The sequence below is a fragment of the Eleutherodactylus coqui genome, chromosome 11 (genome assembly GCF_035609145.1).
Source record: "Eleutherodactylus coqui strain aEleCoq1 chromosome 11, aEleCoq1.hap1, whole genome shotgun sequence".
Taxonomy (NCBI): domain Eukaryota; kingdom Metazoa; phylum Chordata; class Amphibia; order Anura; family Eleutherodactylidae; genus Eleutherodactylus; species Eleutherodactylus coqui.
This window is the reverse complement of record NC_089847.1, coordinates 25387819-25458555: the sequence shown is the minus strand read 5'-3', so window position 1 is coordinate 25458555 and position 70737 is coordinate 25387819. Positions and strand designations below refer to the sequence as shown.

At 46.7% G+C, this 70737-nt stretch overlaps 4 protein-coding genes across 4 annotated transcripts in view; 1 reads left to right on the top strand and 3 right to left on the bottom strand.

Moving 5' to 3' along the window:
- The window catches only part of GALNS (galactosamine (N-acetyl)-6-sulfatase), a 33462-nt gene extending 10313 nt beyond the window's left edge, over positions 1 to 23149 (bottom strand). The window contains exons 1-11 of the mRNA XM_066583042.1: positions 23035 to 23149; positions 22007 to 22130; positions 17465 to 17539; positions 16656 to 16758; positions 14998 to 15141; positions 12263 to 12329; positions 11198 to 11325; positions 10466 to 10605; positions 10288 to 10391; positions 4706 to 4842; positions 3999 to 4101 (exon numbers count right to left, since the gene is read on the bottom strand). Of these exons, the coding sequence (XP_066439139.1) occupies positions 3999 to 4101; positions 4706 to 4842; positions 10288 to 10391; positions 10466 to 10605; positions 11198 to 11325; positions 12263 to 12329; positions 14998 to 15141; positions 16656 to 16758; positions 17465 to 17539; positions 22007 to 22130; positions 23035 to 23133 (1224 nt within the window). The 5' untranslated portion in view covers positions 23134 to 23149. The remainder of the gene's footprint in view (positions 1 to 3998; positions 4102 to 4705; positions 4843 to 10287; positions 10392 to 10465; positions 10606 to 11197; positions 11326 to 12262; positions 12330 to 14997; positions 15142 to 16655; positions 16759 to 17464; positions 17540 to 22006; positions 22131 to 23034) is intronic.
- Positions 23150 to 42813: 19664 nt separating this feature from the next.
- LOC136581696 (uncharacterized) lies at positions 42814 to 44369 on the bottom strand. Its single transcript, XM_066582318.1, has 2 exons — positions 44311 to 44369; positions 42814 to 43828 (listed from the first exon to the last, which is right to left on the bottom strand). The coding sequence occupies exons 1-2, from the start codon at positions 44367 to 44369 to the stop codon at positions 42814 to 42816; spliced, it is 1074 nt and encodes a 357-aa protein (XP_066438415.1).
- Positions 44370 to 47281: 2912 nt separating this feature from the next.
- TRAPPC2L (trafficking protein particle complex subunit 2L) lies at positions 47282 to 52985 on the top strand. The gene is made up of 5 exons (XM_066583022.1): positions 47282 to 47386; positions 48183 to 48355; positions 49670 to 49757; positions 51486 to 51565; positions 51829 to 52985. Exons 1-5 carry the CDS (start codon positions 47354 to 47356, stop codon positions 51872 to 51874), a joined length of 420 nt encoding a protein of 139 aa, XP_066439119.1. The 5' UTR covers positions 47282 to 47353; the 3' UTR covers positions 51875 to 52985.
- A 5355-nt stretch (positions 52986 to 58340) lies between these two features.
- Positions 58341 to 70066, bottom strand: PABPN1L (PABPN1 like, cytoplasmic). The gene is made up of 7 exons (XM_066582823.1): positions 69937 to 70066; positions 68203 to 68305; positions 67962 to 68026; positions 61154 to 61260; positions 60788 to 60875; positions 59862 to 59986; positions 58341 to 58573 (listed from the first exon to the last, which is right to left on the bottom strand). Exons 1-7 carry the CDS (start codon positions 70006 to 70008, stop codon positions 58534 to 58536), a joined length of 600 nt encoding a protein of 199 aa, XP_066438920.1. The 5' UTR covers positions 70009 to 70066; the 3' UTR covers positions 58341 to 58533.
- Between the last annotated feature and the right edge of the window lie 671 nt (positions 70067 to 70737).

Here is a 70737-nt window from a genome sequence, read left to right as displayed (position 1 = left end):
CACTTCCTCCGGTAGAGAGTTCCACAGTCTAACTGCTCTTACAGTAAAGAACCCCTTTCTATGTTGGTGATGAAACCTACTTTCCTCTAATCGTAGCGGATGTCCTCTTATTACCTTTGTGGTCCTGGGTGTAAACAGATCACGGGAGAGATCCATGTGTTGTCCCCTCATGTACTTATACATGGTTATTTGGTCGCCTCTTAACCTTCTTTTTTCTAGAGTAAATAGTCCCAATTTGGACAGCCTCTCTGGGTATTCCAGTCCCGTCATTCCATGTATTAGTTTAGTTGCCCTTCTTTGAACCCCTTCAAGCACTGTGACATCTTTCCTGAGCACCGGTGTCCAGAATTGTACGCAGTATTCCATGTGAGGCCTGACAAGTGCCTTATATAGTGGAAGGATAATGTTCTCGTCCTTCGCCCCTATACCTCTTTTAATGCACCCCAAGACTTTATTTGCCTTTGCAGCAGCTGACTGACATTGGTTACTCCAGTTTAGTCTATTATCCACTAATACCCCCAGATCCTTTTCCATATCACTTTTCCCTAGTGGTACCCCAATAAGTGAATATTGGTGACATCCGTTTCTCCTGCCCATGTGCATAGTCTTACATTTTTCAACATTGAACTTCATTTGCCATTTTTCTGCCCAAGCCCCCATCTTATCCAGGTCCGTTTGTAGCCGCACATTGTCCTCCGTTGCATTAATTATATTGTATAATTTTGTGTCATCTGCAAATATTGATATTTTGCTGTGCAGCCCCTCTATCAGGTCATTAATAAATATGTTGAACAGAGTGGGGCCTAATACTGAACCCTGTGGCACCCCGCTAGCGACTGTGGTCCAATCAGAGTACGAACCATTTATTACCACCCTCTGCTTTCTATCGTTGAGCCAATTTTTTAACCACTTACACACGTTTTCGCCCAGTCCGAGCTGCCTCATTTTGTATATTAGCCTATTATGTGGCACGGTGTCAAAGGCTTTAGAGAAGTCCAGATATACAAGATCAATAGATTCTCCCTGGTCCAGCTAAGAGCTTACTTCATCGTAGAAACTGATCAGATTTGTCTGACATGAGCGACCCTTCATGAATCCATGCTGGTGAGGAGTTATTCCCTTAATCTCCTTGAGGTACTCATCGATGGCGTCTCTCAGAATCCCCTCGAAAATTTTTCCCGTTACTGAAGTGAGACTTACTGGCCTGTAGTTACCAGGCTCACTTTTGCTCCCTTTTTTGTAAATTGGAACCACGTTGGCAATGCGCCAGTCCAATGGTACTACTCCGGTCTTGATAGTGTCTAGAAATATTAGGTATAGCGGCCTAGCTATCTCGTCACTTAGTTCCTTTAGTATCCTTGGGTGTAATCCATCTGGGCCCGGTGATTTATCAATTTTAGTTTCCTTTAGACGCTTCCGCACCTCCTCCTGTGTTAGGTATGAGATATTTTGTGAGGGGTTCGTTTTATTCCCCTGCATCTCGTGTGGCATTTCCTTTTCTTTGGTGAACACACTTGAGAAGAAGCTGTTTAGTAGATTTGCTTTCCCTTCGTCATCATCAATGATTTCTCCTGCATTGTTTTTTAAAGGGCCAGCGCTCTCCCTGCAAATCCTTTTGCTGTTTATGTAGTTGAAAAATAGCTTCGGGTTGTTTCTGCTCTCTTTTGCGATCCGTCTTTCTGCTTCCTCCTTGGCAGTTTTGATCGTATCTTTGCATATTTTGTTTTTTTCCCTGTATGATTTTAGCGCTTCTTCGCTGCCTTCTTGCTTTAGTAGTTTGAACGCTTTCTTCTTTTCGTTTATTGCCCCTCGTACCGTCTTGTCGAGCCACATTGGTTTCCTTTTAGCGGAGTTTCTTTTATTTTTAAAGGGAATGAACTGCTCACATGAGGTGATTAGGATCCTTTTGAACTTTTCCCATTTGTCCTCCGTACTGATATTTTTGAGGATGTTGTCCCAATTAATGTTACCGATAGTAGTTCTAAGCTCATCAAATTTTGCTTTACTAAAGTTTAGTTTCTTTGCCACTCCCTGATAAGGCTTCCTATTGATTGAGAGCTGGAAGTTGATTATATTGTGGTCGCTGTTCCCCAAGTGCCCCTCAACCTGCACCCCCCTTATACGTTCCGGTTTGTTAGTTAGTACTAGGTCCAGAATGGCCCTCCCTCTTGTTGGTTCCTGCACAAGTTGGTTCAGGTAATTGTCTTTAATTACTCTCAAGAACTTATCACCCCTGTGAGATTTGCAGGTTTCGTTCTCCCATGTTATATCTGGGTAATTAAAGTCCCCCATGATAATTACTTCGTTTCGTTTTGACACCTCTTCTATCTGCCTTAGTAGTAAGTCTTCAGTAAATATTTTTTTTTACCATCTATGTCCCCCATGACGTCATATAAGACCTCTGGGGGTCATTCACATTTGGGTTTTTGTTTGTTTTTTGATACTTTTCGCTGTAGCTGGGGCATCCATAGGAGCTGCATCCATAAGAGCCAGAGGTACAGGGAAAACATTCCCCTGTAGTGACAATATTTATTAACAGAGCTGATCGGTGTTAATAGGACCCTGCAGCTCTGCTGTAACAGGGGGCACCTGGTGGTCACATGATCGCCGGGTCGCTTAGTGGAAGTAATACTACCACTTTCCCTTTTTAGTACATAGCGACCATTGAGCACTATGTACCCGGGAAAGGAGAAGGGAGAAGTGGTTAAAAACCACATCTCGCTTCTCCTCCAGGTCCTCTGTTGTGACCAACAGCTGAGAACCCGACTTGCTACTGCTTGATTGCAGGAGCAGAGGCTTTAATCCTGCGCCAAACATCTGCTATTGACGGGGATTAAAGCCCAGGACCAAGCGCTGTAAATTTACCACACTTAGTGCTTAACGGCTTAATATAAATATTGAGGCAAATACGGACAAAAGTAGCACATGCTGCATTTTTTTAAATATAACTGTTATAAATTTAGCAATGTGAATAGATACATAGATTTCCATTGGTTCCATATTAGGACTCCTGTACACTTGCGTCTTTCTGGCGCTTTTTTTCGCACGATTGTCAATGGGACTTTCTAATGTTAAAATCGCATTGCAAGTTGGTGTTTTGCAATTTTTGTGCGATGCGTTTTTAACATTTAGAAGTCCCACTGACAATAGCGTGAAAAAAAATGCAAGTGTGCAGGAGCCCTTACGGTCCGTAAAATATGGAGAAGAAGGCTCAGTCAGACAAGCGGATATACGCGCGTTTTTCTGCGTAGAAAAAAAACGCACCACATGTGCAGGCGAAAATCTGCACCTACCTAAGATAGAACAAATGTGTGGCAATCGACGTGGTCGTGCGGATTTTTTCCCTGCACATGCACTGCGTTTTTTTCCGCATGGAAAAACGTGCGAATCTCCGCTTGTCTGACTGAGCCCGATATGGAGTAAAAATATACAGCCCTTGAGTATGTTCACGGGCAGATTTTTGTTGCAGATTAGACATGAAGTCCTCTGCAGATCCACATCTTCTAAGTGTCACATTATTTTTCATGTGAATCCGTGCTGTAATCTATACGACGTACATTTTTTTCCACATGTGGATTTCACATCCACATGCAGCAAAAAAAGTGACATCTCCCCTTGATGCGGATTTCCTGATGCAAACTCCGCACACAGATTTGCCTATTGAAAAATGCTAAAGTCACGTGCAGATGCCTGGTATACAGAAGTGTAAATCCACCACAGAAATCCGCACTCAGCTGTGGATTTCTGACATGGATTTTGAGGCAGAATCCACATGGAAAAATCCACCATCTGAACAGCAGCGCCGTGAATGTGTGCAAGGAAAGTAAGACAGTCGCACATTACTATATGGCTGCTTCCGTGGTCTTTTCCTGACACGATCCCAGTCATACTGTTCATTGGCTCTAAAGATCATTGCCCGCTACTGTTATAATCCCCATTATCTGACTGGCTGTGAGCCACTTACTGTATAGGTAAGAGCATGTGACACTACTACTTACCTGTGACAGTTCTTGCCACGAGTTACTCCAGGTCCAGTAATGAGCTTTATATGGCCCCAACCGGACTGCCATGAGCTCATTGCCACGATAATAGAATATTGGCCTATGGTAGACCGCACAAGAGATAGTTAGTTACAAGTAATAGAGGAATAGATGCTTGGTGTTGCCTCGGTTATTCCGCCCGCAAATGTAGTAAGAAATTGGTACCTAGGTTCCACCATTTCTCTTGTCAACGGGGCGTGTCCTTACACGGTCTTAGACTGACCGGTCAGTGTGTCTTAGTCTATAAAGACCCAAGCCATTGACAAGGGGAATGCCAAATCCTAGTTTACAATTCGTGCATTTCCAGGAGGAGTAACAGAGAAACAACATAACCATAGTCCTGAGAGAAGATGCTTCAGCATTGTTATTTATGTAGAATGCAAGTATTTAGTACAACAGACACATCTGGAGAGCAGATTGGCCTTCCTTAACAACTCACATTATTTAATACAACCTCAGTATATCTGAGGCCAGCTCTCCTAATAAAGAATTTCCATTGCCAAAATATATGCCAGGTGAATATTCTCCAGCACATGTCCGACAGCAACCAATCAGATCATTGCTTTTATTTTTGAACTTGCGTTAGGAAGTAATAACAGCGGGCTGATTGGCTACCAGCTCACGGCTGGGAAGGCTATAGGCTTTGCACTGTGCATGATCCTCACCTCTCAACTTCCTTGCCCTCCAGGATGACAGGTGACAGATCAATGCCATCTATCTGTCTGTCAGCAGGGGGCTCCAGTCCTGCCAGGGCCAAGCTTGTTGTGAACAGATCCATGACGTTGCCCAGCTGGTAGCTCACCTGTATGAAATAAATAGATTCCCAGTTAGGCTGCGGCTACATGGTGGCATGTGCCACACGACACACAGCAGGCTGTGTAATTCTAGTAGCCGCTGTCTGGTATGGTAGTTCACTATACCTTCATCCCCCATTAACCCCTTTTCATCGTCACATTGCAAGAGACATAACTTGCTGACATAGCTGGAGGAGGGCTTGTATTTTCAGATGAGATGTATTATTTAATGGCTCATATAATGTGTTGTAGAACTTCTATTACATTTATTTGGGGAAGGGGTGAGATGGAGAAACCATCCAGAAATTCCGCCATTCCACCTGGAGCACGATTACTGCGATACCAAGTTTATGCAGTTTTATTATTTTTTTTACTACTTTTGCACAATAATAAAAGGCTTTTAAAGAAAACCAATTAACTCTGCATTGTCACATTCCAAGGCACATAACATTTTTTAGTTTTCTGGTAACGCAGCACCGTGAAGGATTGTTTTTTGCAGAGTTGTGGTTTTTACACGTACCATTTTAAATTACATGTGACTTTTGGATTGCTTTTTGTTACGTTGTGCTGCTGAGACCTGTAGTACTAAGGTTTCTAGCAGCACAGCTACACAGGTGGTGAATGATTGAGCTGGCTGGGTGTGGTGACTTCCTGCTAGCCAATCTCCTGGGTATTTGCTCACATATAAACCCTGCTCCTGTCAGTGTCTGACTAGTGTCCAGAGTGAGCAGTCATGTATCCATATGTGTTACAGCTAGGGTTGCCACCTTTGTCATGAAAAAATACCGACCATGGTTAAAGGGGGGTGTGGCTAGGGGCATGGCTTATCGCTGGCCAAACATTTCGTACTGCACATGCACAATGGCCATGGACAGGGGCCATAAAGGATCACACATTGGCAAGCGCGACTAAAGGACTGACTGAGGGACGAACTGACTAAGAGACAAACGGACTATTAGATTGACTGAGCAACGGACAGACTATAGGACTGACTAAAGGACTGATTAACAGGCAGATGGACTACAGGACTAACTGAGGGACAGACGGACTATAGGACTGACTGACTCTCTCTTACACCTGACAAAGCTACTTAGGCAGGACTTCCCACCAGCTGCCCACACAGAGCAGCCCCTCACCCACTGTCACCTGTCCCTGTTGGTCTCTGCAGTAGTAGTTCAAATACTGTACTTAGATTTCCCCCCCTAAGCCCCTTCCATCCCACTTAACCCATTTGCTAATGGCAGTTACACAGGGATGATGGCAGCAGCGGCTATCAGCATCTTACCCAGGAGTCCTAGGCCGTGGAAACATGCAGAGGAAGATTTCTAGTGCACAGTGCAGAGCCGGGATCACACGCTGGAAGTGACGTCACTGCCTCCCGCATGGATGATTGGCTACCCAGCGGTGGCCAATGAAAGCTGGCGCTGGGTTAACCAATCACAGCCATTCAATGACGTCATTGAATGGATGTGATTGGTTAACCCAGCGCCAGCTTCTAATTGGCTGAAGCCGGCGGTGGCTAGCCAATCACAGCATTATCTTTGCTGGAGGCAGGTAATACAATCCCTGCTTCCAGAAAACATTAAAAAATACCTGCCTTTAATAGGACCGGTAAAAAAAAAATACCGGACAGGCCGGTGAGTCACGGGCCGGGTGGCAACCCTAGTTACAGCTTGCTGTGTGTTTGGTTTCTTGCTGGTTCATGTTCGTTTGTACGTTTATTTTCTGTCAGTTTTGTGTCAGTTTGTTCTGCTGAGTTTGTTTGCAATTTCTGCGCTAGGGTTGCCCCTAGGGTCCTCTAGTAGATATGTCTTGCTAGTGTAGGGACTGCAAGACACGAGGGGCCTTGCCAGGGCTTGCAGCTTAAGTTCACTGGCCAATGTACGAACTAACACCTCACTTTTATATTCAGCTTTACCATCAGCTATTAGGGTTTGCATTTTGGCTGCTGTATGCTGTGTTTTTTGTCTCTGTGTGTCCTGTTGTTCTGTCCCTGTCATGTGGCTTTTAAATAAATCCTGTACACGTGGGCGGTTTGGAGGAGCAGCTAGGGCCCAGTTCCAAAGGCCGCTGGACCACCCTTTATTGCGGTGATGTCCCCCCTTAGGTAGGGCCATGTCATCCTCCCTGCAGCACAGGGCCAGTTTGCCTGAAACCCGTGTGCACTCATGTGCGTGCATCTCTCTTGGTCACGATCGTGTGGGCCTCGTGCTTAGTTTGCCCACATGATCGTAACACTTTTATTGCATTTTTTTGGGAGACGAATAGAGAGAAGCGAGCATACTCAGCAAGGCTATATACTCAAGAGAGCATCGCCTATTTCGAGTACCTGCTGGCTCGTCCCTAAAGATTCGGGGGGCCGCAGGGGTTGGCGCGGGGCAGCGAGGGGGAGCGGGGAGGAGAGTGAGAGATCCCTCTCCCTCCCGATCCCCTCCGCAACCCCCTGTGACCCACCCGAATCTTCTGGGACGAGCCAGCAGGTACTCGAAAAAGGCGATGCTCTCGAGTATATCGCCTTACCGAGTATCCTCGCTCATCTCTAGAGGTGAACAAACGAAAATAGCGATTCTGGCATTACTTTTTAAAACAACTTTTACAATGTCCACGAATTGAGAGAAATAAAATATTTTCATTATCTGGGTCATTAGGAACGTAGATATACCTATTAGGTGTTTTTATTTTATCTGTTTAAGAAGGGGTTTTTGTGGGGAAAAATAATTTTTTTAAACTGGATTTTTTTCTTTTAAATTAAACTTTAATGAACTTTTGTCATTGTTTTTTTAGTCTCTAAAGGGGGCTTAAATATGTGATTGTTTGATTGCTAGAATAGTACACTGCATTGCTTATGTAGTACATTCTGTTATGTCTATAACAGCAGCCTATTAGACTCTGCTGGAGACAGGGCTTAATAGGCTGAGTTATATGGCAAACATGGAGGCCTTTGTCATGCTTCTGGCTGCCATGGGAACCCATTGGTACATTGTGATCACATTGCAGGGTGCCGATGGGTGGCAGGATAAGTCTACTACCACTTTAATCTGCTTACATGCTACAGTTGCTATTAATTATGGCACTTAATGCGTTAAATTGCCAGGATCTGAGGTTCCTCACCTCTTGGCTGTCAGGTTTAAAGTCCACTAGTGAAGTTAGTAAAAAAAGTACTGCGATCTCTAATGGGTTAAAGTAAATTTAGAGCTGTAATACCAGGCACAGAAGCTACTACCTTGTTTTCACTTTGAAATATAAGCCCCCCCCCCTGAAAATAAGCCCTAGCTACACTACATGAAAAAAAAACAAGACCTCAAGACCTAGCAGGCGCTGAATGACATCATTGAATGGCTGTGCTTGGTTCATCGAGTGCCGGCTCTGATTGACTGAAGCGGAGTTCATGAACCAATCGCAGCAATCTCTTGCTGGAGGCGGGGTATTCAAGACCCATTACCAGGAAGAGAATGTTCTCTCAGCGCTGAGAACTACATGGAAGACTGCTGGAGACTAGCGAGCAGGACCAGAACGGCGCCTGCTAGGTAAGTATTAAGACACCCCCTGAAAATAAGTCACTGTGCCTTATGTGGGGCAAAAAAATAATATAAGACAGCGTCTTATTTTTGTTTAAACACAGCAGAAGTATGGAGCTGTGCCTGCTAGACACAGCACTGCAAGAATTTTCAAACAGATTAATGAAGGGGTTGCTGAGATTCAGAATCCCATTGATCTTCAGTGGATAGGCCAACAAGTTTACAAGTTTTTAAAGAATCGGATGACCCTTTTAAAACCGCCTTTTTTTTCTAGAAAATACGGAGTCATGGGGCTTCATAGAAATGCATAGTGTCTGCCCAATATCTGCCACTGAACCAGTCCAGGAGTTTTGGAACTTCCCTGCCTCTTTATAACTCATTACATGTTGTCCAGAATCATAAAGATTGCCAGCAGTATGCTCATGTAGGAAAGAATGATTTAGCCATATACAGCTGGTCATGCACGGTTATCAGTAAGACACAGAGGCATTTTCCTTCTGCATTTCACTTCCTTACAGTTAAAGATGCAATAGGAAACCTGATTTTCTGAACCTTTCTGCTACCAGAGGTCAGATCATCGTAAGACAGCAGAAGCGCCCGACAGCCGTCCCAGAGATCATCGCTCCTGTACTTTCATACAAGTGTACAAGAAGTGCCTCAGGGTGTACACCGGGCATGTTAACAATAAACAACCAAAAATTGCCCAGAGGGTAAGAACACTCCCCCCCACACAAACACACTCCCCCTCCCCGAGATGCTCATTAAAATCTAATTTTTAATGACCTAAATGTAAATACCAAGAGACATAGGAATTAACAATACAACCCCCTGCCTAGCAAACCTGGGAGTGTTGAGCCACTTATAATATATATCAGCCAATGCTGCTGCAATCTGCCATATATTGTGCTTTATAGAGCTCTCCTAGAGAGCTGGAAGCTATAGAAGATATCCAGCTGGTCACTTGCCTAAATAATATTGGCAGTTCTGCGTGTTTGAGCTAAAAAAAACCCCTGAAAATCCTCCCAACATGTTTCACCAATTTAGTGGCATCGTCAGGGGTCTGGGGTAACTAGAGGCGCACCCACCTAAATGACAGCTGTTACATAACATGGGGGAGGGATTCTCCCACTTGACTGACCCAGTGAGAGACGCTGCATGCTGGGCGGCTAATGGAGAGAAAGCTAACAATGTAGGACAAGTTCCTAAGCCAACCATACAGAGTGCCTCCCTCATATACAGCTAATCCCAATGTCTGATGACATCATCAGCCCTGTGAATGGCAGTTTGGCCTTTCTGAGCATGCTCAGTGTGTCCCTTCTAGGACTTTGATTTTTTTTTCATTTCCTGTTGTGGTGCATGCTCATTACTATACTTAGCCTGATTTGTCCAGGGCCACAAGATACTATGATGTATAGAGGATGACCAGTTTGCAGGAGTTCATACTTTGAAAAAGCTTTCTCATGGCCACAGTGCTGTGAGAAGGGATTCTACAAGCTCACCATCTAAGGAAAGCCGGGTTTTCTGATTGGGTATTTAAGGCGTTGATGCAGTTCTTATATTAAGTTAAAAGGACAAAAGCATGCTATGCGAATACATTTTTTTTCCAAATGGCAGTACACCCTCCAACATATACCTACGGCTAAAAATGATGTGAGTATGCACAAACGGTGCTGCGGGTGGCACAGACCCTAACGTAGCACTTTCTGAGGGTATCTCGTGGTCTACTGCATCTTCCACTCTTGAGTGTTACTCATGCAGAACAATTCAATGTAGCTGAAGCCCGTGGGGTAATTCTGATGTTTCCCACAGACACCTAGATGAGTCCCTATAATTATTTAAGACAATATAATATATAATGTTGAATACCTTCTAGCCCCAGTGTACATTTCATTAGTAGTTCATAGGCTCTGTGTCTATTTATATGGAACAACTCACCTGACCAGCAGCCAACTGCCCCGGCCACCAGGCGATGCCAGGCACCCTCATACCACCCTCGAATGTTGTCTGCTTCCCACAGAGAAAAGGGGAGTTACTGCCACCTGAAATATATTAAAATAACATAAATTAAAGACGTAACCATTCCACCATTCTGACAAAATCTGTGGTCCATTACCTTGGTGCGGTGCAGAGATGAGCGCAGCTCCGTTGTCAGATGTAAAGAACACAAACGTGTTTTTCGCAATACCCATGTTCTTTAGAAACTCCAAGATCTGCCCTATGCTGAAGTCAATTTCACGGACGGCGTCGCCATATCTAGGGTAGGTAGCATTATAAATCTATATCAGCTTTATATACATGGCTTGTGTCACTATGTAAGATTTAATGGTTTCTTATGTAGAAAAATCATTTTAATCAGTATCTCTTTAAATCCTGACACGCCCCCCCCCCCCCCTCTTTTTTTAACTTGTGATTATTTGGTTGTTCATTGCATTGTAGCGTGTTTTGACAGGCAGTCTATTAGGACGTGCCCCAGGCATGTCGTGAGAGGCAGTCGGTCATGGCGGCACGGGGGGCCTTCAGAAGGAACCCAGGCACCTACGGCAACTGATGAACACCTTGCAGTCTCAATGCGGGGGGCAATTCAGGACCCCGGATCACAAATCCAGACATTTAAATGCCGCTCTCAGAATTTGACAGTTGTGACACCTGTCTGCCATCAGCACTGGGTGGTTGTCAGCTGTCAAAGACAACTGGCATTCGTTGTGTATGGCTCAGCATTGGCTGCCAATTCTACTCCATGCAAACCCTGCATGACCAAGACGTAACTGTACACCTTGGGGTGTGCAGGGGTTAATATTCTATTAGGCTTGGGATACAGAGGCAAAGAACAGGGTACATAGCTTACAATCCTCGGCGACTTGTTCCCAGGAAACGGCTGGAGGCATAGACTGGAGCGTGAGTGGCATCAATAGCCCAGTACATAAAGAACGGCTGCTTGGAAATCCCATACTTGTAAATAAAAGTCGTGGCTTCCTGATGAGAGGATAAAAGTATCAATCGGCAGGAAGTAAAATATATAATACAAAAGCACAGAAGTGTATTAGACACTGTTGTGATTTCGAGTCTTGTTCGTATGAAGTCCCCTACGTATCCCGTTTCTGCTCCATTCTAACTATACATACGTACTAGTCGTCAGGCCCTCTGCTTGTGGCCGGACCACACATCCTTGTAGGCGCATGTTTGAACGTTCGTTTATCAGATCCCTTGTTAATAGGTTAAAAATCGACTGACAAATGAGCTAAACACTCATTAATCGATTGATTACATCTTTTATGTAGCCAGAAAAGTACTCATCGTTCTCGGCAGCATATCTCCGTGTGAACGAGGGATGTGCTCCCCACAAGTGAACGGAGAATGAACTATCATAAGAACAAGTGTAAAACAGGTAAATGAGCGCCAAATTCAATGATTGGTGCTTGTTAATGGCCCGTAACTGGCCGTGTAAAAGGGCCCTAAGGGACCTTGCCCTTGGATTGTCCTTGCTCCTGTCTGTTCCCAGGTCTTCTAGGTTCCACTCTGATTTCTCTTATGCCATGCCTTTTGCATTCCCAAGGGTCCAATGTTTCTTACAGGGAGGACATGGACTTCTAGACTTGATATTTTTCTTCATGTCTACCACAACAGGCATCACCATTGGTGATTACTGACCACTATCAGATGGATATACTGTACATAAGTGCTCTTTTTAGGTCTGGAGAGTAAAGATAGTTGCAGATATCCAACCAATGCCATAATGACAATGGTAGCTCAAGCTATAAATAGTGTTAAGAACGCTGATCTAAGAAACTTAAAAGTAAGCCTATTAATATAAAAATGACCTGATAATTACCATGCATGCAGTTTAACCTTATTCAATTTTTATGCTATGAAACACAAATGTCTTTTCTTAGCAAGGGCCTGAGGTTTGTACCTGTAAGTAGATCTGAGTTAAGTTTGACTCTCCCGTCTTGTGATTAATATAAATGTCTTCATAATATCTAGAGAAAGCAAGAAGCATGTTCATGGTGAGAAACATGGCAAAATAGTTAAAATACTAAGAGCTTGTTCACATCCTAGTAACATAGTGTGTAAGTCCAAAAAAAGACACATGCCCATCCAGTTCAGCCTGGATCAATGATGTAGAGGCCAATTTTTCCCATTTATGGCAAAATTCCTTCCGATCTCCAATCTGACAATCAAAATAACCCCCGGAACACAGACCCTCCTGAGTAATCAGTGATATAATAAGTAAGGGTGCATTCACACAAGCCTGTGCGTACAAAACCGCTCACCAACATAGCTGCACAAACACGCTACAGCTGGCCCCATTGAAAGCAATGGGCTGCCTGCAACCCCTGCAGTCATTTTTGGGAAAATGCTTGAAATAAGCTGTTCCCTGAAAATCATCCCTGGTTGGTGTAAAAAAAAAAAAGAAAAAAAAAAAATATATATAATTTTATATCACACTCACCTCTCTGGCGCTGCTGTGTAAATATTCCCCACCAGGGAGTGCCCTTGTCACTGAATTGTGTGACAGCACTGTCACAGTGTTCAGTGACAAGGGGACTCCCCACGGTGAGTAAATAATCCCCTGCCACCACTGTGACAGAGGATCGCGATGTTCTCCCATTGCTTTCAATGGGATCGGCGCTTCTGCAGTCCCATTAAAAAGCAATGGGCTGCCGGCAAGCCCTGCAGGAATTTTTCGGGGAAGGGCTCTAAATATAAGCCCTTCCCTGAAAATCATCCCTATAATGTGTTAAAAATAAAAAAAATATATATACTCACTTCTCTGCAGCTGCTGGGGCTCAGGCATGCCTAGCCTGTCTTCTCCCTGCATTGCTCTGAATCTCTTTCAGCAGACAGGAATTTAAATTCACCGCCTGCTGATTGGGCTGTATCTGACTGGCTAAGTGCTCAGCCAATCACAGGCAGCGCTCAGCCATTCATTATATGACAGCTGAGCACTGCCTGTGATTGGTCACAGCACCCAGCCAATCACAGGCAGCACTTGGCCATTCATTGAATTCAATGTGACAACTGTGACAGGGGATTCTTTACTCCCGACGGGGATGAAGAAATCCTCTGTTACAGCTGTGGTAGGGGATTCTTCACTTCCCGCGGGGAGTCCCCTTGTCACTGAACACAGTGACAGTGCTGTCACAGTGTTCAGTGACAAGGGGACTCCCTGCTGGGGAATATTAACATTAATCACGGTCTTATGGTGCACACCTGTCCTATTTTTTGCAGGTACGCGCGTTTGCATGCCTGTAAAACACGAACATGTCAACACACGATAGGGAACGAATGGTTCTAATAGGCGAATGGTTTTGTGCGCACCTATGTAGGCACACGCTCGTCTGAAAGCACCCTATCGTTTAAGAAAGGTGTCCAGGCCCCTCTTAAACTCTTATCGAATTTGCCATCCCTATCAGCGATTATGTTTTTCCGTTTTGTCAGAGGAGCAAGAAAATGAAAAAAAAAAAAAATAGACGAAAGTGTTCCTTTTTACTTCCCGTCGATTTCAGTGAGATTTTCTGCACTTCACTTATGCTCAGTTCAGTTCTCTTCCATTTCCTTTCTGTTTTTTAACTAGAAAAATAGCACAAACTGGAGCGCTTTTAAAGGGGGTGTTCCAGTCAGTAGATAAAATTACAAGTTTTCATGACTGGTTCGGTGGGAGTCCGACCCCAATTTTACAGTTCACGATTAGAGATGAGCGAACATGCTCCAACGAGTATCGCTTTTTTTGAGTAACTGCCTACTTGGGCGAAAAGATTTAGGGGGCGCCGGGGGTGAGCGGGGTGTTGCGGGGGGGAGCGAGAGAGAGAGCTCCCCCTCCCCTGTTCCGCCCTGTTACCCCCCGCTCCACCCCGCCGCCCCCCAAATCTTTTCGCCCGAATGGGCAGTTACTCGAAAAAAGTGATGCTCGTTCGAGTAATTGCTCTAAACGAGCACGTTCGCTCATCTCTATTCAAGATCCCTTCCCCTATTTCTGTAATGTAATGGGCCGTTGATCGAACATGCATGATAGCGGCTCTATTAATTTCAATGACGAAGACAGATAGATGTTCATCAGCCCCACTGAATTGAATGCTATGGTACCGGTGGGGGTCTGAGCGGTCAGAGCCCAACCAATCTATTAGTTTTCACCCATCCAGTGGATGGATGAAAACTTGTAATTTTATCCACTGACTGGAATACCCCTTTAGTGGATCAGTTTTTAAATAAGCATGCAAAGAAGAAAAGAAAGATAAAAATGCATTCATTCAAAATGGAAAGCAAAACACTGATGTGAATGAGCCCTAAGAGATATTTATTACAACGCTGATATTCATTTTTAAAGGAACTTTCAAACTCCCGCCAATATGTTGGTTACTTTCTATAGCTACTCTCCGCTGTGGCCAACATAAGAGGGTCCTGAATGAGGGACCACCTCCATTAACTTTAAATCCTCTAAGGGTGCCCAAATGCACTGCGGATTCCACAGTAACCACATGCAAATTATCGCTAATTGCTAAGCGGCACCTGGTATTGTTTCAATTGGCAAATCCAAATGCAGCCCAGTAATTAGCAGTGATCTGCATGCGGTTACCACGGAGCCTTCATATTGTGTACAGGCACAATGATGGGGTTTTTGAAAATGGGCTTGTGGATATATATTACCTTCCAATCATCTCCCAGTCTCTGTACACGGGTATATTTGGTCGTTCTTTGTTATCATAAGGTCCAAAATGACAGTTTGGAGAACCAAACCATTCATCAAAACCGCGGTTCAGCGGGTGATATTTATTTCTGTGCCCCAAATGCCTGCAAGAACAAGAAATGTGTTATTTAGTAAATATAAAGTTCCCGGATGTTACATTTATGAATGGGAATGTTGTACTGTACGAGGGATTGTGAATCAAATGTTATGATACATAATTATTAAGAGGAGTTACTTCCAGGGAATGTTCTTAAAAGGGTTGTACCCGAGGATAGGGGATAACTTGCTGATCGGTGGGGGTCTCACTGCTGAGACTCCCATCAGTCCTGAGAATGAAGGCCCCATGTCCCCCTCTACCTGTGACTGTGGAGGGTGGGTCATTTCTTCAACCCACAGTGATTGAAGCATTAGTTGCGCATGCTCAGTCAGCACTTCATTAGTTTTAAGGGAGGTGATGGAAATACATGTGCGCTTGCCACTCAGCCACCTATGCAGTCCTGTTGAAAATGAATGAAGCTGCAGCACACTTGTGCGACCGTTGCTCTATTCAGCCTCCTCCTCACTGTGAGGGCTGCAGTGAGCTCACAGAGGGGTGGATGGTGGACACAATACCCCCATTCTCGGGATCAGTGGGGGATCTCGGCAAAGAAAACTTCCTATGATCAGCAAGTTTTTCCCTATCCCTTTGTCAAAATTCTCTGCTAGGGTGTGTTGAGATTACCGAGGTTGATACTTATATTGGACCCCTTTATTAGCTACAGCTGCAAGTTTTATCAAGTGCAACTGTTGTTTAGGGAATCTCCCATGGTCACTGTAATTAATGTATAGGATCCACTCATATTAAGCAATTTCAGTTAAAGGAATTTTCCTATCTTATAAAGTGACCGCATATTGCTAGGATATGCCATCACTTAATGATCAGTGGAAGACCAACCTCTAGGGTTCCAATTTAACCTGAGAATGTTACTGCTAGCATATTCCATCACTTAATGATTGGTCAGCATGCTCCTGTTAAAGTAATCACTTAATTTAGGTGATACTCAAAGGGTAGCATTATCAATCAGGTATGCCTAGCTATATATAGATGATGCATCAGTGAAGAGAACAATGAGAAACAATCAAGTGATGTTTCCAAGCTCTTCTGTTTTATTGTTCCAATGCAAACGGTTATATAATGCGGCAACCCCCATTGGGTTAACAATTCAAAGTCTACAGCATGTGTGATACTTCTCTCTTAGTAAAACATTACAAAGGTTAATTATGACAAAGGTTCGCACTCAGCGTCTGAGAGCCTGTTAGTAAAACAACAATACTTGCCTTTTGCACCAAGTACAAATGTTATGCACACGCCACAACTGAATAAAATACAATTCAATACTTTCACACTCTACTGATCCTGAGCACTACGTCGCCTAAGATTTACAATGGCAGTGCATTTGAATGGGGGCATGCTGCAGTACCTGCACAGGGGTTGGTTCGGATGCAGTGCTACACCAGCTCCTCATGATCCTTCATTCTCAGGACATGTGCAGCCCCAGAGGGCTGACTCCTACAAATATTAAAGCAATGGCATATCCTAGCGATTCGGCAACCTATGCAAGACCTAATGAAATTTTACCATTTGCCGATAATTTTATTGATGTAGCCGGCCTTTTTCAGCAGCTCTGGTAGTAGCACCTCAGAATCGGGAATCCCACCCACTATCTCTTGTGGTGTGTACGCTGTGAATAGGAGAACTTAATTAACATTTACACATTTCCACCTTGTCATTGGCATTACACCAGTAGATGGCTTGTGCCACTTCTGAAAATTACAATTTGCTGCATTTCTAAATAGCTTTTTATGAGACGGCATATATTCTTGTGTTTACCGGGGATATGTTGCTGACAATAGTGAAAGTGTATGGGGGATGTACGATTGTGTAAACGATCGTTGGTCTCCCTTACAGGCAACCTGTAACCAGCCCGAACTACGGACAGAATGATCCAGGACATATATGCCCATTCTGACCATGTATGTTTTATTCTGAAACGCTGCCGCTTTCAGAAAAAGAAAACCTACTTGAACTTTGACTTGGAGCCCTTGAGTCAAAGAGGCGGTCTGCACCGGGCTCCACCCATCAATATCATCAAGACAAACTGCCCTCTCTCTAGACATAAGTAGGAAGACGAGCTGTCAATCTTGAACACACGGGCTGGGAGAGCCCAGTGTGGTCCGCCTCGATGACTTGAAAGCTCCAAGAGTCAAACTTCAAAGTATGTTATTACTATAACTCATACATGGGCCAAACGGGCATATCTGACCTGGGTTCATGCTGCCTTTTATTCCGACAGCATAAACTCGGTGACAGGTTTACTTAAAACTTGTATACAAAAATATTCAGACATAATACAGCAGCCTACAGCAACCAATGAAAATTGTTCTTACCATTCCTAGCATGGGCATTTGTAGTATAAAAACCGTTCCGTATCGGAAGACGTCCACTTAGTAATGACGCTCTGGCTACATAATAAAAAGGAATAATAATATTTAAATGCAATTGTTTGTGTGAAGACAGACACCGGATATGTGGCTAGTAAGTAAATAGAAATATCCATAGAAATAAAAAAACCAACTCTGCAGAACACGTCCTGTTATGTGCTATACACTCATTATCAAAACCGTCCCTCCCCTAGAAGTTGTTGAAATGTAATGAAAAAGAAGAATTTATTGCGGAAAACTGACTTCTTGACGGGATCTAGTACCCTGTTTTACCGCCTCTATCTTGGATACAAGATGTGATACAGGTGGGCATGCAGCCTCTAGTACCCCGTTTTACCGCCTCTAGTTTGGATACAAAATGTGATACAGGCGGGCATGGAGGCTCTAGTACCCTGATGTACAGCCTCTAGCTTGGATACAAGATGTGATACGGGTGGGCATGGAGGCTCTAGTACCCCGTTTTACCACCTCTAGCTTGGATACAAGATGTGATACAGGCGGGCATGGAGGCTCTAGTACCGCGTTGTACCGCCTGTAGCTTGGATACAAGGTGTGATATGGCTGGGCATGCAGGCTCTAGTACCCTGTTGTACTGCCTCTAGCTTGGATACAAGATGTGATATTGACAGGCACAAAGGCTCTAGTACTCTGTTGTACTGCTTTTAGCTTGCATATAAGATGTTATACAGGGCACATGGAGGATCTAGTACCCTGTTGGGCTGCCTATAGCTTGGATACAAGATGTGATAGAGGCTGGCAAGGAGGCTCAAATACCTTGTTGGGCCGCCTCTAGCTTGGATACAAGGTGTGATACAGATGGTCATGGAGGCACACAGGTTCTGTATGGTATCTTGCAGCATATCGCTCCACATTTGCTGTAATTGAGCTTCTAGATCATGCAAACCCGTAGGCTGTTGAAGTTGGCGTCCCAGATGGTCCCATACATGTTCTACTGGCATTAAATCTGGCAAGCGGCAGGTCACGGAAGTGTGACAATATTGTTGAGGCATTCTTGTGACACCCTTGTGTGTGCGACCAAGCATTATCGTGCTGTAAAATGCCTCTTGGAAGCCCCGCTGTTAGGTTCTGCTCCTGGGACCTATAGTTCTGATGTTCCAGGAGCACACTGCCACAGGTGTGGAATAATTGAGTTGGCCATGTGTGGATTTCTCCAGCCAGCCAATCCCCCCACTGGTTTGTTGCACATATATACTATCCCCTCTGGCTAGCCTCATTTCCAAATAACCTGGTGTTTGCAGTAATGGATGATGTTGTGTAGGTGTGAACATTGCCGTGCTGTGTGTCTGTGCAGGTGGCTGGACATGTGGTGTAAACAATTCTGTTCAGAGTATATAGTGTTCTGTGTTCTATGCAGTCCCTCATGTGTTGGTGTATACTGTGTACTGTCCTGCTTGGATTGTTGCCATCTAGGGTGCGGTTGGTCCTTAGCTTCCAGCATGGGGCCATCCCTGTTGGGACAATCACCCTGCTTGCAGGAAAGATTCTTAGGTAAGTTGTCTTGTGAGAATAGGGATCCACAATACAACAAGGCCCCTTGTCACAGGCCAGTGGGCTTAAGTGTCTTGGCCAAGACACGAACCAATACCTTATACGTTCTGTAGTAATTCCATCTATGTATGCATGCTGGTATGCTTGGTGAGTGTTTCGGGTGTTTGTCAGTCATGGTTTATGTCTGTCCACAATTTCCATTTGCAGCTTTTGGTTCAGTTGGAGGTGTAGTTGGAGCAGATTGGAATCTCTACCCTGGGTGAAAGCTTTCCACAGTCAGTTAAGTGCTGGCTTTCTTTCATTTTGCTTTTGTTAGCCTTTACACAATCTCTTTGCAGTGTTTAAGTGCATTTCTCTAGGTGCCTTATCAGGAACAGTCAGGTCCTAGGTGAAGACCGTGGGGCCGTCCTTATCAGGACACTTAACCCGCTTTTAGGCAGGGGTTCCCCATTTCCCTGATTTGTAAAGGAACAGGTTTCTCCATCTAATTGTGCCTGGAGTTGTGTAGTCTGTTTCAGCATAGTATTGTGTGTGTTTTTTGCGTTTCCGTGTGCACGCCACCATGCATCTGTGCTGGGAGTAGTGCTCTTGTGCCACATAGACATGACACCTGCCATGAGAGGCAACACATGCGACTGCAGGATGTCCTGAACATATCGCTGCGTTGTCATTGTCCCTCGTACCACTACTATTGGTGATCAACTGTCATGTGCAATGGCCCCCCAGACCATCACACCAGCAGTGGGGTCAGTGTGCCACCCCACAGCAAGGGCAGGATTGAGAGGCTCACCCCTAGGTCTCTAGACACAAACACGGCAGTCATCAGTTCCCAAACTTAACCCGGGATCATCACTGAAGAAAACCCAATTCCACTCTGTAGCAGTCCAGTTTGGTCATTCATAACACCACTGCAAACTGAGGAGACGGTGGGTGTCAAAGGCCATACACATAATGGCCACCGTGAGACCAAATGTCCTTCAGCCAAGCGCCTGAAAAAGGTTCCGACAGACACAGGGGCCTGTAATGATGGTGTCATCTGGCTCTGCATGGGCGGGCAACTAAACAGTTAGAGCTGCTTGTGTCTGTCAGGCAGTCAAACAACTCTCTCTACTGCTGGTCTGTCAAGGGTGTTCTGAGCCCAGTTGCCTTGTGTGTGAGCTCTCACACCTCCACTGGTCCCAACACCTCTTAACAGTGTGATCAGAACGGCCGAGGTGGAGAGCAATTTCTTGATACAACCATCCAGCTTCTTGTAGTCCAATAATGCGCCCCCTCTCAGACTCTGGTAACGGGGTGAAATCTCTTCTGTGCGTTGTAGAGGTGTCTAGTGGTCAACAAGCTCTACATAAGCGGAAGAAGAGGTCACTACACACAAGGAGCCTCCGAGAGCCTTTATAGGGCCTATGTTGGCAAGACCATTCATCTAATCACACCACAACTCTAATCATTTGCATATCTGCCTATGATGTAACAGTATGCCACATTTTGCAGCAAAACGAGAACTTCTTCTGGCGACGGAATTTTTTTTTTTAACAAAGAGTGTATATATTTGTCACCTATAACTGTCCTAAGAGACCTTGCACAATTGTGCTGCCCTTATCTACACTACACAGACATCCACAATATGAGTTCACAAGCTGATAGCATTATCATAATTTTATTCAGCATCAGTGCTGACCTTAGGTTAGATGGCACATTGTGTGGAACTTTTTTGGTGCCCCCCCCCCTCCCCCCAAATCATAAGAAACAAATGATATATATTGCTCTCATACGCAAACTGCCTGTATTCTACTCGTGCAGAAAGCAGCGTAATAGCAGCATACCAACACTGGAACAGCTCAGCAAATAAATACAGTACCAGAACAAAGATCATAACATAAATACAACACCAGTACCAAGATCATAACATAACTACAGCCCCAGAATCAAGCTTATTTCATAAATCCAACCCCAGAATCAAGCTCATAACATAAATACAGCCCCAGACTCAAATGCATAACATAAATACAGCAATAACCAACCTCAGTACAAAGATACAATACCAGAACCAAGCTCATAACATAAATACAGTAGCAGAACTGAGCAATTGTGTTATGGGGGTGCCAATAAGCTGAAAATGGTGCCTTGGAACATCAGAGGGAAGGAAGTAGAGCCAGGAGGAGGAGGATTGTGTAGCTCCACCAGATGCTGTCACAGAGAAAAAAAACATCATCTGGCCAGGTGGACCTAGGGGGGATCAATCGTCTCCAGTCTACATCTGGTGTCTCCCCTATAATCTGATGGCCGGTGCCCTTTGCAACCACATGGGTCACATGTAGCGAAGGTCGTCCATGTTCAGTATGTACAGTAAATGATATGCACATACCTAAGTCTACATCTATTGCATCTTTATACAGAAATTTACTAGATTATGAGGGATATTTATAAAAGCCATTGACCCCTTAATCCGTATTTGGGGGAATAATCACCCCAACCCCAGCAGCCATTTCACCCTGACCAGCACAAAATTGTATTACAGCTTTTAGGCCTCCAACACATTTGCAATGTGCCTGAGCTGCACCCAACTTGCATTGTCCACCACACAGACACCTATCCTTGTGCTGTCCGATATATGGACTGCCTGCATATTAATATGTATTTACATATTCTAATTGTCATCCGTGATACAGACAAGAATAGGACATGCAATGAGTTTTTTTTCACGTAGTCCGTGCCGGCTCATTGAATATTATGGGTCCGTATGCCATCCTTGTGTTGTCCGTTTTTCTCACATGCAATGCATAGATGAAAAACCTCTAGTGTCCATGGGCGGGAGCCTGCATCGGAATCCGACCCTACCCACATCCAAGGACTCTACTTACCTGTCCAGGTCTTCTTTTCTCTGTACTGCAGATGTGTGTGGGAGTGCCAGCCGGCGAACATGGCCAGTACTTTTTTTTTTTCCCAAACTTCTGTTTTCCTGTGGATTCAATTACTTACATGGGGAGCACAGTGGGTTGGCTGTGTAAAAATCTGGGAAAAGAATGCCTTCCGACGCCATCCGATCCAGATTAGGGGTCTCTTTGGAGGGTTCTCCGAAAACGCCAAGATCTCCCCATCCCATCTATAGGGAAAAAAAACAAATTTACAAGTTTTAGCAAATTATCCTTATTTGCATAGTGATAATTATGGATGCTAGGATTATTTGGGTACTCTGTGACTTATACCTCTTGTTGATGGTTTAGCCTTAGAATAAGTCATCAATAGTTGATCAGTGGCGGACTACTACCTGGGACCGCCGGCGATCAGCTGATCTCAGCCCCTGCACTCGAGCCAGATACTGACCGCTCCGTCCTCATTGTGGTCGGAGCCGGAAGTGTAATAGAAAGCATTGATTTCCATGGGAGCTATGCCTTCTATTACACTTCCGGCTCTGAACAGAATGTGAATGGAACTGTCTACTTCCAGCTCAGAGTGTGGGGACTGAACCGTGATCAGCTGATCACCAGGGGTCCCAGACGGAGGATCCCTGTCGATCAACTTTTGATGACTTTTCCTGAGGCTAGTACTGGGTAAAAGTCCCAGAATACCTCTTTAATGCTCCGCAACGACTACTTATAGCACAAATCATGAGTTACTGGGTTCCCACAGGGGGTAGGAATTGCGGGCAACCCCCAGCAACCGTAAGAATTCCAACTCCCCCCTTTTGGAGAAACACAGAGATTACAGTTTTACCAAAAGTCGCCATGGAGTGCTGATCTAAATCATGACAATGAATAGTCTAACTTGTCCCTATGGAAAACTTGTATCACAAAGTGGTCTATGAACCGCTCTAATAGTGCAATAAGCAGTTAAGGAAGGAAGTCCCAATCTACATACTGCATCAGATATTAAATAAGCGGAGTGCAAGCAACTACCAGCAGCAAATCTGCAGCGCTCTGCAGCCCAAAAAGCCAAGCCTCAACTTTTTGCACTTCTATATGATTGCATTCTGTATAAAGCGTGCCCCAGCCGCCCTCCGTTCTCACATCGTCCATCAGCAGCAGGATAATGTTGGGTTGAGTCCCATTCATCGCCAGGACCGCTCTGAAAAGACATAGAACCACCAGAGAGAATACAGGAAACATGACTGCCGGTAGAAAGGCAGCAGCTGCTGGCAACTGGGGGGTTAAAGCTGCACTCATGTGACCAGTGACAGCAGTGGGAGGTTTGAAGCCATGTGGTTTGCTGCGGCTGGCGATGGGTTGTCTCCTATGCCTTTCCATGTGGGGGATTAACTCCTTAAAGGCCAGATGCAGTAAATATGCATTATACTATGAAGCACTAACCCTAAAGTGAGCAGACAGCAGCCTCAGGCCTCCTTCACACGAGCGTATGCATATTTGCACTGTGCATTTGTGGAATGAACAAGGCTTTTTTTGTGCGTGCAGCGGTGTATTTTACTGTATTTTTTGTACCTGCGGGGCATGTTCATTTGCGCGCACCGATTGCAATGTTTAACCCTTAGGGCATGGCCTATTTTAGGCATAAGGATGCAACGATTTTTGGGGGAATTTTAGTTCCACTTTTCAAAAGCCATAACTTTTATTTTTCTGTCAATACAGCCATATGAGAGCCTGTTTCTTGCGTGGCAAACTGTAGTTTTTATTGGTGCCGTTTTTGGGTACATAGACTATATTGTAAAACTTTTATCAACTTTTTTTTATGATAGCAGAGAGAGAAAACACCAATTCTAACATTGTTTTTTTGGCTGGGTTTTTACAGTGTTAGGGCTTATTCAGATGGGCGTATATAGGTCGGGTATTCACGCCCGGCCAATATACGCTGCCCCTCTCTGCAAGGGAAGGAGGCGGGCCTGGCCGGGAGCTGGGGCACTGAGCTCCCCCCCCCCCCTCCCCTCACCACTGTTTGCAATGAGAGGGGCGGAGCTAAGTTCTGCTAAGGGTCGGTATGATTACAACTATACCAAAATTATTTTTGTTTAGGTTTTCCACAATGAAAATCCCCTTTTTTTTTTATTATATTTTTTTCTACATCGCTGCATTCAAAGTCCTATAACTTTTTTATTTTTCAAGGGAAGACTTGTTTTTTGCGTGACAAGCTGTAGTTTTTATGGGTACCATTTTGGGGAACATATAGCTTTTTTGATCACTTTTAGGCTGGATTCACACAAACGTATATCGGCTCGGTTTTCACGCCGAGCCGATATACGTCGTCCTCATCTGCAGGGGGGGGGGGGGGGAGGATGAAAGAGCCAGGAGCAGGAACTGAGTGGGGGATGCAGAAGACAAGCGGGGTGACGCCGCTTGTCTTCTGTATTCAGCTGTTCTCTGCTCAGAGTGCCCGGCTGTTATACGTAGGATAAAGAACACAGCTGGACCGCTCTGTTCTTCATACCTCACCTGTCTTCAGGGAGCGGATACAGCTGAAACAATAGTATCAGCTGTATCCCACTGTGAATCCCTGATAACTGATCACTGATCTTTCAGCATGCTGAAAGATCAGTGGTCAACGACGGCTTAACGAAAACTGTACAATGTCAGTGCAGTTAGACACAACGATTATCGCTCAAAAGATGGCTTTGAGTGATTTTGAGCAAAAATTGTTGTGTCTAAATCAGCCTTTACACCTATGATCGCTATGATAAAGCATTGCAGGACTTCTGTCCTGCAATGCCTTATCTCTAGTAATAACGATCATAGGCAATGCCAAAGCAGGACACCTGTAGCTGGCGTCCTGTTGCCATGACAACCCAGTGGCCCTCTGTGATTACATCGCGGAGGTCCGATGATGTCTCAGAGAGAGTGCCCTCCCTCTGTGAGCTCTTTACATGTCAGGGGTTAACAGTGAGGCTTGCTCTACCGATGCACCCCCACTGTTGCAGCGGGAGGCTGGCTATCAGTAACAGCTGGCTCCTGCTGCCTAAGGGTATCTCTTCTGATCTCGCGCTAACCACATGGCGTAAATGTACATCCTGTTGCTTTAAGTACCCCGCTGCCAGGACGTACGCCCTGTGGCGGGAAGGGGTTAAAGGAGTTGTCCCGCGCCGAAACGTTTTGTTTTTTTTTATTCAATAGGCCCCCCGTTCAGCGCGAGACAAACGCAATGCATGTGTTTAAAAAAAAAAACGTTTAGTACTTACCCGAATCCCCGCGCTGCGGCGACTTCTTCCTTACCTCAGCAAGATGACCGCCGGGATCTTCACCCACGATGCACCGAGGGTCTTCTCCCATGGTGCACCGTGGGCTCTGTGCGGTCTATTGCCGATTCCAGCCTCCTGATTGGCTGGAATCGGCACACGTGATGGGGCGGAGCTACGCGATGATGCGTAGAAGGGGGCGGAGCCAGAACTCCGCTCGTGCCGAGACCCAAGAGAAGGGAGAAGACCCTTCTGCGCAAGCGCGTCTAATCGGGAGATTAGACGCTGAAATTAGACGGCACCATGGAGACGGGGACGCTAGCAACGGAGCAGGTAAGTGAATAACTTCTGTATGGCTCATATTTAATGCACGATGTATATTACAAAGTGCATTAATATGGCCATACAGAAGTGTATAAACCCACTTGCTGCCGCGGGACAACCCCTTTAATTTGTCTAATGAATTCCAGGTGTGTTCTTTTTCCTATGCAATTACGCAGTGTTTCATGCATCTCCTAGTATATTTTGCACGCATTTGCACTTCCCACATTGACATCTATGGAGACTTTTGGTGCGCAAATATACAGGAAAATGGAGCATGCCGCGTTTGGGTTTTTTTTGCATGTTCAAAATACGCAGTAAAAATATGCACATGTAAACAAGCCCATTGAAATCAATCAGTTCTATGCTTTTGCTTATGTAAATACGTGCAAAATTTGCTGTGTGAAGCCGGCATAAAACAAGTGTTTCTTATACCAGTTTTAGGCCTGATTAACACAGGACATTTTACGCTGCTATTTAACCCCTTAAGGACCAAGCTGCTTTGCACCTTAAGGGCTCATTCAGACGACCGTATGTGAGGGTATATGTATATATCACCATATGTTTTTTATACTTTTATACCTATATGCAAGTTCTATTCAATTCCAAATGAGAAAAAACTTAATCTGTCGCCTTACATCAGATATTCCAAAGGCCTTGCAAGGCGAAGACAAAATGTATCTTAAACACAGCAAAGAAGAATCGAACACGAAGGCCGTGTGCTTGGCTGTTTTCCCAGAAGCGCCGTATCTAGATAACGACTGTTCAACTACGTATATAATCATCAGTGTCTCAGCCGGAAATCCGGACTTCCCATATATGGTTATGCGGTGAATTTGAGCCAATGAGCCCATCACCCATTCCTAGTGATGAGACCAAAGGGTATAAGATCCCATGTAATCTGTAATAAAGTGCGCAGTCATGTCCCTGTGTGAGGAACTATACCAGACCTCCGTGTGTGGTGCCTCTTCTTTACCGCCGGCAGCGGGGCATTGGGGTGGGCCTGATTGGTGCTGTACGCAGAAATTTCCCTGACACGTATATCGGCCGGGTATTCACGCAGGGCGATATACGGCGTTCCTCTCTGCAGGGGGAGGAGGCTGGAAGAGTCGGGAGCAGTGCTCTGAGCTCCCGCCCCCTCTCCGCCCCTTGGCACTATTTGCAATGGGAGGGGCGGGATGAGGGTGGAGCTAAGTCCCAGAACATAGCTCTGCCCCTGTCCCGCCTCCTCTAATTGCAAATAGTGCCGAGGGGCGAAGAGGGGGCGGGAGCTCAGAGCACTGCTCCCGCCTCTTCCAGCCTCCTCCCCTTGCAGAGGCAGACGCCGTATATCAGCTAGCGTGAAGCTCTTATTCTGTTATTTTGTTTTACTGATGTATGTAATTATGTTTTTTTTCTATCTATGTCCCCCATGCTGTCATGTAAGACCTCTGGGGGACATTCTTTTTTTTTTTTTGACACTTTCCCACTGTAGCTGGGGCATCCGTAGGAGCCCCATTTACAGGGAAAAACGGTCCCTGCAGTGACAGTAGTCACTGGCAGAGCTATCCAGGGTCTAGTGTGACCCTCCAGCTCTGCTGTAGCATGGAACCCAGTCGGTCACATGACCCCCTGGGCTCTCGATGTGAAAGTTGCAGTTTACTTTCACTTTCTATTACACATAGTACACAATATTTTCCACACAATACGCCCAAGTGAATGCACGAGAAAACACTAATTATTCTCAGGACTCAATCGCGGCTATTTTTCATTGACGCAATATTTGGCAGTGTGAAGTCACATCACCCGTGTGAATGAGGCCTTAAAGGGAAGCTATCAGCATGATTTTACTGTGTAATTGCACTTGCCATAGTGTAGTTGTCACCTTTAGCAGTACAGAACAGTCTTTTTGCTACCTTTCTTGAAGCTCCATCACCCCGGTATTGCGGTTTACACATTTCCAGCTTGATATTATAATTTATTCCAGTTGCTCCTCTTAGCCCGCCAAAACCCCAGCCCTTCAGACAGCAATCAATATAGTCCACTTGTTCCTCCGCTTGAAATCTTGCGCATGCGCACAACGTAGTAACTGCACTGATAATGTCCTTTAAGAAGTGAGCTGCAATACAAGTCTTCTAGATACGTCCAGGACCGTCGGTGCGCACTGCGCCGTGACATATCAGCGCATGCAACCCTGGGCACAGCACCTGCACAACATTTCTAGAGAGGATATATATTTGCATAACTGCCCATGAAACCACGGAGATGCGCCTGGACTACTAGAGTTGACAAAATCGGACTCTTTTGCCAAAATCTGACTTTTTTCAGCTCATTTGCAGCTGACTTTTTTCAGCTCAATTAAGATTGTAAAGGTACTGTTTAAGCTATAACAGTGTTTTTTGGCGCTGCTCTATTGTCCGGATGAGCACGACTACCATATTAGTTCAGACTGGTTTATGGATATATAGGGACAGGTTCCCTTTAAACCAAGTATATTGGGATAAGATGCGCCACATTTATTAGAGAAGCGTACCCTTTAGCGAACGATGGCCGCACCGCTTCTCTGACCACCAGACAATTTTCCTGCATGAGTTCCGTCCTATTGCAACATAGACTGAACTCGCACAGGAACATAACCTACTGATTTCAGTGGGTTAATTGACATGAGTGACTTTTCGCTCACACCAATAGTGCAGGATTGAAAAATTATTTCATGTTCTATTTTTAGGTGATTCTATTTAATCGCCTGTTATTGCCTTTTTACAAAAATAGTTTTATTGAACGCACGTGTAATAAACAGTATTTAGGCTGGGTTCACACGGGGCGGATTTGCCGCGGAAATTCCGTCCGAAATTTCGCCGTGGCAAATCCACCTACGGCCCCTTATCCCAGGATTAGCCAGCCATGTGGACAAGATTTCTCAAAAATCTCGTCCACACGGGACGGCAAATCCGCCGCGGAAAAGCCGGCAGAAGCCGGCACTGCGGCGCGGATTAGCCGGCCGCAGCATGCTGATTCTTTTTCTTTCTCTGCTGCGGCCGCGCTCTCCTCTATGGGAGCGCTGGCAGCAGCGGAAGAGCGAGCGGCCTGGCCACTTCAAAACTCGCGGCTAAGTGCCGCAGGTTTTTTTATAGCAGCGATTCTCCCGGCGGAAATCTCGCATTTTTTTGCAGCGGCCAAACCGCAAGATTTCCGCCGGGAATTTGGCGTGTGAGAACCCAGGCTTATTCTGGGCTGCCTGCGTCCTGCTATGGTCTCTGCTACGCTCACTCCAGCGCTATTGTTCTCAACTAAGCTGCTATTGCGCAGCTCCTTTACGTCTCCCATGCGCCGTGTTGCGAACAACTTCTGTGCTTTACTTGGGAGGGGCGAGCTTTAGCTCTCCATTATCCCTGATCACAGGGGCCGTGTCTGCGCTGTCACCACTGGGGATTGAACTCTCTTATCCTCTAAAAGGCTTCACCAAAATGGTGCCAACAGCGCCTTGTCAGCTCCCCTCCTCGGCTGTAGCGGTGTGGCGGCGGAGCAGCATGTAGTGTCTTAGACTGCCAATGTGCAGCATCCGAGGAGCAGGCCCACAGGCTAGGAGACAGCGGGGTAGATAAAGGCCTTGTCACGGGGCTCTACCATCTCCTCCCCTAATGGTAGCTTGGGACCCGACCACGTTATCGCTGGGGGGAGATCACAGGGATAGTAACCGGGGGTTACCTGTAGTCCAATTGTCATTCGTGACGCCACCGTTCCTTCTCCCAGGTTGGATCTCGCAGATGAATAAAATAGTCCACCACCAAAAGAGTATATTTTGGAACAAAATCGGGAACGGTCGATCTTTTCCATTTGCTTAAACGTTTAAGTAAAGTCAATAACAGTTGCAGAAATCACAGCTTACAAGAATTACATCTCGGTGGAGCCCACGGGGTATTGGTACAATCCACAGTCCAAGTATCTGCAGGTGCCTTTAGTCCCGATACTCACTTTCTCCACCGGCAGTCACACTTTCTTCCTCCTCTCACTATGAAGCAGTTCCTTTCTCTCAGTACTCAGCAAGGGTACCGAGGATTCCTGGGTTGGATGGGCCCAGGCTGAGCATCAAGTAATCACTCGGCCTCTGCCATGCTCCACACACAGACCGATCTCTGTAGTGTCTGTGGCTGACTCATAGATCCTCACTCAACTCTGCAGACTCACTCCCTCTCACTTGCATTCTGCAAACACATATATCAGGCAACATCACGTGCTCACAATTGACACACAGAAAACGATACATTTTCCAGACAAGACAGAACATACCAGACAGTAACTCTTTCAGTCCTGCAGCCATCCAATACACATAAATCAAATGCACTCCAAAAACAAGACAGTGACATGAGACAAACATGGGGCATTCTGGAGGGGACCCCATCAACTCTGTGCCACTACAAATGCACATTGTGCATCAGATAGCCAGAAGAGCAGTGCGGCCATATTTGTCTCTCAAGGCTTGGAGGGTCGCTTGAATAAATTTGGTGTGTCTTTGGCCAATCCTGAAATATACACTATAAGCACTATAGATTTGTCTAATTTAAAGGGGTTGTCTCGCGAAATCAAGTGGGGTTATACACTTCTGTATGGCCATATTAATGCACTTTGTAATGTACATCGTGCATTAAATATGAGCCATACAGAAGTTATTCACTTACCTGCTCCGTTGCTAGCGTCCTCGTCTCCATGGTTCCGTCTAAATTCGCTGGCAGCTTGCTTTTTTAGACGCGCTTGCGCAGTCCGGTCTTCTCCTTTCAGCACGAGCCGCTTCAGTGTGCTCCCCGCTACAGCTCTTCTGCGCATGCGCAGACGAGCTGTCACTGCTCAGGAGCGCGCTGGAGCGGCCATTCTGTACCATCCTCTGTTAGAGGAAGGTGCAGAGCTGCCGAGCTGTCCGGAGAAGCCGCCCAGCTGTCCCGCCGTCCAGCTGTCCCGCCGTCCTGGTAAGTGATGGGCCGGGGGGGCTGCCGCTGGGCCGGGGGCGGGCTGCGCCGGGGGGGGGCTGCCGCTGCGATGGGGGGGCTGTCGCTGCGATGGGGGGGGGGCTGTCGCTGCGATGGGGGGGCTGCCGCTGCGATGGGGGGGCTGTCGCTGTGCCAGGGGGGCTGTCGCTGTGCCGGGGGGGGACTGTCGCTGCGATGGGGGGGCTGCCGCTGTGTCGGGGGGGCTGTCGCTGCGATGGGGGGGGGCTGTCGCTGCGCCGGGGGAACTAGCGTTGGGCCGGGGGGGGGGGGCTGTCGCTAGGCCGGGGGGGCTGTCGCTAGGCCGGGGGAACTAGCGCTGGGCCGGGGGGGGCTGTCGCTAGGCCGGGGGGGCTGTCGCTAGGCCGGGGGGGGGCTGTCGCTAGGCCGGGGGGCTGTCGCTAGGCCGGGGGAACTGTCGCTAGGCCGGGGGGGGCTGTCGCTGGGCCGGGGGGGGGGCTGTCGCTAGGCCGGGGGAACTAGCGCTGGGCCGGGTGGGCTGTCGCTGGGCCGGGGGGGGCTGCCGCTGTGATGGGGGGGGCTGCGCCAGTTACCTTCTGCCTGGCGGTGGGTGACTGGTCGGCCGTGTTCACTCCAGGGGTCCGGTCGGCGGCTGCGGGGCGTCTGGTTGCCATGGAGACACAGCTGGTAGCGTCTCGGGAGCGCGCACGTCGGGCTACAGCAAGCGATGCGAAAAGAGCTGGCGGCCATCTTGGGAAAAAGTTTTATAAGTTGCTGAAACGCTGGAACTGTAAGTAGAAACCAGCTAGGAAAGTCATTTACAGGGGTAATTAGTAATGTATGTTTAATTAGGGGGACTGGGCAAAAAAAAAAATTCACTGTTTCCTCGAGACATCTCCTTTAAGTCAATTTCAGGTGTAGAACTTTGGTGGGCCGCCCCTTCCATCTAACCCCACCCAGCTTTCTCACCACTCTTGAGCAGCATGGTGGCTCACTATTTAGCACTGTTGACTTGCAGCTCTTGGGTTCAAATCCGACTACCGTAAGTGCAACATCTGCATGGAGTTTGTACAATATGTTCTCATGTTTACATAGGTTTTCTTCATTTACTCCGGTTTCCTTCCTTCCGTATACAATATGGAAAAGTGAAGAAACGTCCACACATAGAGAAAAGGAGCGCAAAAAGCGGTGGCGCTATCACAGCCGTATACTGGAGAATATGACAATGAAAAACTTCTGATAGTACTCGAATGTAAATACTGTATGTGCGGGGCTGTTAGAAGAGACTGAAAACTAACTATATATTTGCAACATGTTTTGGTTATGATGATGTGTAATGAGCGTGCCGCAGAGCAGTATAGACAACCAGCATTAAAATACTCATTTTGGGGCAAGACCCCTTCATCAGTTCAGCTGGATTACATACTGTCAAGAACCTGATGAACGTGAGGTCCCAACTGCTGCGAAACAATATGGGAATGTCAGTAGGGAGTGCAGCGGTCAGGACTGGAGGGAGGCAGGCAAGTATAAAAATTACCTCCGTAGTCTCCTGTGAACCTGCCCTATGAGCACCATAACTTAGCTTATGGTGCTCATAGGTGGTGACTGGTCCCCTTTAAATTGCACACCGTGTACATGATGCACTATGCAATATATTCTGTGCTGTAATTAATGTAATGTTTTTAATATAAAAAGAATGGTTTTCCAACGTATCAGACATTAATCAGTATGGTGGGAACCGTATAAGAAAAATCACCGCTGAGCACATCCATCTGCACCTGCTCTACAGAAGTGAATGGAGGGGCGGTCAAGCATGTGCATTGTTGTTCTATTCACTTGGGGTATTCTGGGCCACCAGTATTGGGATTACTACGGGTCTCTGAAGTCAGACCTCCAGCAATCAGACATTTATCCCCAATCCTGTGCATTTAGGAAGCCCCTTCTATGGGTATATAGTACTGATTTTGAAATAAAAAATATGAATTTATCTTCAACTAATCTGTGCAAAAAAACCTGACCAAAATACCATGAAATTGAGTAATTGGAGTAATGTGCCTTGGCACTAGATGGCACTATAACCTCAGTCAACAACCGGAAAGAAAACAAATTGCATTGACAATTTGGAAAAATAATGCTAAAACATGACTTTCAATATTGAGGCTGTGCTCATGCATTGCAGACATGACCAAGGTGCGGCAGCAATATGCCTAAGGCCTCTTTCACAAGGACAACAGCGATATCACAGCTGTGTTCTGTGCAATATTTTTGCGTTTTCTGGCACAAATTTGGTAGTGTTCTTTTGCTGGGATTTTCGGGAGGGTTTGAAATATAAGACCTACCCCAAAAATAAACCCTAGCTTCATTAAAAAAAAAAAAAAGAATATATTATCTAACAGTCGCTGTCCACTCCACAGTATTTCTCTTCTGGCAGTTCTGCGGCACTTGTTTGTAGTCTTCAGTCACCACTTCCTGGTCAGGGGGTTCAAAAATCCTGCCTCCAGGAAGCGCTGGCTGTGTTCGGTTCTCGAGCGCCGCGCTCGATGGAGCGGTTGTTAGGTAATGTATTACTTTTTTAAAATGCAGCTAGGGCTTATTTTAGGGTCAAACAGTAGGACTTCATACTGTAAAAGTTTCATCACACCCCACCCCAAAGTTTCATCACACCCCAAAGTTTACAAGGATTGTACTGTCTATTATACAGATGAAGCAGTTGGTAACATGACTGATGCATCATAATAAGGCAATTTACAGCATTGTATTACATTCTAGTTAAAGGGGTTGTCCAATTGCCAACTATTGATGGGCAAAATAGGCATTAAATAGTAGATTGGTGGGACTCTGCTGCCTAGGACCCTCATCAATCATCTGTTAACAGTGCTGCTGTGCTAATGCACTGAACTGATTTCTACAGGATTCAGACAGCTCTATTCTGCCTGCAGTGGCCAGGCTTGGTATTACAGACAAAATTTCTATTTACTTGACCTGCAATACCAAACCCGGCCACTACACTGGAAATTAAGCTGTCTGCTTGTGGCAAACATCAGCTCAGGGCACAAGTCCAGCCGATCTAATATTGATGGTCTGTCTTGCAGATTGGCATGTCAATAGTTTGCAACTGGACAACCCATTTAGGTTATCATAACGTAAAATGTCAAGTTAACATCTGCTACATCTGTACAACCACTGTATATAGTGATCCTGTAAGATCTGTAAATCTGGATCTTCTCTGTGTTAATGTAAGGTCTTAAAACATTATTTGAGTCTCATGTAATTCTGTAGGCAATCTTACACGTCATTTTCATGCATGTGGGACATACACAACCCTGGTGGATCTCCCAGCCACTCACCATGACAGCTAGGTCAAACATTCGCTGACATGGACGCCTCCAGAGAACATGGATTCCCAGTGCAAGATCACAAAGGAAATCCTCTACCTATCAACAGAAGAGAACAGGAGGGAATTAGGGAGAAGCGAATCCTTCAGAGTGACAACATGGTAAAGCTTAAAGGGCACCTGCTGCCGTGCATGGTACAACACCGCTGCTTATAATTACACGCAGACCCATTTAATAACGGAGTTCGGATGTAAATGCTCCCAAAATATAGCTGAGCTCAGGTTGTGATTAATGTTTACTGCGTTTGTGTTTAGCGCTTCTTTGCTACGTATGCGTTTTTTAATGCATGTGTTGCATTCTTATTCACTGTGTTTTTCACGCTTGCATGCAAAAAAGTACAATTACTGCCACTATTTTTTTACCCACTGCCAACATGTGTAAAAATGTAGTGAATACACATACAACTGCATATCTGCTGCATTTGTACACGATCCCATAGACTTCAATGAGCAATTTCGGTCTGCGGTATGCTCCAAGGAAAAAAATCATAGCATGCTCTATTTTTTCGCATTCTTCAGTTTGTGTCGCCCATTGATTTTAATGGCTCCTTAAAGACATCAAGTAGCTCTTGTATGCATTGCGATGTGAATGTGAGCATTATGAGAGGATTGCCATTGAAATCAATGGGAAACACTTCCGATCTTCTACCACGAGTGAAACACTCGCAAGACCATTGGAATTTCACAGGAGCAATGGGAGGCGTTTTCCTGAAAATCGCCTTGCATCCACCGGTAAAATGCATGTTGACGAGCGTGATATTGGGCCTAAATCCCTATTTTCCTAAAATCCTGTATGAAATCACACAGAATGCTGCGCTACTTGGTCTGGTAAAATGCCAGAGGTCATGACAGAAGCTGGACCACCCTAAATGGTCAATCCCGTGCCATTCGGTTCCGCTATTGGATGAATCCTGCTTTCCGTTTTTATGTTCCCATGATAGAACAAAAAAACGGGAAGGAAAACGTTGTGGCCTAATTCTGCATCATCATCAGTTCGTTACTCACTGTATGTATGTACAGATATAAACTTTATTAGGGAGGCCAGGATTGACGAAGGTTAATTTACACATATAAGCTGCCCGGTTATACCTGGTCTGGTCTGTGCATCACTTTGGAGAAATGAAAGTCAAGATTAACCCTTCCACTGTCCAAGAGATCGTCTAACGAGAGCGGCGATGGTAACAAAGTAATGAGCCCGAGGTTCTATTATGTTCATACTTTGTGCACATATTGCTGTGGAAATCTCTTACTGACGGATGACACCCCCTCCTTCTCCTTCCAAGACCTGCCTGTCCCGTCCCTGGGGGTCCGGAGCACAGGTGTGCAGTGCACTCACTTCATTTATTATAATTGCCCCTTTGGTCCTCGTCTGGAGCTTCCGGTGTGGGGAGCAGCTGCATATCAAGACACCGAGGTCACATTCCTGATGCCGAAGAGACCTGTGGGACCCCAGGTCTGGTTGCGTGTCATTCGCCTTGGACTGTCTGTATAATGGTAGAGGAAAACAAAGCAGACACTCTCCCATCTGTCACTGCTTACAGGAGACAATGCTTTGCTGTATCCTGCTAGTATCATAATCAGGGTGGAGCAATACGAAGACATGGAGGATGCCGGAGCTTTGTAGAAATTGTATTTCTGAGGTCTCCTTCAGTCGAACGTATACGTTTATCCGTTCGCCCGTACACGCCGTAAAATCGCACGAATGAAGATTTGCCACGATCAAGCCCTGATATTAATTAGGCAGAGCCAGCTGTCTTCTTTTCTCAGCGTTGGACACACCTGAACTCTCTTTTTTTTCCTAGCTTTCATATAAGTCTATGAGAGCTTCCTGCGTATTTCGGCAAAAGATAGGGCGAGACCTATCTTTTGACATAGAGTATAAAATGTGCTATTTTTCTGGCGCAAATTTTTTTACACGCCCGAAAATCGTCCATCTGAATGAATGAATTGGAATTCAGTGCTTCGGATGGTCACGATTTTTGGGAGATCTTTTGACGCTGCTAAATAGCTGTGTGTATACAACCATGTGAATAAGGCTTGAGGCCGCGTTCACAGTACCATTAGACGCGGTTTTGTGGTACTTGGCAAGAAGAATAGCACTTAAGGCAGCATCACTGCCTTTTCACTCTAGCATTTTGCTTTCCATTTTGCTTATCTGTTGTGGGAACAGCAAAACGCAAAGAAAACTTATTTGTTTTTAAGCCCATAGCAATGTGTTGAAACGGAAGGTCTTCATCCGTTTCTGTATTTTCCATCTTTTACACTCAGATTGGTGCGCTTTTGTTTCCAGTTTTGGAAACAGAATACAGATGGATTGTTCTTTTGTTGCATTCTACTCAATGGGAGGCGGATGGAACTAGAAGACAATCTGTTTTTCATCTCCAGTTCTGTCTGTTTGGTGGTGTCTCTTTAATGAATGTGGCTCAGTGGTTAGCACTGGGGTCCTAGGTTCAAATTAATGTTGCCATTAAAGACAACATTGACTACAAAAACCCCCCCTATGGCAGATTTGAACCTAGAACTCTAGTACTACAAGGCAGCAGTGCTAAGGACTGAGCCACCATGCTTGTTCTTTCATTGCAAGAGTAATAGATGAGCAAGAAGAATAAACACAAAGGCCGCCTGCAGACGAGCGGGTCGGATCCGGCAGCGAGAATTCTCGCCACGCGATCCGACCCGAGCGCCTGCAGGGACGAGCGCGTACTCACCCGCGCCTGGCGGCCCCGACTCTTTCATGTGCCGGCTGCCGCATGCGCAGACCAGAGCCGGCGGCCGGGTGAGTGCGTGCCCTGCAGAAAATTAGGACATGCCGCGGTTTGTTTGCCGCGCGAGATTTCACGCGGCCAAACCGCGGCCGTCTGCATAGGAGTGCGTATTTTAATGCACTCCTATGCAAACCTTCAGCGGCGGAAATCCCGCGGCGGGATTTCCGCTCGTCTGCAGGCGGCCAAAGAGAACATAAAAAGCCAATACAGACATCACCCTTGGTCAGATCTGAACCTACAATTCTTGCACTGCAAGGCAGCAGTACACCACACCCTGTAACACAGGGGGTCCTTAGTTCACATCTGACTATGGAAACCATCTCCATAGAGGCTGTATGTTCTCATTATGTGCATTCATCACTTTCCTCAAGCATGGGGGCTCAGTTATTAGCACTCCTACCTTGCGGTGCTAAATTTGTGGGTTCTCAATCCAATAGTAATAACTGCATACAGTTTTTCAAAGTTGATGTTACCCTTGATGAGACTTGAGCCGTGGACCTGAAGCATTGCAAGGCAACAGTACTAACCACTGAGCCATATTCGTTGGAGAAGCACTACCATGTTGAAAAATGGATGTAAGCGGAAAGCTCACGATTATCAGTTCTGCATAACAGGAGTAAATCACGGCCATCTGAAGAAGCCCTCATAGAGAGGATCTCAAGAAGACTCACATCTCAATCCCCGGAGATTCATCTCCTCATTCATTCAGTGTCCTGCCAAGATTTATTTCTGGTGATCGCAGCTTTTACCCTCCAGCGTTTGTCTATTCATCTAATAACCCTAATCAGAATCTATGGACACAGTAATATTATCGGCCTGCAGTATCAGATCTCATGAAGGGGTTCTAGGTGTCACTTCTTCTTGTCACATATGATATGGGTTCTGCAGAGTGGAGTCATTTTAAACTCAGAGCGTGCAATAACCAGAAATGGAATAGTTTTATATCTACCTCTGCATTCGAACCTCATTTTAAATCTACATGTACATGTCTCATTTACTTTGCAATGATCTTGTGTTATATAATGCTCTCTTTTCCAGTCACCTCCAAAGCTGCGTTCAAATGTTGCTGCTTTTCTGTTAGCTCTCAGATTCATGGAATTCACAGCTCCTCAGTCTGCTGTGGTTCTGCATAAAAAAAATACATTACTTCAGAATAAGGGTGCTTTCACGCCTGTTCTGGGGATTCTGCTTTTCTGCTCCGTTCGGGGAGCAGGAAGGGAAAATCCTTGTGGCCAAACAGCTCTGTTTCTGGATGGAACTGAACAGCGCCAGTAGGACCCCATTGTCTATAATGGGGTCCATCCACTTTCCACCAAGCTGGCCTCAACAGTGATCCCCTACAGTGGCCTCAACAGTAATAGTGTCCCCTATATCGACCCCAGAAGTAATGGTGACCCCCCACAGTGGCCCCAGTAGTAATGATATCCCCTATATTGGCCTCAGTAGTAATAGTGACCCTCACAGTGGCCGCAGTAGTAATAGTGTCCCCTATATTGGACTCAGTAGTAATAGTGACCCCACAGTTGCCTCAGTAATAATAGTGTCCCCTATTCTGGCCTCAGTAGTAATAGTGACCCCCACAGTGGCCTCAGTACTCAATAGCAATAGTGTCCCCTATATCGGCCCCAGTAGTAACAGTGATCCCCACAGTGGCTTCAGTAGTAATAGAGTCCCTTATGTCAGCCCCAGTAGTAATAGTGACCCCCACAGTGGCCTCAGTAGTAATAGTAACCCCTATATAGGACCCTGTAGAAAAAGTGGCCCCAGTAGTAATAGTGACACGCCAGGGTGGCCTCAGTAGTAATAGTGAAGCAGCTGAGGAGACAGTAGGGTAGAGAGATAACCTTGTTATGGGCTCTACCATCTACTCCCCTGGAGGTAGCACGGAAACCAACATCGTTACAGACAGGGGGAGATCACAAATAAGGTAATGGTGTTTACCTGAAGTCTCATTTGTCATTCGTGACGCCAACGTTCTGTCCTCTGCGGTGAAGCTTTTAGATTAGTCCACGCACACAGAGTGTTTTTTTCTGAACGAGAACGGGGAACATTCAGCTCTGTCCATTTACTTAAATGTGACTACCCAATAACACCATAAGGCCGCCTGCACACGGGCGGGTCTGACCTTGCATGTGGAGTTCGACCCAGTGCCTGACTGATGATACCCGCGTACCTCTCCGCCATCTTCTCCTCTGCTGCTGAAGTGCCAGGTGACGCGTCGGCGCACAAGCGCAGAACAGAGGACGCAATGTCGCTGCTATAGGGATGATCTGGCTGCCACGACCATCCTGCAATGATGATTGCGGGACGGACGGCTTTCATTGACTTCAATGGAAGCGGACGTGCGTAGCCCGTACAAAATCGCAGCATACTGCGAATTTTCCCCCGCGAACGTAAAATTGCAAACTATTTCCGCTCGTGGGCACTTTGAGCAGGAGCAAGCGTATTACATTACACGCTTATCTGTTGAAGCCCTAAGACATACAGATTTTGCAGCGGACCCTCCTTGATGGAGTATTTTTCGTGTGTGAGTCTACCCTTACACCTCCACAAATACAAGTCTCCTAAATTAGTTGAAGGCATATTTCATCAGTACCATATGCCGTATTCCTGGCGTGTATGCAGAACTGTCATTCCTCTTTAATCCTATGCAAAATTATATTCAGCTATGCAGAATGTAAGCAGTTCATGAATAAGTAATAATGCTGCTACGGAGAAGACGTTCACCTTTCTACTGGAAGACTCCTTAGGGGGTCTATGCATCATTATCATTCATGGCAGCTGGCCACCTGGGAGGACCTGTTTGGGAGTCTGCCATTTGTTTAACGTTCCGCTATTGCTGTCAGTTCCTATGCGGCACGTACGAGCTCCAGCATTCAGACCTGACTCAGTCATGCATCTTCTGCCGATAGTCGCCCCATCCACACCAGCAATAGATGTAGATTAACAGCTATTTTGCGTCAAACCATTATCTTAAAGGGAACCTACCACCAGGTTCACATTGTCCATACCAGGGGCAGCACAAACCCATGACAGGTATGCACAGTGCCCCCGTGGTGTTGCAGAATAAACATACTTTGAAGTTTGACTCGCAACTGAGCTCTGAGTCATGGGAGCCGCATAGCGCCGGCTGCTCCCCGCCCCATCATATGGACTGACAGCCCTCGCCCCTTTTGGGAGGGCATAGGATTTGTTCTTTAGTATTCTTTGATCCACTGTGCCACGCTCACCCCCTCAGTAGGTACAACACAACGCCTGTTTTACCATTGTAGTAATTCGGCTATTCTTCTCTAAACTTTGGACGTTGGCACGTTATAGCTTGTGGGAGGTGGGAAAAGTCAAAATGATGTTGCTACTCTGTTGGGTGGACACTAGTAATTATGGGGGTACTTGTGAGGATGGTGGCTGAAACTTGTGGTGACTCTGATTGTGATTGAAGGAATGGCAGATCGGTTTCTGTCTTTTAGAAGCACTATGGCTATTGTTATCGATGCACCTCTTGTCTCTTTTTGGGGCACTAATTACTGTCATCTCATTGGCTCATTAGAGGAGAGTACTTGGATCAGTGGAAGTAATGGTCTCTTTTGGGGGCACTGTGGCAGTCATTACTATGGAGGCACTAGATAACCTATATGGATTTCAGTAAAACCTTTGATCACTTCCACATAAAGAGCTCATAGAGAAGTACTGAAAATGGAACTGTGATAATCTGATGGAAAACAGTTGGCTACAAGATAGATATTACAGTGTTGTTGGTAACAGAGTGTGTTCTGGACAGGGGTGGCCTGTCATTATTATGGAGGCACTGGCTGTCTACTGTGGGGGGCGCTGTGGCTGTCATTATTTTGAAGGCGCTCGCTGCCTCCTGTGGTGGGGGGGGGGGGCTATGTCTGTCATTATGATGGAGGCACTGGCTGTCTCCTGGGGTGCGCTGTGGCAGTCATTATTATGGAGGCACTGGCTGTCTCCTGTGGGGGTGCTGTGGCTGTCATCATTATGGAGGCACTGGCTGTCTTCTGTGGGGGCGCTGTGGCTGTCATTATTATGGAGGCACTGGCTGTCTCCTGTGGGGGTGCTGTGGCTGTCAGTATTATGGAGGCACTGGCTGTCTCCTGTGGGGGTGCTGTGGCTGTCAGTATTATGGAGGCACTGGCTGTCTCCTGTGGGGGTGCTGTGGCTGTCATCATTATGGAGGCACACGCTGTCTTCTGTGGGGGCACTGTGGCTGTCATCATTATGGAGGCACTGGCTGTCTCCTGTGGGGGCACTGTGGCCTGTCATCATTATGGAGGCACTGGCTGTCTTCTGTGGGGGCGCTGTGGCTGTCATCATTATGGAGGCACTGGCTGTCTTCTGTGGGGGCGCTGTGGCTGTCATTATTATGGAGGCACTGGCTGTCTTCTGTGCAGGCGCTGTGGCTGTCATCATTATGGAGGCACTGGCTGTCTTCTGTGGGGGCGCTGTGGCTGTCATTATTATGGAGGCACTCGCTGTCTCCTGTGGGGGCACTGTGGCTGTCATCATTATGCAGGCACTGGCTGTCTCCTGTGGGGGCTCTGTGGCTGTCATTATTATGGAGGCACTGGCTGTCTCCTGTGGGGGCGCTGTGGCTGTCATCATTATGGAGGCACTGGCTGTCTCCTGTCGGGGCTCTGTGGCTGTCATCATTATGGAGGCACTGGCTGTCTCCTGTGGGGGCGCTGTGGCTGTCCTTATTATGGAGGTACTCGCTGTCTTCTGTGCCGGCGCAATGGTTGTCATTATTATGCAGGCACTGGCTGTCTCCTGTGGGGGCGCTGTGGCTGTCATCATTATGGAGGCACTGGCTGTCTCCTGTGGGGGCGCTGTGGCTGTCCTTATTATGGAGGCACTCGCTGTCTTCTGTGGGGGCGCTGTGGTTGTCATTATTATGGAGGCACTGTCTGTCTCCTGTGGGCGCGCTGTGGCTGTCATTATTATGGAGGCACTGGCTGTCTTCTGTGGGGGCGCTGTGGCTGTCATCATTATGGAGGCACTGGCTGTCTCCTGTAGGAGCACTGTGGCTGTCATTATTATGGAGGCCCTCGCTGTCTCATGTTGGGGCGCTGTGGCTGTCCTTATTATGGAGGCGCTCGCTGTCTCCTGTGGGGGCGCTGTGGCTGTCATCGTTATGGAGGCACTGGCTATATTCTGTGGGGGGCGCTCTGGCTGTCATTATTATGGAGGCGCTCGCTGTCTCCTGTGGAGGCGCTGTGGCTGTCATCATTATGGAGGCACTCGCTGTCTCCTGTGGAGGCGCTGTGGCTGTCATCATTATTGAGGCACTCGCTGTCTACTGCGCTGGGGCTGTGTCTGTCATTATTATGGAAGCACTCGATGTCTCCTGTGAGGCGCTGGCACTTTCTGTCTTCTGTGGGGGCGCTGTGGCTGTCATCATTATGGAGGCACTGGCTGTCTCCTGTGGGGGCGCTGTGGCTGTCCTTATTATGGAGGCACTGGCTGTCTCCTGTGAGGTGCTGTGGCTGTCATCATTATGGAGTCACTCGCCATCTACTGGGGGGGGGCTGTGGCTGTCATTATTATGGAGGCACTCACAGTCTCCTGTGGGGGCGCTGTGGCTGTCATTATTAGGGAGGCACTTTCTCTCTCCTGTGGGGGCGCTGTGGCTGTCATTACTATGGAGAGAATGGCTGTCTTCTGTGGGGGCGCGGTGGCTGTCATTATTATGGAGCTACTCGCTGTCTCCTGTGGTGGTGGTGGTGGTGGTGGGGGGGGGGGGTGGCTGTCATTATTGTGGAGGCACTGGCTTTCTCCTGTGGGGGCGCTGTAGCTGTCATTATTATGGAGGCACTCGCTGTCTCCTGTCGGGGCGCTGTGGCTGTCATTATTATGGAGGCACTGGCAGTCTACTGGGAAAGTGCTGTGGCTGTCATCATTATGGAAGACCTGGCTGTCTCCTGTGGGGGCGCTTTCGCTGTCATTATGGAGACACTGGCTGTCTCCTGTGGGGGCGCTGTGGCTGTCATTATTATTGAGGAACTGGTTGTCTTCTGTGGGGGCTCTGTGGCTGTCATTATGATGAAAGCACTGCTTGTCTCTGGTGGGGGCGCTGTGGCTGTCATTATTATGGAGGCACTAGCTGTCTTCTGTGGGGGCGCTGTGGCTGTCATTATTATGGAGGCGCTGGCTGTCTCCTGTGGGGGCACTGTGGCTGTCATCATTATGGAGGCACTGGCTGTCTCCTGTGGAGGCACTGTGGCTGTCATTATTATGGAGGCGCTCGCTGTCTACTGGGGGGCGCTGTGGCTGTCATTATTATGGAGGCCCTGGCTGTCTCCTGTGGGGGCACTGTGGCTGTCATCATTATGGAGGCACTGGCTGTCTCCTGTGGAGGCACTGTGGCTGTCATTATTATGGAGGCGCTCGCTGTCTCCTGTAGGGGCACTGTGGCTGTCATCATTATGGAAGCATTGGCTGTCTCCTGTGGAGGCGCTGTGGCCGTCACCATTATTGAGGCACTCGCTGTCTACTGCGCTGGGGCTGTGTCTGTCATTATTATGGAAGCACTCGATGTCTCCTGTGAGGCGCTGGCACTTTCTGTCTCCAGTGGGGGCGCTGTGGCTGTCATCATTATGGAGGCACTGGCTGTCTCCTGTGGAGGCACTGTGGCTGTCATTATTATGGAGGCGCTCGCTGTCTCCTGTAGGGGCACTGTGGCTGTCATCATTATGGAGGCATTGGCTGTCTCCTGTGGAGGCGCTGTGGCCGTCACCATTATTGAGGCACTCGCTGTCTACTGCGCTGGGGCTGTGTCTGTCATTATTATGGAAGCACTCGATGTCTCCTGTGAGGCGCTGGCACTTTCTGTCTCCAGTGGGGGCGCTGTGGCTGTCATCATTATGGAGGCACTGGCTGTGTCCTGTGGGGGGCGCGGTGGCTGTCCTTATTATGGAGGCACTGGCTGTCTCCTGTGAGGTGCTGTGGCTGTCATCATTATGGAGGCGTTCGCTGTCTCCTGTAGGGGCACTGTGGCTGTCATTATTAGGGAGGCACTTTCTCTCTCCTGTGGGGGTGCTGTGGCTGTCATTACTATGGAGAGAATGGCTGTCTTCTGTGGGGGCGCTGTGGCTGTCATTATTATGGAGGTACTGGCTGTCTCCTGTCGGGGCACTGTGGCTGTCATTATTATGGAGGCACTGGCAGTCTACTGGGGAAGTGCTGTGGCTGTCATCATTATGGAAGACCTGGCTGTCTCCTGTGGGGGCGCTTTCGCTGTCATTATGATGAAGGCACTGCTTGTCTCTGGTGGGGGCACTGTGGCTGTCATTATTATGGAGGCACTAGCTGTCTTCTGTGGGGGCGCTGTGGCTGTCATTATTATGGAGGCACTTGCTGTCTCCTGTGGGGGCGCTGTGGCTGTCATTATTATGGAGGCACTGGCTGTCTACTGGGGGGCGCTGTGGCTGTCATTATTATGGAGGCCCTGGCTGTCTCCTGTGGGGGCGCTGTGGCTGTCATTATTATGGAGGCACTGGCTGTCTCCTGTGGGGGCACTGTGGCTGTCATTATTATGGAGGCACTGGCTGTCTCCTGTGGGGGCGCTGTGGCTGTCATTATTATGGAGGCACTTGCTGTCTCCTGTGGGGGCGCTGTGGCTGTCATTATTATGGAGGCACTTGCTGTCTCCTGTGGGGGCACTGTGGCTGTCATTATTATTGAAGCACATCGCTGTCTCCTGTGGGGGCGCTGTGGCTGTCATTATTTTGGAGGCACTGGCTGTCTACTTGGGGGCACTGTGGCTGTCATTATTATGGAGGCCCTGGCTGTCTCCTGTGGGGGCCATGTGGTTGTTATTATTATGGAGGCACTCGCTGTGTCCTGTGGGGGCGTTGTGGCTGTCATTATTATGGAGGCACTAGCTGTCTCCTGTGGGGGCGCTGTGGCTCTCATCATGGAGGCAATGTCTGTCTCCTGTGGGGGCGCTGTGGCTGTCACTATTTTGAGGCACTCGCTGTCTCCTCAGGGGACACTGTGGCTGTCATTATTATGGAGGCACTGGCTGTCTCCTGTGGGGGCGCTGTGGCTCTCATCATGGAGGCAATGTCTGTCTCCTGTGGGGGCGCTGTGGCTGTCACTATTTTGAGGCACTCGCTGTCTCCTCAGTGGACACTGTGGCTATCATTATTATGGAGGCACTGGCTGTCTCCTGTCGGGGCACTGTGGCTGTCATTATTATGGAGGCACTGGCTGTCTCCTGTGGGGGTGCAGTGGCTGTCATTATTATGGAGGAACTAGTTGTCTTCTGTGGGGGCGCTGTGGCTGTCATTATTATGGAGGCACTAGCTGTCTCCTGTGGGGGCGCTGTGGCTCTCATCATGGAGGCAATGTCTGTCTTCTGTGGGGGCGCGGTGGCTGTCATTATTATGGAGGCACTGGCTGTCTTCTGTGGGGGCGCTGTGGCTCTCATCATGGAGGCAATGTCTGTCTTCTGTGGGGGCGCTGTGGCTGTCATTATTATGGAGGCACTGGCTGTCTTCTGTGACGGCGCTGTGGCTGTCATTATTATGGAGGCCCTGGCTGTCTCCTGTGGTGGCACTCTGGCTGTCATTATTATGGAGGCACTGGCTGTCTCCTGTGGGGGCGCTGTAGCTGTCATTATTATGGAGGCACTGGCTGTCTTCTGTGGGGGCGCTGTGGCAGTCATTATTATGAAGGCGCTCGCTGTCTCTGGTGGGGGTGCTGTGGTGTCATTATTATGGAGGCACTGGCTGTCTTCTGTGGGGGCGCTGTGGCTGTCATTATTTTGGAGGCACTGGCTGTCTCCTGTGGGGGCGCTGTAGCTGTCATTATTATGGAGGCACTGGCTGTCTCCTGTGGGGGCACTGTGGCTGTCATTATTTTGGAGGCACTGGCTGTCTCCTGTGGGGGCGCTGTAGCTGTCATTATTATGGAGGCACTGGCTGTCTCCTGTGGGGGCACTGTGGCTGTCATTATTTTGGAGGCACTGGCTGTCTCCTGTGGGGGCGCTGTAGCTGTCATTATTATGGAGGCATTGGCTGTCTTCTGTGGGGGCGCTGTAGCTGTCATTATTATGGAGGCACTAGCTGTCTCTGGTGGGGGCGCTGTGGCTGTCATTATTATGGAGGCCCTGGCTGTCTCCTGTGGGGCGCTGTGGCTGTCATTATTATGGAGGCACTGGCTGTCTCTGGTGGGGGCGCTGTGGCTGTCATTATTATGGAGGCACTGTCTGTCTTCTGTAGGGGCGCTGTGGCTGTCATTATTACGGTGGCACTGTCTGTCTTCTGTGGGGGCGCTGTGGCTGTCATTATTATGGAGGCACTGGCTGTCTCTGGTGGGGGTGCTGTGGCTGTCATTATTATGGAGGCCCTGGCTGTCTCCTGTGGGGCGCTGTGGCTGTCATTATTATGGAGGCACTGGCTGTCTCTGGTGGGGGCGCTGTGGCTGTCATTATTATGGAGGCACTGTCTGTCTTCTGTGGGGGCGCTGTGGCTGTCATTATTACGGTGGCACTGTCTGTCTTCTGTGGGGGCGCTGTGGCTGTCATTATTATGGAGGCACTGGCTGTCTCTGGTGGGGGTGCTGTGGCTGTCATTATTATGGAGGCCCTGGCTGTCTCCTGTGGGGCGCTGTGGCTGTCATTATTATGGAGGCACTGGCTGTCTCTGGTGGGGGCGCTGTGGCTGTCATTATTATGGAGGCACTGTCTGTCTTCTGTGGGGGCGCTGTGGCTGTCATTATTACGGTGGCACTGTCTGTCTTCTGTGGGGGCGCTGTGGCTGTCATTATTATGGAGGCACTGGCTGTCTCTGGTGGGGGTGCTGTGGCTGTCATTATTATGGAGGCACTGTCTGTCTTCTGTGGGGGCGCTGTGGCTGTCATTATTATGGAGGCACTGGCTGTCTCTGGTGGGGGCGCTGTGGCTGTCATTATTACGGTGGCACTGTCTGTCTTCTGTGGGGGCGCTGTGGCTGTCATTGTTATGGAGGCACTGGCTGTCTCCTGTGGGGGCGCTGTGGTGTCATTATGGAGGCACTGGCTGTCTTCTGTGGGGGCGCTGTGGCTGTCATTATTACGGTGGCACTGTCTGTCTTCTGTGGGGGCGCTGTGGCTGTCATTATTATGGAGGCGCTGGCTGTCTCCTGTGGGGGCGCTGTGGTGTCATTATGGAGGCACTGGCTGTCTCCTGTGGGGCGCTGTGGCTGTCATTATTACGCTGGCACTGGCTGTCTCCTGTGGGGCGCTGTGGTGTCATTATGGAGGCACACTCTTGTCTGTCACTCTACTAGGGTGCAGCGGGCACCTATTTCAGGTCGGTGGGTGTATGGATGACTATTCACGCTGGCCCTGGAGATGTGAGACCCGGAGTTTGTTTTGCCTTTAGTTATGGGATATTGCTGCCGGCTTTGTTATGGGGGCACCGGCAGGAATAAAGGGGGCGTTCATACTGTGAGTGCTGACACCCTGCAGGTTACTAGTACAGTCTGCGCCTCTGCCTCATAACCACAGCTCCATACAGATAACTGTGCAAACCTGACGGAAAATAACAGCTAACTACGTGATAAACCTGGGACAACAGCAGTGCGGGCCGACAGAAGGCGGGAAAGACGCAAAAATCAGTCAGTGACCATGTGTGGACAGGCAGAAAGAGAAACGCGACCTCAGCTACTATTTTGGACTATCTGCTCCTCCGTACGAGCAGGAGGGAGCCCACGTGATCAGTGCGTCACATGATCACAACAGCAGCCCGTCAGCCAGGTACGCCGTCACGTGACCGGTAGCGTACGTCATGTAGTTGGGAGGACCAAGATGGCGGTGTGTGTCGCTGTCATCGCTAAGGAGGTGAGCGGAATTTCCCAATTTTTCATGAAATACGTGTTAATTTCTGATCTTGAAGATCGTATGGTGTTATTATACGGAAGGAGGCAGCCGGGCGCCAGTTTGTCTTGTTTGAACGTGGTCTTCCATAGAAGGAATGGCTGAGGCTTGTCAAATCCTACATTGATCCTGGAAATACAACTCCCAGTGTGCTTATGACAGGTTGTGAAGGCATGCTGGGGGTTGTAGTTCCTTCTTTACTACAAGCATGTATGTTCTATTTACTGGTTGTGAGGGAATGCTGGGGCTTGGAATTGACTATAGTTTTTTTTACAACTCCCAGCATGCATCTGTTATTTTCTAGCTATGAGGACCGGCTGGGGGTTGTAGTGCTAGATAACTCAGGGCTTGTTCACACCGGCTTGGTTGTGAAAAATGCTGGTTTTCACCGCGTGCGTTTTTTATGTGTTTGTGTTTGGTTTTTTTTGGTTTTTTTTTTACACCCGTGTTTCATCTGTTTTTCATTGGCCTTCTAGCATTTTTTTTTGTGTGCACAAGTGATGTCAGTTTTGTCGCAACCCACTGAAAACAGGATGCGTAAAAAAACGGACAGAACGTACATGTTAATACGTGTTCGCTGAATATACAAATATAATTCAATGGTTCCATGTGCTTTCTGTATGCAGTCAGTACAAAATACGGACAGAAGATGCGCCCGTGTGAATGCGTTATCTCTTGCGGGGCGTGTAATCCAACCTCGGGGCTGGAGGAGGGACATCAGCAGCCGTAATAATGGTGACTGTCTTGGTCTCTGTTGCAGAATTACCCCCTCTACATCCGCAGCATTCCCACGGAGAACCAGCTGAAGTTCCACTACACGGTGCACACCTCGCTGGACGTGGTGGACGAGAAGATCTCCGCCATGGGGAAGGCCCTGGTGGACCAGAGAGAACTCTACCTGGGGCTCCTCTATCCCACAGAAGACTACAAAGTGTATCCTTTCTACAAGAGATCCAGGCGCAGAATCTGCTGCCCCTATCCTCCACCACCCCACCCCACGCCTGTACTGCAAGGATGCCACAAAGTCCTCCAGGATAGGAGACCCCTTTTAGGCCGCTTCTCCATTCCGCATGATTGAGAGGAGAGGGGGGACCCCACGGTATGATCATATAAGGGTTATGATCTTGGCACAACCCCCTTTTAACCAGTTCCTAGCTGCCCATACGATAAACATTCAAGTGTCCCATGCCTGTTAAGGGAGAGGGGTCCCGACAGGAAGTGGTTAAAGGGATTCTTTCCTCAGGTCTATGCTGCCAGAACAATGGCAAGCATGAGCACAGGACCCCGGGATACCTGCTGCCGCACGAGTGTTTTCATTCTGAAGCGCTGCGGTTGAAGTTTTGCATGGAGCTTAGCTTTGAGCTATAGGGGTAGGATGTGCCAGCTCTGCCCGTGTCCGGCAGCCCTCTGTCCCCCGCCGCATGGGGGTCCGGCAGCCCTCTGTCCCCCGCCGCATGGGGGTCCGGCAGCCCTCTGTCCCCCGCCGCATGGGGGTCCGGCAGCCCTCTGTCCCCCGCCGCATGGGGGTCCGGCAGCCCTCTGTCCCCCGCCGCATGGGGGTCCGGCAGCCCTCTGTCCCCCGCCGCATGGGGGTCCGGCAGCCCTCTATCCCCCGCCGCATGAGCGACTGGCAGCTCTATGACCTATTTATTTGCATAATATGCACCAAAATAGGACATGCTGTGCTTGTTTTTTTTTTCACATTGCATTAAAAAATACACACACGTGAATGAACCCATTGAAATTCCTGGGTCCTATTCTGTGTGCATTATTCTACACAAATACGCTTGTGCAGAATACGCTAAGTGTCCCCTCAGTGGCCCCAATAGTAACATAGGGCCCCATTTTGTCCTCTCCTTATCCTAAACCTGTGGCTGGGCTGCAGCTCCACATCACCAAGTATTTCACTCACTCTCCAGATGCCGGTGGGAACAGACCCTTTGTAGACAGCACATAGAGGGAGAGGAGTAGAAATATTTGATTGTGGGGAAAGTTAAAAAATAAATACGGGCACCGGCCTTCGGACTTGATAAACGGCCAGGCTGGGGAGTTACTGGCCGGATGGCAACACTAGCTCTAGGGCAACTACAGTATAATGTATGTGCAGCTGGGTGGCAAGGAAAACTAGACACGACAGACATCCATCTTGTACCTTGATACATTGCTAGCCCTGTCTCCGGATTAGTGTGGCTCTGCACGGACACCCCCAAGATGTACGGAATAGGATCGTCCTTAGCTGGCCTTCAGATACGGCTACGTTACAAACTCCAAAGTCAAGTTCGTTATGGTGGTTGACTCCTCGAACACAGCTCTCCGTGATAATGAGATCCGCAGTGTAAGTATGGGCCGGGGCAACTGTGGGTGACCTGTAGGGTCATCTCTAATGTAAGGGGGTGTACATTTGTATAGTAGGCAGTTGCAAGCTCAGCAATTTCCTGATACATTTCTGCTATTGACGTCACTTGCTTTGTATGCAGGAGGGATCTGATAGGATCAAGGTAATCGCAGGGAATCAATTACGTCTTTCTGCTGCAGATGTTTCATGCCGGGCTGCATCTATAGAGGCTGTAAAGAAAGCTTGTGTTTCGCTGAATCAAATATCAGGGCCTCCTAGAATGAAAAGGGGTGCAAGTAGGAAACTTTGTTAAACATTTAGCTAGGTAGAAAAAACTTTTTGACCCTATGGTGGTGCCTGTCTTGGTGGCAGCTATCTTGGATTCAGTCCCAGAAACCTCAATGGACAGGGGGTCATGGCATACATGATTTAAGGGTAGAAGGTCATCAGAAATTGATAGGTGCAGTCATTTTTTTTCCATACCATTTTTAAGTTCTGGATGATGTCATTTTGAGTAGTTATGAAGTTATTTTGAATTACGTGATTTGGAAACTGCTAATCGCATGTCTTTTCAGGAATTAGAAGATGTCGTTAACAATCCAAGAAAGAATTGAGATCATTCTGATGGTTGGCTACAGAGGTTCACATGAGGTGGCCGAGGGTTTCAATCAAGAACACCCAGGAAGACTCGAGTGAAGGCACGAAGTGTCAGGAAACCTTTACAGAAGTTAGAGGAAACTGGTAGCGTCAGGACAAACCGAGAGCTGGTGGTCTGAGCTTTGTTTCCAATCCAGGACGTTTTCACAAGGAATCCATGTAAAAGTACCGATGTCGACACTTGGTGATCGGAAACCCTACTTAGGCCACCGTTTCTCGGTTTGTCCTGCAGTCTACCACCTTTCCTGAACTTCTAAACCAGTTTCCTGACCTTCCAGGCTCTCGACGTCTGTCTTTTTGGGTGTTCTTCATTGAAAGCCTTAGCCAGTTCTGTCCTGCATTGTTAGCGGCATCTTCTGGTACTTGAAAAGACATGGGAGTAGTGGTTTCCATACCACATAATTCAACATGACATCTTCCATAACTAGAGATGAGCGAACGTACTCGTTTAGGGCAATTACTCGATCGAGCATCGCTTTTTTTCGAGTAACTGCCTAATCGGGCAAAAAGATTCGGGGGGCGCCGGGGGTGAGCGGGGGGGGGGGGGGGGGGTGAGAGAGAGAGAGCTCTCTCCTGTTCCCCACTGCTACCTCCCGCTCCACCACGCTGCCCCCCCCCCCCCCCGAATCTTTTTTGCCCGAGTAGGCAGTTACTCGAAAAAAAGCGAGTAATTGCCCTAAACGAGTACGTTCACTCATCTCTATCTATAACTAAACAATGGCTGTTGGTATTAAAAAATGACAGCACCTATCAATTTCTACCTCTGTATCCCATGACCCCACTTCCATTGAAGTTTCTTGGTCTGAATCCAAGATGGTCCACAGGCACCACAATAGTGCCAAAAAAGTTTCCCCCCACCCATCTGAGTGTTCTACAAAGTTTTTTTTTTTTTCTGCTTGTTCCTTTTTTGCTCAGACGATATTCCAGGTAACCCTGACGTTCGAATCACTCTGTAAATTGTGGAACTGCTGTACATCCAACTTTTTTTTCTTTATATACAAGTAGATATTGATGACCTTTTTAGCTTTTTTATTTTAATGCTCTTAAACGTATCTTTATTTAATCTCTCAGATGTTCCGGAAGCTTCATAACTCTTATACAGATGTGATGTGTAACCCCTTCTATAACCCTGGAGACCCTATTCAGTCACGGTAAGTATGAAAAGAAATCCCTAACTGTCTTACAGTATTGGGCTGCTGACATACCAGTGTATACAGATGTGTATCCGGCCTGACCGTGGGTCTCCTGGCCCGAACGCTAAGCACCTTGGATGCCTATAATGCTCGGAGTTCGGGCCAGGAGAGCCGTGGTAAGGTTTCCAGATTTGTATAAATGAGATTGGAATACGCTGGTGTGTCATCGGTTTTAAAGAAGATATTGCGGCTGAGCTCTTATTTTTTTTATGTATTTTCAGGGCATTTGATAACACGGTCTCCTCTATGATGGTCGCTACGTGCTGAACTACGTCCTTTGATTCGTGACGCGATTTAGATGATTGGCGGAGGCCAGTTCCTGTTTCCAGCCATTCATGCTATTCCCATTTGACAGTTACCATGGAAGGGTGTTAATACTTCTGCAATGGATTGGCCTGATTACAGCTGATCAACTCTATTCCTGCCAGTCCCATACATTGAACTTGACAGGCATATGTCATATACTGGTCTTTATCTCTTCACGTGTATATGTGCATAAGAGTCACACAGGAGGGGACTACATTGGGGTCATTGTGTGATGGTTCTCAAATTCCGGAATTGTACTATTGCTTTACTTTATCCTTGTTTCCCTTTTGGATGCGGCCAAGTGGATGTCGCAGCCCCAGCCCTGCCTTTAACACCACTAAATATATACCTGTACATATATGTATATACAACATTTCCATAAGTAACTAATGGATGATATGCTTCACATGAATTTGTTATAAGAGTTACATATGTATGACAAGAAGACATGTAAAGGAGTACAGATGGATCTACTTCCTTCTCAATGTCCCCACATTCAAACTTGCAAGAAGGTCATTAAAGGGGTTGTCTAGTTGTAAACTACTGATTGCCTTTCAGCAGGGTAGGCCATCAAGAGTAGATCAGCTGGGCATTGTCGCCCAGAATCCCGCTGATTAGCTGTTCATCAGGCCAGTGTTCTTGTGCACTTAGCTTATTTTTTGCAGGAAGCGGGCAGCTCCATTACCATGACAGTGGCCAAACTTGGTATTACAGGCAAAGTTCCCTTTGAAATGAATGGCACACAGCCTGCAATACTAAATCTGGCCACTGAAGTCAGCTGTCTGCTTTGTGCACGAGCACACTGGCCTGACAAACGGCTCATCCTGCACTGTGGCCCCCTTACAATCTGCTGTTGATTGCCTGCCCTAAGGCTAGACCCGTCAATAATTTACAACTGGAAACCCCCTTTAAATACTATAGATGACAATAAAAGTTGTGTTGATACATAAATTCTACTTTCTATGTGTATTTGTTGTAACAATACGAAACCTTAGTTGTATATGGAATAATAAATGTAAAACATGCAATGTGCAGGTTTTATTATGGTCCATTAAAGTGGTTTCCCACTGACCTTGAGTAGCATGTTAGTATAAGGCTGGTTTCACAAGGGTGAGCGCGATATGGGGCCGTGAATCCAACCCCCATATTGTGCTCCCCATCATATGAAAGCCCCGTGGATGTGAGACGTTTTCATATGAAAACAGCCTCGCATCACTGCGGGGCTCAAGGAATTCCCCAACATGGCTGTCACAGCTGTGGCAGAGGATCGGAGTTCTCCCATTGCTTTCAATGGGCGATCTTGCAAAAGGATAAAACATGCTGCGATTTGTTTCCTGCATAGCATTGCGGTGCCATGCGGGAAAACATCACAGTTGAGTCACAGCTCAAAACAAAGATTTCCATTAAAGGGGTTTACCAGGCATTTACTACGGAATCCCTGCCAATCAGCTTATCCTCCAGCCCACTGTCAGTGCAAGCAGGTCCGGACGTCAGGCTTGGAACTTGAAGTGTAATAGAAAGGTTCGCTCCCATTGCGCACCCTTACTGCAAGCGGAGCCGGAAGTGTAATAGAAGGGATTGCTCCTGTTGATTTCAGTGGGAGGGAAGCCTTTCCATTACACTTCAAACTCAAACCCAGATGACTACATCCGGCCCTGCTGCATGGCCAATCCCGGCTGACCAACTATTAATGACCTAGCCTCAGAATAGGTCATCAATAGTAATAGTAAACCTTTAAGGTTTTAAGTCTGCCTCCGTTACAATGGTCCATAATCTTTTGTATGGTGTGGTTCCTGACCCTGAGCTTCAACAAGGATACCTGCATTTGCACACGCCTGAGCGCTGCTTTTTTTTGCTTATGATCAGTGTATTTTACTGTACTTTGTCCACACAAAGCATGTTCATTTGCATGTGACAAACACCAGTTGAAATGGCTACTTAGTGTATTCTTTTTCCAGTGGCATAACTGTGTTTCACACATCTTGTGTATTTCACACCCACCATAGACTTCTATGGGGACCTTTGGTGCACAAATACACAAAGATAGAGCATGGTCTATTTTTTGTTTTCCACTACCAAAATGTGCACCTAAAGTACGGAAATGTGAACGAACCCATTGACATCAACCCATGGGTTCTTTTCGCTGCATGTTGACCGTGCAAATAAGCGCTGCCTTATGGCGGCTTCACAGGACTGTGTTTGCACAAAATACAGTGAATAGGGCCCATTGATTTAAATATGTGTTTTGCAAGCACAAAAAAAAAAGTAGGACCTGTTCTATTTTCCTGCATGTTGCACAGCAAAAGCCCCCATGGGAGGTGTGCAAATACATCCAACATATCATATTCTGGTCTAACAGCCAAGAGTAAGAATTGCAGCCCAAATAAGGCAGGTTTTACTACAGTTTGTAAATTTGCTCTCCTCCAGAAGACGGCGGCATAACCCTACCTCGCAGCATCTATTCTGTCGGTGACCGACCCAAGTGGTCGTCACCGAGAGAGTAGAACTGGTTTTCCTAGGGGGGGCTTACTCTTTTTCTGCCGTTTATACAATGGCGCTATCTGCTGGCTAAAGCCAGTACTGCATGAGGTGACACCTTGGATAGGCTCCAACAGCAGAGAGGCTGGCAATATAAAGTAAGAGAACCGCGACGGACGTCTTCCAACATCGGAGCTGTACAGCCTTAAATCATAATGTCTTCAGAGGTCAGATAGTGGATTGGAAAGGGTTAAAGACCTTTGAAACAGGACAAGGGATATCAACCAAAGCAGAGACCCCCCGGCAGTAGACAGCGCTGTTGTAGAGTCTTTGAGCTTCATCAGTACCGAGTAGGGCTACAGAGACAGTCCTTTTTCTTCTGGAGAAGAGCTAATTTGCATATCTCTTTCCCAGGAAGCATTGCCTACACAGCTGGATCTCTACAAGACCTCCTAGTTCCTTCCTTGTGTTGCCTGGAGAGCTGCTGCAAGGTAAATTTATAGCGAACTAGAGCTTCATCTGAACCTAAACCTGCCGGAAGACACTTAAAGGGGTTGTCTCACGAAAGCAAGTGGGTCTATACACTTCTGTATGGCCATATTAATGCACTTTGTAATATACATCGTGCATTAAATATGAGCCATACAGAAGTTATTCACTTACCTGCTCCGTTGCTAGCGTCCCCGTTGCCATGGTTCCGTCTAACTTCGGTGTCTTCTTGCTTTTTTAGACGCGCTTGCGCAGATGGGTCTTCTCCCTTCGGCTGGTCTTGGAAGCATCGGCGTTTTGGCTCCGCCCCCTTGTACGCGTCATCGCGTAGCTCCGCCCCGTCACGTGCCGATTCCAGCCAATCAGGAGGCTGGAACCGTCACACGTCATGAGGCGGAGCTACGCGATGACGCGTACAAGGGGGCGGAGCCAAAACGCCGATGCTTCCAAGACCAGCCGAAGGGAGAAGATCCATCTGCGCAAGCGCGTCTAAAAAAGCAAGACGACACCGAAGTTAGACGGAACCATGGCAACGGGGACGCTAGCAACGGAGCAGGTAAGTGAATAACTTCTGTATGGCTCATATTTAATGCACGATGTATATTACAAAGTGCATTAATATGGCCATACAGAAGTGTATACCCCCACTTGCTTTCGTGAGACAACCCCTTTAACGCTACAACCCATTAATGCTAGAAATATTCTTACAAAATACAAGAGTTGTCACCCCAACCCCTCCTCCCATCAGCCTGGTAGCATAACTCATTGTCAGGCTGCCAATTAAGACATTACATCTATTTGCTGGATCCAAAGATGGGGCTCTAATTTGCCTCCCACAAGTCAGGCAAGATTGATGCACGCATCTGTGTGTATGAAAGGCGCAGTCGGCTGATAACCGGACTTGGTACAGGCCCATCTACAGCAGTAGCCTCATCCTCCATGGAAGATTCAATAGAGCCTGGAATTCTTGCTCTAGTATTCTGATCACCATGCCACTACAAATGTCACCTAAGGTTATCTGACAAAGCAGCCGTCTGTATGAAGACAAGGAAGGGGCTACGGTGCTGAATACCCCAACCCAGTGGCCCTTATATAACGGAAGCCTCGGGTACAGCATTCTAAGTAAATCCCCAATGGATCCATCATTAGGTGATAAATCATATCAGTGCTTCCCACCTCCAGTCCTCATGTCGCCCCAACAGGTTATGTTTGCAGGATATCCTATAAGACGACCACTTGTGGCAATGTCTGAGGCACCGACAATAATTACATCCTCTGTGCAATACTATGGAAATCCTGACTTGTTGGGGGTGTGACTAGAGCTTGCAAAACATTGATCTCTAACTCTCCCAAGAATCAAGGGCTCATTCGTAATCCCCAAAAATAAGAGACAGTCATATATTTTTTTGCACCAAAAGAGGCACCAAGACTTATTAAATATTTCAGGGAGCCGTCTCAAGGTTGACTCATCCTTCCGTCCTTCTGAGGTCAGTAAGATGAGGACATAGCTAGGTGGGTGGGGTAATAAATAAATTACTCGAAAGCGCTACGGAATAAGTTGGCGCTATACAAATAGCAAGGGGGTGGAGGTCTTATTTCACTAGCAGGCTTAGTCCAGGTCCCTTCCGCTGCTCTCCAGAGCTCCAGTGTGGTTCCTGCTGGCCGCAGTCGTCCACACAGGATCACTTTCTTGTTACGGGATTCATAAATCCCGCCTCCACGATTTGATGGCTGTGACTGGTTCTTCGAGTACTGCTCAGTCCATCAGTGCAGCACTCAAAGAACCAAATCACAGCCATTGCTTCCTGCAGGAGAGGTTTATGAATCCAGTAACCAGGAAATTATTTTGTATAAGCAGCTGAGGACTGCAGGAACCACGTCGGAGCTCTAGCCCGAGCCTGCTAGGTAATGTATCCTTTTTTTTTTGTTATGTAATGTAACTAGGGCTTATATTTCAAGTCCTCCTGAAAAACCAGGCTAGGGCTTATGTTTGGGGAAACCTGGTATCAAAAAGTATTTGGACACCCCTATCAGTAGAGTGGATTGTGTCTTATTAGCACGTCATAAACCCTACTATATACGCCGCAGACCCTTGGAGGTGGTGTCAGCCATAGTTTGTGATGGGAGCTACACATTATTGGATAAGCAGGTTATACCACTGCACACAAACCATCCATCACAAAGCATCGGTTCATCTATAATGGTGCAAGGAGCGTCATCATTAGACAGCTGAGCAATGGAAGAGCATTCTATGGAGTGCTGAATCACTCTACTGCAATTTCACATCAGATGGACATACTTGGGTGTGGAGGACCCCAGGGAACAGCTGTCACCTGAGGGTGTTGTGTGGACAGTTATACAAATAAGGAAGATTGAATACCCCTGCATCGCCACCTATTGTATGACAGCATTCCTGCAAATCAGTGTCCCACCCCCTATACAGGTCTTTGGAACAATGATTAGGAGTTGAAAACCAAGCCAGAAACCATACACTGACAGCTTTGGTTTTCAATTCCCAATCATTGTTCCAAAGGCCTGTCTAGGGGGGAGTCAGGTATGGATTTCCAGGAATGCTACCATCCAATAGGTGGTGCTGCAGGAGGTATTGTTCCATCTTCCTTATTTGCATATATTTCCCAAAGGAGCATGATGACCTTCTAAGTCTCTTCACTCACCTTCTAGGTGCCCCTCCCGACCCACATCAAAGGCCTCTCACCAGCCAAGCCAGAATCCTACTGCACACTGAGGGGCAAAACACCCAAAACAGCTGTCTGTGTATGGATTCCGACTTGGTTTTCAATTCCCAGTCATTGTTCAAACAGTTATGTATACCGGAGGTTTTGTTATGGCCTTGGTCCGTTGGGTGTAGTGACAAGAACCATAACCATGGAGGTGTACCTTGGCATTTTAGACAATGTTCTACTGACTACATGACAATACTCTCGGAATGGTCAGCAATACTTCCAACAAGACGACGCACCTCGTCACAAACCCAACACTGTTTTATGTTGGTTTGAGGATATGGATGTTCCATGATTGGACTGGCTGTACAGAGTCCCAACCTGAACCTACTGAGCATCTTTGGGACAAACTGGAACATTGGGTCAGGAAAAAAGAACAGCTTCTATCCTTCAGAGAATTCACCAGACATTTGCAGGATGAATGGAGGGAATAACAGCTGAAGTGTATCAGACGTTAGTAGAAAGTATGCCACAGAGAGTATCCAATGTCATTAGGCCTAAATAATCCCCATTAAGTATTAACATATGGAAATAAATACTACTTTTGATTCTTGCTCAGGTGTCCAATTATTTCTGGTAGGATAGTGTATAGAGGTGAGCTGATGTTGCATCATCATTATAGAAGAACTTTTAACCAAGGAATCATCTATACTTAAAGCAACACACATTTATTTAACCTTAAGAAAAATAATATCAGTGTAACTTAAAGTGTGGCGTATTCAAACAGTATGCAGAGAATTCCGTTCCTCCGATCTCTCAGCACTACATGTAGGTACACAGGAATAGATCCATAGCCATCTTTTTCTGAAGAGGGTCCATGGCACCAGGTGTAAAGATGCCAACAATGTTCCAGTGTATTTGCCAACGCAAGGTGGATATAATTGCAGAATTTTCAGCCACAAGACCAAAGTTTCAGTGTGGATTATTCCACCGGCCTGTTCTTCCACGACCTCTAGGAAGAAGAATTGGGGGTCAGAGGAAGCCAAGTAATGTAAGCATTGAGAATACCAGCATCATTCAGTTTTATGTTGGACTAATAGGACATATGTAATTGGGACACCCAGACAATACATGGCATAAGAGCTCAAATATTGTTTATACTTGGTGTGCAAAATAAAAAAAATAGTGCCCGTCAGTGATATGCCAGCTGTGTAGATCTATGCAGTAGTTTGGGAGAAACTTGCCTTTTATCAGTTGTAGCAAATGCACAGAGGACTACTTACTGTATTGCTGGATGTTTGTGAGCTGCAGACTTGTTCCACCCACCTGCCCTCCAGCCAATGATTGACAACTCTAATTTTCTGTGCACAGAGAACCGTCAGTCATTGGCTGGAGGGCAGGGTGGGTGTGGCTAGGCTGCAGCTCATGAATATACAGGACTAGTTCTCTGCATGGCTGCTAATAAAATGCAAGTTTCTCCAAAACTACTGCACAGATACATAGCAGACATATTGCTGTAATCAGAATGGCAGACATCACTTTATGGTGCTCTCCGTGAGGGCTGCAAAAATATGGCGACAGATTTTCTTTAGGTAAATAGGTCAGAGCTGCTATAACAGATGCTGCCCATAGAGTGGAGCCATTTTTTTATTTTTTTTGGAATACAAACCCCTTTAGGGCACATGGATGTCATAAAGGGCAGAACCCCCCCACCCCGGATACACCTCTGTTAGCCAAAAAGTGAGTAACTATCCAAATATGACAAACCATTTAGGGCCCAACAAGGTCTCACAAGATCCTCCAGCGTTTAACTGGGAATACCCCTTCTTAAAAATCTGCTTTCTCTTTCCGTGTCACCCAAACATGGCTGAGATAGGAATAGCAGCCCTAATGCCACAGCTGCCAGAATTTTGGGAACAGCCAAACTGGCCATTCTACGCCATTTCTGAAACTTCTGGTTTGCAGTGTAGCTCATTACACCACATCTGTAACTTCCATTCACTCATGGGAGCTACAAAAACATACAGCCAGTATGGCAGTTTCCGTAATTCTGGCCACTGGAGGCGAGACTGGGACAGGGTTAGAGGACCTCCCGTTTTGGCACCTCCTAGATGTGGGACCCAGTCAAACATTTATACTTCTTCTATGTATAGGTCATAAATATTGGAGATGAGAACATTAATTTAGAATAGTAATAGTGACTTTCCGTGATATATCAGAATGGACCGTCACAGATATTAGGGTGCATTAGAGTATAAAGCATTTTGCTGGTTTCCCCTTTACGATAAATACACACTGACCTATATGGACGACTCCGAGGCCTCTGACCTCTCTGAAAGCTTCCCCTATGTCCTCGATGTCTTCCGCGGAAGCCTCCTCTATCTGTAGTGCTAATTCCAGGCATGTTTGTCCTCTTTGGTAGAACCTAAAGCAGGACAGAATACAAGCTAATGGTGGGACATTTAATTAACTAGCTCCACGGAGAAGAGGGAATCTGTCAGCAGGGCAGATATTAGGACATCTGTATAACCAGCCAGTGGGCACCCTCTCCATCCAAAAGAGGGTATATCTAAAGAATGCAGACCAGATCTCCTCCAGATTGGGGGGGGGGGGGGTACTAGGGCCAATTTTCTAATAGCTGCCCTGCAATTCACACATGTCAAACACAAGGCCCAGAGGCCGAATCCAGCCTACCACGTCATTTTATGTGGCCGCCGGCCGTGCAGGCACTCCGCTCCCCAGCATGCAGTTTTGGTCCAATTTTGGACAGCAGTACAGAGTCTGTGATGGCCAACCTCTTCCCCTTCCCCCAATTTTTGCGTGCGCCATACTGTACGCAGCCCAGATGGGAGAGGTTACCGGTCAGACATCAATGGCTGCTGCCGCTGGACCGCCGCTGCATGTTGGGCGAGTAGAATGCCTCTAGGGATGCTGGCCGGCCACAGGCCAATAGAGGATGTCGGGTGGCATTACTACTGCAGCCGCTATGAGAGGGGGAGGGTCACTATTACTACTGCAGCCACTATGAGGGGGGTCATTATTACTATACAGCCTTACACTATAATTGTCCGTTTAAACACAACCGTAAGGCTAATGTGACCCTCCATAAAAAGGGAGTTTGACATCCCTGCTGTAAGTCAATGTCCGTCCCATGAAAGAGCGTTGGAAGATAATACTGGGTGTTACTTATAATACGTTCATAGAGTTCTCAATGTCACAACCTCACCTTGATAATTCGTCCTCGAAACACACTTTCATCCATTGCTATGGCCGCTTCTACCGAGTTTTTTTCAGCAAATTCTATATATGCATATCTAGGATATAGGATATGTTAGGACCCACAAAGGTTACATCTCCATCATGAACATGCCATGCGGCCGAACTCTACTAGTACATTATCTGTGGATTTTAGATAAAACATCAGCTAAAAAGAAAAAAAAAAAAAACACCTTTATTTATATAGTCCCAACGCTTTACAGGAAGTTACAGCTTTCATAGATAGCCATTTACTACTTGACGTCTGATCCCGGGGCGTTGGTAACAATACACATACAACCATCAACTGGTGTAACGCACTACAGGCTTCTCTTACCCTTTGGGATGGCCAGAAAATTTGTCACATAGAATGGTTATGCGGTTGATGGAGCCACAACTGCTGAAGTGAGATTCTAAGTCTTGGGCCGTTCCTCCGTAATCCACCTGAGAAATGGAGAAACAAGACTTTATCCCATCTTCAAAATTACCACATCTACCCAATGTAGAAATCCAGCTCCGGTCTGCAAGGGCCAAATCACCTGCACTATCCGTAGAAAATGGCTTAAAAGGTTCAAAATTACCACGTAATTATTTTGACTTTGTTTTATTTAACCCTTTCATGACCATTGATGCTCCAGTGTGCAGGTTACATTCTGCAATTCTGGCATCCTCACTTAAAAAAATAAATAAATTAGGTTACATTTACAAGAGGATAAGTTTTTTTTCTTTTGCAGGACAAGATTTTTTTATTAATGGCATCCCTTAACCCCTTGAGTGGCGGGTTTCCTACCACCCTGTCAGACCCACCAGGGCAGGTTTTTTTAAAATGGTCTAATCATTGAATTTCAACTAATTTTGCAGTTGCGTCTCAAGAGCCATAACTTTTTCATTTTTCCATTGACATGGCCATATAAGGGCTTGTTTTTTGCGGGACAAGTTGTGATTTTTTAAACAGGGGGGAGGAAAAAAAAAAAAAGGGGCCATGTCATTAAGGGGTTAAATAATGTATTAACTTCCTTCTCTGGGTCATTACGACGCACACGGATACCACGTGTGATTTGATTTTTGATTTTTTACAAAGTAAAAGGGAGACAAGTGTTTTTATAATTTTTTTACTTTTGTTTTTTTTTAAACTTTTTTTTTGTCCCTTTAGGGGACTTCCACAGGGACCCATCAGGACCCCCTGATCACATTCCGGGGGTCCGACGGTGACAGCCCTTTACATGCGGCAGTCACAGACTGCCGCATGTGAAGGGTTAACACAGCAGAGATCGGAGGTTTTCTCTGATCTCTGCTGTAAGAGCTGGTACCTATCTGTCCTCTGACAGCCAAGCACCAGCTCTCCCTGCCACAGAGACCCTCAGCTTGCTTCTGACAAGCCGATGGTCTCTATGGCAACCTGTAAACAAAGCAGGAGACTTAGAAGCAGGAGATTGCCGGTAGATCGGCAATATCTTCTGCTGGTTTTTCAAAGCCCTTGCTTTGTTCTCTGTGGGTCTGTGCAGGCAGAGCACAATGCCACAGCTTGTGGCATTGTGCTCTGCAGCTCCCATACTGATACATAGCCCGGAAATCTTCCGGGCTATATCACTATCGGCAGTGGAGCTCCTCCCGGAAGATTTCCGGGCATGCCACTCAAGGGGTTAATGAATCATATACAGATAGTCCCCTACTTTTAAACAGATTCCGTTCCAGGAAGGTGTCCGCAAGTACATTTGTTCGTATGTCCGAACAAATGCTTGTATGGAGGGGGATCGGGGGTAGATCCCGCTTCATACAGCATCAGGTGCAGGGTTTGTTTTTTTTTGTTTTTTTTTTAAACAGCCGACACCCGGCGGCAGCAGTTCCAGCAGGTCGCACCGCTCATTAACGCTTTAAATGCCGCTGACAACCTGCACCTGACATTCAGGGGTTGCAGGACGCTGTGCGGTCACCACGGCAGCTGGGGGCCTTCTGAAAGGCCCCAGGGTTGCCTATGCAGAATGCCCATCAAGCCGCTTGATAATCTGCCTGTCTGATCGCTGCACAGTATGATGTAGTGCTATAGCATTACATCATACTGCAGGACAGGGTTGTTTGTATCTCAAACATTCACAAGTAGAGGACTAGCTGTAATGTATTGAAAGATCTGGTTAACAAAATATTGATTGTATGATTGTCAAAATATATCAATACTTACAACATTACTTTCATGTATAATGTCCAGAGGCAACAAGATTGAACAAGTAAATCAATAGTTAAGGTCCATTTACACGGGACGAATGTTGGGCAAACGATACCCGACACTCCTCCCTGAGTTTCCTGGCTCCCGTGCTCCTGCATGGGAGCTAGCAGAGCTGTCTCGCTCACAGAGTGGCCAACAGATGGGCGGGGCAGTGCAGGAGATTTCTCTAATCTCGCCCCTCTCCATTGAGCTAACACAGCGGCCATTCACTACTGAACGTCTGCTGTTTAAACCTAACAATGAGCTCATCGTTTATGCAGCATAAAAGATCAGTGATGAGCTCATCGTTCAGTTTAAACAGCCGCCGTTCAGTAGTGAACGTCCACTGTGTTATCTCAATGGAGGGGGGGGGGGTGCGGGAGCGAAAGGAGAGAAATCTTCTGCACTGCCCCACTCCTGCTGGCCGCTCTGCGAGCGAGAGAGCACTGATAGCTCCCGTGCAGGAGCCAGGAAACACAGGGTCGAGTGATTTGTCCCGTGTAAATGGACCTTTACATTGCCAAATAACTGCAACTTCTAATAAAATGAGGACCATAAACGAGAATAACGAGTGGGAGAAGACAAAACTCAGGAAGAACACATAAAAGGTAAGAAGGGATAAGGCTGTAATATGGCTTATCTTGTGGGTGAACCTGAATTGGGAAATTAAAGTGAACTTCTATTAACCTGGTTGGAAGTTATGTTCCTCATAAATCTATTGGGGGAGTAGATGAACTGCTTGATGGTAAATAAGATTGCCCTGGAAGGGTCAAAGTTCTGGCTTTTGGCTTCCATAGACGTATAGTCTGCGAATAATGGTACCAAGACTACCATGTTTTTACATATAACATTTCGTGGTCCATCAGGATAGCTGCCAACTTCTCATTGACCATGATAGCATTGACTTTGTAAAAACAAGATTAACTGAAGTTTTCCTCCAGGAGTGAGTGACTGCAATGCACGCAGCTCGGGAGCAATAAGATATCCATTTGTGTATTTGGGGATGTTCGGAATTCGTTTGCCCAGTAGAGCCTCCCAGGGCGATTTTTGTAGTGATAGGTTTGTAATGGAGAATATTAGAGTATATACCTGGATCCAGAATCTACGAAGCTTTGGGCAATTCCACCAAATGTGTAGGAAGGAAACCCTCACCTCCACATCCGCTGAAGCATAAGCCCAACGTCCCTGGGAACATACTGGCAATTTTTCTCGAAAACAAATACCAACGTATTAAAAGTTTATAGCCTGCCTCAGTCATCGCTACGGTGGTGCTCCACAGCGACCAAGACATGAGGTCGCACTGAGAAGATGGGAGGGTTGAGTTGGCACTTATCACAGTGCCTCTTACCAGACTCCTCCCCGAAGGGACGCACACAACCTTGGCCCAAGTACCGCTAAGCGTCTTCCAAGCAATGCTGGGTCAGCGATTACCTGTATACGTGTGGTAGACTGTAGACTTGTCACGCATGACGTCACCATTCCTTACACACTGATATGATCCTTGGCGGAGAAATCAAGGAAGTCCACACACACACACTTAGGATTAGCATCTCAGTCCCTGGGAATGGACAGGGGCTGGAGAAAAACTTGACTTGTAACTTGACAGCATACAGCTTAATACACACCAGTGTAGGTAGGACAATAGACTTGAGGTCAGGGAGGAAACACAGGATGACACCGGCCCTACAGTCCACGTTATTTGTAAGGTACCGCTTCTGGAAGGGGAACACTCCAGAGGAGGATGGGGGTAGGATCACTTCAGACATTCACTTGATTCAGCACTTGATCCTTTCACTACCATTGAAGATCATGGACTCTCGAACCACACCCCAATCGCTCATATTTATAGAGTACAGACATCACATGACTAGACAGATCTTGATACTTTCGAGACATATCCCAGTCACTGTGAGACATTAACCTCTCATATGCTGCAGCTGTGCAATACACATAAGAGAGACTAGACGGTTTGCACAGTGCATCTACATTGAAGACATGACATGTATGACATTTATGGAGGGGCCAGAAATATAGACTTCGGGCCACTACACTACATTAATAGAAAGCTTTGTGGCTGAGATAGCCATTTTATGCCAGTCCGAAATTGGCAATTCCTCACCCAGCTTCTCTTCCCACCTCCACATACTGTATATGGGACTTTAACCGCAGGGGTCGTAAAGTAAGAGTACAATTTGACCATTGTTCCAGGACCCCTGGTGTTTGTATTGCATAGGCTTTTGAAAATAGTTAGGTTTTATCTATTTTCCATGAGTGCTAATGCAGAATGCTTAATCTGTTGAAGACAAAACCTCTCTGAGTTTGGAATAGAGTAGACAGCCCGGAAAAACTCAAAATTGTCTGAAGCCAAGTCTATCCACGAAGTCAACTATTCTGGTCAGGACCCTGGCTATCCACCATCCAAACTCATTTTTGTTCATACTCGGGAGGGGAAGAGCAGGATTACCAAATATACTAGATATGGGGAGGTATCTAAATATTAGGTTACATCTTTTAAGAGAGTCTATCCCTGAGAGCCAGGGAGAAAGACAGTGTAGGGTTCACGATTTCTTTTTTATGTTCCGTTCTGTGCCAAAAGACATCTTCAAGTGACAGAGAAGAGGCTGTCTGTGCCTCAATCAATACCCAATGGGGTTTATTGTGACGGAAGTAAACGGAGGTTAATTGTGCTAATTGGGCTGCATGATAGTATAGATTAGTCTTCGGTACTCACAGGCCTCCCTCGCCTGAATTTGTTAGACCAGATGAAGGACAATAGTTTAGACTGTAAGCGTTTCAAATCTACAGCCAGAATAGGGATAGGCAAAGCATAGAAGAGGTATAGAATTTTTAGAAGCCATGACATTTTGATAGAATTGATTCTACCTAGCCAGGTATAGGAAGATTTGAACCATATTGTTTAATTTTTACAGCGTTCACGGTGCAGTAAAAGTGCCATGTTCTCTTTAGGCTGCTTTAACACAACTGAGAAAAGTCACGCGAGATTAGTGCGTTGTGAGTTGCACAAATATGAACCCTATTCTTTTGAATGGGGTCATATACCATGACCAAGAAAAAGTATATCTAAGTTTTTAAAAGGAAAAGAATTGCTTTCGTTTGCCATCTTTTGACCCATAACTTTATTTTTTCGTCGATGGGGCTGTGCGAGCGCTCAGGACATTTACAGATTCAGCAAACACCAATTTTTAGATTTTTTTTTTTTTTAAATGCAACAACTAGGCAAAGGTTTTTTTTTTTTCACTTTCATAAAAAAAAACAAAAAAAACCAAAGGGGACTTAAACCCGTGATCATTTGATCGCTCATACAGTCTAACGCAATACTGTGGTCTTGTATTATACTGTATTTTAATAGGCTTCCTATTAAAGACGTGCCCACAGGCACATCTGTAATGGACAGGCAGCACTGGGGACCCAGACAGCACCCCCATGATCTTATTGTGGTGGGGCCATTGGTGACATCTAAATCCCAATTGGGACATTTAAATACCACTGTCAGAACCAACGGTGACATTTAAAAGATTAACAGCTGCGACCGGAGTTCTTTCTATTGCCGGCTGTCAGAGACAGCCGATACCCACTACGTATAGCGTGGGTTTGGCTTCTAATTAAGCACCGACTGGTGTAAACTGGCAACTGTCTTTCAACAACTTTGCAGGGAGGTCTGCACTTGTTTGGCACATGCCTCCCAAGAAATGTTGATTGACTCCTGTTTTTTGTTGCCCTCCTACTTATCACTCATTGCTTCCAAATACGTACAAGGAATTCTTGACTGAACAGTCCCTGCTGGTCTTTTGGTCCACGTAAAGACGCCCAACAGCTCATTCAGCGATCACGAAAGCCAAATAAATAAATAATTGCGCTGTGTTAAAACACCACAAATACCAGTTGTTCGTACGCTTAGACTATTTTAAGCCTCCTGCCCACCGACAGATATGTGCTGTAGAATCCGTGGAGAGGGTCCGCACCGTGAATCCGCAGCAAATGCTGCCTATAGCATACTATGGGAAATAGATTCTTCCTGAACACTTGCGGAAACCAACTATGGTTTCCGCAAGCAGAGGGGGAAAAAAAAAAAGCAGCATGCTCTATTTTACCGTGTATTCCACTCAGACGGCTTTTATTGAAGTCAATCGAAGCCATCCGATCTGCGACCCTTCCACAGTGACATTAGGAAAAGTAGGAGTAAAAAAGGAAAAAAAAAAAAAAGTACTCTTCATGCCCGATGGCTCACCGTGTGGACCATTCGTAGTACAGATGAAGACGAAAACAAGCAGGTAAGTGCAGATGTTTACAGTACCTTTTGCGCACACAAGTCATGTGCAATTAGGCTTCCAAAAAGAAAAAGAACACGCACCGATGCTCCCAGCCATTAAAAAGGCCAATTTGAGTAATTACTTGTGTTGTTCTTCTGCACATCTGCATAGGTGAGTAGAGCATGCTGCATTTTTTTTTTTTTTGCATGACGCAAATGCACACCCAAAATACGCCCTTGTGAATGAACCCACTGAAATAAATGTTTTTGGTTTTCTGCATAATACGCAAGAAAAATTCCCATGCGCAAATACATTAGTGTAACACAGACCTAAGGAACTGGAATATGCCGCTTATCAGTAAGGGAACAATAATTAATCCAAATTAATCTTTCAGTTACTTGTTTCGCTCTGCTGGGAGATACCGGCGGACCGTCAGACCCGTAATCATTAGATCGCAGGTGGATCTCAAAACTGCCAACAAATCCTACCAACTATGCTTGCTTGTCGATGTCTTATTTTACGCCAGCTAGATTAGTGGAGTATATAGATATAAATATATAATGTGCCTAGAAAGCAAAGACTGAATCAAGAAAATAACTAAATTAGTGCAGCCATGTCTTTAAAAAAAAACAAAAAAAAAACAAACACACACACAACCCCTAAGAACGTACATTTCCTACATATACAGAACGTTTGTCGGCTTCTTTCTTCTCTTCTGCGCTCAGACGAGGAAGACCTGAGAAATAGAGAAACAGCACATGTTGGTCTGTGGGCCAGATGTCTTATGCCCGTTGGATAGCCGGTACATCTATGGACATACAGTAGCAGGAACATCTGGGTATAACACATCAAACAGCGGCTCATGTCTGTAATCCTAAACACGTTGTTCCACAAACACATTGCAATATCTACCAGCTATGGGATTCTCATCCGACGTCTCGTCCCCGGTCAGTCCCTTCAGGCGCTCCGTCTCCTCTTCCATCTCTCGTACCCGCATCTTTATGGCTTTCAATTCCTGGAGAAGGTAGGGATGACCGAGGGTGAAAACATCACGACTGCCTCTAATGACGGCACATATGGCTATCATCTAAATCTGCTGCTTCCATATCTGACAGCTTTGGCGTATATTCAGAGGGTGCAGTCACAGTTGCATTTAGAAATCAGTTGCACTTTTACAGTGATTTTCGATGCGCCTTTTCCCCCCACAATCAAGGTGAAGGATCGCTGCAAATCACAGTGAATATTACGCTTGCCAACATCCAATTTTGCTTGCAGATGCGGACTGTTTTTGCATCAAAACCCCTTCGCGTCACTTCGGGGAAGTAGCGATCCTCCACTGTGGCTGTCAGCCGCGACGGAGGACCATGGAGCGTCTCCCATTGTTTTCAGTGGGGAAACCATGCATCACACCGCAATGCAGGAAAGAAAACTAAATAAAAGAGACGCTCAAATGTATTACTCCATTCAAAAGAACGGGTTCATATTCATGCGTCTCGCAATGCACAGATCCCAAGCATGTGAAACCGGCCTTAGTCCCTAGTTACATGGGCCTGTGACCAAAAAACATTTTATCTGCAGCTTTTCCACTTAAATTGCACCGCCTATGGTGGTTTTCGATTTGGCTGCAAGTTGCGCAAAGTTAGGATCAGCAGCGCCTTTCAGAGACAAAACCAAGGAAAACCTTGAAAATCTCTGTGCTGGAGATGTCTATTGCGGTTTGCTATCTGCAACCAAAAATTTTACAGGGTCGTGTTTTTTTTATAAACCTTAGGGAAAAGATGGGGAACACTGGGGTCCACTATACTTACAGTTGAGGTACCAGCAGCCAGACCCCTACTAATGTTAATGGTTTGAATACCCCTATAGATCAACCTGTGCACTCACTAATAGGAACTGTTTCATACATAACAGAACAAAAGCAACAAGGCTATGCTGCACCCATCTCATGATAGACCCCAGTGTTACCTCATTGACTTACAATAGGGTCAGTCAGTAAGACTAGAACCACATCATGCTCTATTCTTCACACAGAATGGTAGAGTTGGAAGGGACCTCCAGGGTCATCAGGTCCAACTCCCTGCTTAGTGCAGGATTCAATAAGCCATCCCAGATAGATATTTGTCCAGCCTTTGTTTGAAGACTTCTATTAAAGGAGAACTCACCACCTCCCATGGTAACCTGTTCCACTCATTGATCACCCTCACATCTAGTGTCACGAAACTGCTGAAGGGGCCAACAGAGCCTTAGCCCCAAATAGGCCTTCCGACAAAGGGTGGAAAAAAGGTATAGTAGCATGCTAAATTAATATGCCATGAAAGTCCAATTGGTGGTCCAGCTGCTGGGAGCCCACCAACCTCGAGAAAACAGTTTGTGTGCCATTAAACAAACAAAAAAAAAAAAACAGAAGAAGTGTAGGGGCACTTTCTATTAAACATTGAATAAGCCAAGCATTAGCCACCCAAGATAAATGGCTATGTTTCCCTATACACAAACAGAGCCAAAGCTGACACAATCTAGCTGTTCAGCCTCACGGATTGATTCTTTTTAGGATGCGGTGATCTGTGGATGCTTTCTAGTATCACCCTACAGGTTTAGCAGAGCACACTGAGAAAGCTACACTCAATATTTTATAGCTCTCCGACTTACAGGGTCATCGAAGTCTTCTTGGTGGTCCCCTTCACCACGCTGCGGGTCCAACTCTGAATCCTTCCCAGACATTTCCTGCGTTACATCCCAGTCGGAAGGCAATTGATTGCTGTTACCCCACACCTTACTGCTGTAGCCCAGGCCTGAAGAAGACAACAGGAGAACACCGGCTATACACCTCAGTCCTATCAATACTATAGAGGTGAGAAACCAAAACCAGGAGTGGATGAAGATAAAAGCCTGGAAGTAGAGTCTGTCCCCAAGACCTCTTTCACACGGGCTGCAAAATCATCGCTACAAAACGCATGTATGTGAAGCCGTTGGTTTCCAATGGGTTCTTTCAGGCTACAGAACATAGCGATGATTGTGTAGCCCATGTGAACAAGGCCTAATTGATTTCAGCATCTACATTAGATGGAAACAATTATGTGAATCTGAAACTTTTTGTAGCGCTACTGATTGACTTAACTAAGGGGCGACAGCTACACTCCACAGGGTGGCATGCAACTCAGATCATTCCTTGGCACCTGTCACTTTTTAGTTAAACCTAGGGGAACATGCATACAGACGATATTTCTGTCCAGAAATAACACCCATTCATTTCCACATGGACTATGTACTCGAATTGAATATTCCATCCCGTGTGAAAGGTCCCCGATAGTGAAACTAGAAAGGTGGCCGCGAAAGGACAATTCATGCCCACCCACAGGAGCCAATGGCTACACAATTTTGCCAGTAAGTCATCCAACCTTGGGCGCCACCAGCATGGTTTAGCGGCACACAGGGAGCCCCATCTTGTGG

What these genes read in the sequence shown, in the direction of transcription:
- LOC136581696 (XM_066582318.1), bottom strand. Translation starts at nt 44,369, where the DNA reads ATGGCCCCCACAGGAGACAGCCAGGGCCTCCATAATAATGACAGCCAC. An exon ending in GACAGCCACAGTGCCCCCAA is followed by an intron (nt 43,829 to 44,310) that starts GTAGACAGCCAG and finishes TGCCCCCACCAG; the next exon opens with AGACAAGCAGTGCCTTCATC.
- TRAPPC2L (XM_066583022.1), top strand. Translation starts at nt 47,354, where the DNA reads ATGGCGGTGTGTGTCGCTGTCATCGCTAAGGAG. An exon ending in TCGCTGTCATCGCTAAGGAG is followed by an intron (nt 47,387 to 48,182) that starts GTGAGCGGAATT and finishes TCTCTGTTGCAG; the next exon opens with AATTACCCCCTCTACATCCG. An exon ending in GGAGACCCTATTCAGTCACG is followed by an intron (nt 51,566 to 51,828) that starts GTAAGTATGAAA and finishes ATGTATTTTCAG; the next exon opens with GGCATTTGATAACACGGTCT.
- PABPN1L (XM_066582823.1), bottom strand. Translation starts at nt 70,008, where the DNA reads ATGTCTGGGAAGGATTCAGAGTTGGACCCGCAGCGTGGTGAAGGGGAC. An exon ending in TTTTCTGGCCATCCCAAAGG is followed by an intron (nt 60,876 to 61,153) that starts GTAAGAGAAGCC and finishes CCTATATCCTAG; the next exon opens with ATATGCATATATAGAATTTG. An exon ending in CCTCGGAGTCGTCCATATAG is followed by an intron (nt 58,574 to 59,861) that starts GTCAGTGTGTAT and finishes TCTTCTTCCTAG; the next exon opens with AGGTCGTGGAAGAACAGGCC.